This window comes from Lactuca sativa, chromosome 6 (genome assembly GCF_002870075.4).
Source record: "Lactuca sativa cultivar Salinas chromosome 6, Lsat_Salinas_v11, whole genome shotgun sequence".
Taxonomy (NCBI): domain Eukaryota; kingdom Viridiplantae; phylum Streptophyta; class Magnoliopsida; order Asterales; family Asteraceae; genus Lactuca; species Lactuca sativa.
Genome location: NC_056628.2, coordinates 169,813,153 through 169,885,241, shown reverse-complemented (window position 1 = coordinate 169,885,241; position 72,089 = coordinate 169,813,153). Strand labels below are relative to the sequence as shown.

Sequence of the window (72,089 nt, the reverse complement as noted above, 5' to 3'; positions counted from 1 at the left end):
TGTGCACATGTTTGTTTGATTGGGGTTGGGTTGAGGCGGTCCTGCTTTGTGCTGAAGGCCAACATACCCAGTGAGTGGTCCGGATAGGCTGTAGGCCCTGCAAGGCAGTCCAGTCATACTGAAGGCTCGGGAGCAGTCCAGTCAGGCTGAAGGCTCATTATGCATGCTGATTTGTTTTTTGTGGATGTGATATGATTATGGTTATATGAAATTGGTATTTTGGGGGAAACTCACTAACTTTCGGGTTTACAGTTTTAATTTATTGTTTCAGGTACATCAGGGGATCGCGGCAAGGCGAATGCATGATCGTATAGTTCCTCATGATTTGTTTATGTTTCTGGGAAAACTCTGATAATATACATTTTGAAAACAAAGTTGTAATGATTTTAATGGTTTGAAGTGTTTTAAAAGTTCAAATTTGTCTTGAAATTTTTGGGTGTTACAGAGAGACTCACGACAAGCTTGAACCGCAAAGTGAGAGATGTATTTTCATCGGCTACCCACAAAAGTCCTTTGAATATTTGTTCTACAGACCTAGTGAAAACATGGTCTTTATAGCACGAAGAGGAGTCTTTCGCGAGAGAGAGCTTATATGCAAAGAGGACAGTGGGAGTACCATTGACCTTGAAGAGATTTGAGAGTCAAATGATGAAGGAACCTCTAAAGATGCTAGGTTTCAACCAGAGGAAGAGATTCCAGTTGATAGTTCATTACCTCTTCATTACTCTAGTAGAGTTAGCATGCCACCCAAGTTCTATGGTTTCCATATAACTACAGATTGTGATACGTTTATCAGTGATAGTATACTGGTAAATTTGGATGAACTGGCTAACTACAAGGAAGAAATGGCATTCCCTGAGGCAACTAAATAGAAAGAGGCAATGGACAGTGAGATCAAGTCCATGTATGACAACCAAGTTTGGAATTTGGTTGACTAACAACCTGGTCGGAAGACAGTTGGTTGCAAATGGATCTTCAAGAAGAAGACCGACATGGATGGTAACATGCACACATTCAAAGCAAGACTAGTTGCAAAGGGCTTTACTCAAACCCTAGGGATCAACTATAATGAGATCTTCTCACCAGTGGCTAAGATAAAATCTATTAGGATATTGATGGCCATAGCTGCCTTTCATGATTATGAAATTTGGCAGATGGATGTCAAAACCACTTTTCTTAATGGGAAGTTGACTGAGGATGTTTACATGAGTCCTCCAAAGGGTTTTATTGATGCAAAGTTTCCTAATAGAATGTGTAAGCTTGAGAAATCAATCTATGGATTGAAACAAGCATCTCGTAGATGGAATCTTTGTTTCGATGATAAAGTCAAGAAGTTTGGTTTCTCTAGAAGTGAATTTGAGTCTTGTGTATATGTCAAAGCTAGTGGGAGTATATTTACCTTCCTAGTATTGTATGTTGATGACATACTTCTTATAGGAAACTATATTCCAACTTTGCAAGAGGTTAAGTCTTGGCTTGGAAAGTGTTTCGCTATGAAGGACCTAGGTGAGGCTGCCTATATTCTGGGGATAAGAATTCTAAGAGACACGAGTAAAAGATTAATTGGACTTAGTCAAAGTACATATTTGGAAAAGGCGCTAAAATGCTTTAGCATGGAAAATTCGAAGAAAGGAGAACTACCCATCCAGAGTAATACCAAATTGAGTAAGACTCAGCGTCCGAGTACCGATACAAAAATAGCATAAATGAGTAGGATTCCATACGCTTCCACCGTTGGATCTATCATGTATGCTATGACATGTACTCGCCTTGACATGTCCTTTGCTTTAAGCATGGTCAATCGTTATCAGGGAAATCCAGGTAAAGCTCATTGGATAGTAGTTAAGACTATTCTCAAGCATCTGCGAAGGACTAAGGAATGGGTCCTAGTACTTGGTGGTAGTGATACATTGAGAATAACTGGGTATAGTGACACCAGTTTTCAAACAGATCAAGACAACTTCCGTTCTCAATCCGGATGGGTGTTTACTTTAAATAGAGGAGCAGTTAGTTGGAAAAGTTCCAAGTAAGAGACAATGGTTGATTCTACATGTGAATCATAGTACATAGAGACGAGTGAAGCATCAAAGGAAGCAATTTGGTTGAAGAACTTCATTGGAGTTCTTGGAGTTCTTCCAACTATTAAGGAGTCAATGGAACTTTTATGTGATAATGAAGGGGCGATTGCCTTGACAAAGGAACCAAGAGATCATGGAAGATCAAGACATTTTGACAGAAAGTACCATTTCACCAGACATAGATTAGAAGAAGGCCACCTCACTGTGAAGTGAATATAATCTGAAGAGAATCCTACAAATCCACTTACGAAGGGTATGAGTTGGGCTAAACACATTCAACATGCCAAAAGCATAGGTCTGAGAGATAATATTAGTTTTAGTAGTTAGATAGTTAGTTTGAAACTTGTAAAAAAGTAAATGTAATTGACTTTTGGTGATTAAATAATAAAGAATTATGTATGAGTTTTTTTACTAGATTTTATCAATTGTTTATTTTTATGTTTCATTTTTTCATGTTTTACTTTCCGAATAATATGATTATTCAAATTCCACAGTCGATTATACTTTTGGAAGTAAGTAGTGAATTAAGATTGTCATGAACTGAATTGTGGATTGTCTAAGGAGTTTTAGACATAGCAATGGCATTGGTACAATGTTCATAAGTACATTGAAATGGAGATTTAAGTATTGGATTAACTCACGCTCAAAGAATTACTTCATGGAATTAATCACGAGTAATTCTGAGACGATAATATCTTATAATTTTGAAACAGAGATATTTGAGTTGTAGTTTACAAGTCAGTTGTGCATTGATAATATGTAAACACATCAATAACTTGATGTTATAAAACATGTTGAGTCAAAATAGAGAGATCACCTTGCACTTGCTCACACAATTTAGCCACCTCGCCTAGGAGAAACTCTTGTAAGTCGTGCATCTTTTTTGCGTAGATTTATCACTCCCTTCACGTTGTCTTGCATTACTTCGTTATCTGATGCCATCGCACCCATTTTCCGATGTGCATTCTCAACTTGATCGCACAACGTCTCCATAGCAGTCTCAATTTCGCCATGACTCTTATCTAGGGATCCCCATATATCCTTAGACTTATCTCGTCCATGGCGTACACCTTGACGAGTATCCTCTCGTCCTCGATTTTCTTCGTTCGCCATAACACCAACATCGCCATTAACATTCTTCTCCATCTCACCCGCAATACCTTCCTTTACTTGATTCAATCTGATACCACTTGTCACGAACTTGACTCTTCATGCTCACTGTTCGACCCTTAGTCCTCAAACTAAGTCAGCCTAACTTAAACCACCACACAAAACCAAGGAAAGGAAGAAAGAAATTCACACCGGAAAGCTCTTTATTGCTCTAGATAACTCAAACTCAATTACAAGGTGAAGAGAAATGAAATGGAAAAGCCTTATATATACATGAAACAAGAAGCTACTAATAACTAAAGAACATCTTTAAGGAGATAACTCAAACTCAACTATAAGGTACCGACAGAACATATATGATATCATGTTTTGTTATCGGTGATGATCATTTTGTGAATTTTTGTTGACAAATTCTATCAATTTTGATATTAATAATATTGATTTAAATAATTAAATATGTGTCATATCTTTCAATTTTTTTAGTACGGTAGTTTATTTGACATTTTCGTTATTTTCCTTGTACAAATTTTATTTTATTTGTGGTTTATAAAAGATCCCTTAATCTAAAATCCAGATGATAATCAAAAGAAAAAGAAACAATTGGTTTAATATTTTAAGTATGTAGATTTGGTTTTTGAACGTGGGAATGAATGTTAATATTGGCATTGACTAGTCAACGTATAGTGGGAGAAAGACTTTAGATTTCGGAAGTCTAACGTGAAGCTTCCTTTGCGTCGTTGGCGTGTACGTCCCGGCCCTATCAACGCGAAGAAGGCGTTTGTGGAACCAATCCAAAAGACGACTTCATCATTAACGCCATTATTTAATATTTTTTTGTTTTATTTCTATAGTTTATAGCAAAACATAGGTAAAAATATACGATAATAACACTATTTACAAGATAAAATCAATATTTTATAATGTTCGTCATAAAATCTGACATCATAAATTGTAACTTTTTACTCCATTTTTTTTTTGAAATAGTTAAACATTTTAAACAATTAAATACTTTCCCATATCGAAAAATTATTCCAAAATAATTGAAGAATACGAGAGACATGATATAGGAGGTACAAATTTAGAAGCAATGAATACGAATATTGATATAATTATTGTCTAATCTAATGAAATGATCATCCAGACTTAGAATTGGATAAATTTACATGATTTATGCAAAACGAGTCGATTAACAAAACCCATCAATGTATCATGACTTGAGGTGTTTTTCGGTCATTCGAAATCTTTTTCGGAGATCAAAAATACGTATTTCTATATTTGTTGATTTTTGAAAACTTTATTAATTTTGTTGATTTATATAACTAATCAGAGATTTTATCCAAATCAATTTTGAATCGTTAGATTTATAGAAATTTGAATTGTTAGGTTTATAGAAAGAAACTTGTTTTCTTTTCATATTAGTATATCATTTTTTATTTGTTCAAGACACTTCTTGAGGTTTATTAGGAAATATCTGTTTAAAAGTAATGTATTTTTTATGTTTTTTTTGTTGTAACTGGTAATTCAATATAATTATTTTGAACGTCATAGAATATCTATGCCGTTCTAGATAACTAAGACATTAAGATGCCAAGTCATCATGAAACAAGTTGTAAAGATGAAAATGCCACTTAATAAAAATGTCTTTAAAAATTATGATATTGAATAATGATTAAATATTGTATACATATGCGTAATTACATGATTTTATAAAGAAGACTAAACTGCACAAATGGTCCATGTGGTTAGCAGCTTAAAATTGCCACTTTGGTCCAAAAAAGTTTGGACTAGCACCACAGGTCTAAACTTTTTATTTTGTTGCGAGTTTGGTCTAAAACATTTTAAAAATTCTTCAAATGACGGATTTGCCATTTTCTATTTATTTTTTCCTTTCCTTTTCTTTTCTTTGGTATTATTTACTTACAAATGGTTAATCTCTCTCTCATACACACACAAATAAACTCATTCATCCCCTACAGACCCCTTCGGTGACCCACCCCAAAACCCACCACCAATATCAACAAGTTCAACTGTTCAAGAAATCGAGACTTACCCTGACTTCTTATTCATGAGTTTTGAATCAGGTTGTAGGAATTTAAATTCCATCATGATTTATGACATTAATGATGGTTTACAACAAAAACAAACGATTTTTGTTTGCCTTCTTCAACCTAAGAATCGAAGAAACCCATCATTCCAAAAATCAGAAATCAAAACCCAATTTCCAAAACAACATTATAGAAATCTATTTAAGAAACCCACAATAAAAAATCTAAGATTTGGAGAACTCATACATGTGTCTAAGCTCGTTATAGATCATGTTGAAGAAACCCAGATGAAGATGAACAAACAGGCGAAGATGAACACACACAAAGACTCAAATATCGACCTAGTCACACAAACACATGTCTCTCCCTCCTCCCTGTTTTGTTATGGTTCAAGAAATAGCGGAGAAAAGAAAAGGAATCATCGGCGATAGGAATTTCAACGGAGAACCTTCGTTTGAAAGTAACGCAGGTACGTTGGGAAAGAGGCTATTAATGTTGTCGTTGACTGGTTAAGAAATTTCTTGGACAAAAGCTAGGGTTTAATGGAAGCACACCTATGACGGCGTTAAGCGGGCGATTACCGACGTGTTCCATCGGCGAAGCACGAATCCTATGCAAATGAGAGCTTTATGGTTTCGCCGGTTGAATTGGAGTCATAAAGAACAAGAAGAAGCAGCAGACGAAGTAGGGTAATTGGACGGGGGTTTCTTGTGTGTGTGAGAGAGGAGCTGTAAATAAATAATACCAAAGAAAAGAAAAGAAAAGAAAAGGAAAAAATAAATAGAAAATGGCAAATACGTCATTTGAAGAATTTTTAAAATGATTTGGACCTCTTATGATAGTCCAAACTTTTTTGGACCAAAATGATAATTTTAACCTAACCATAGGGACCATTTATGCAAGTTTAGTCTATAAAGAAATTTGTGATTAATCTTTCCAAAGTATTCCACCGTGTCCCATGTTACTTACAAAGGTTGTCATGATGCCATTTCCGCGACATGGTCCTACACTTGTAGAAATGGCACAACTTGTAATTATACCGAATATCTAAGGGTAATTTGATCATAGAAAAGTCCAAGTCAAAACCCATCTTCCCCCTTATACATTTACACTTTTATATACCAAATGGATCATTTCCCCTTTCCATTTCCGCTTCATCTTTAGCAGAAATGGATAGAGAACAGGAACAAATGCAATTTTTGGGCCTCTTTGGCATCTGTAAAGAAAGCTTCAAGATCATCCACTCATGGCGAAAGATCTTCGCCCAAATAACCCTAACCCTAATCCTCCCTCTAACCTTCATCTTCTTGGGTCATCTCGAGATCTCAAATCTACTTTCTCGAGAAATCAAACACACCGAATACGAACAAGACGTCACACGTCCAGGCACCACAAGGTACAACAAGCTTTCCGATACACTCTCATCTGAATATATCACTTTAATACTCTTCCAAGTCGCCTACTTCACCATCCTCCTCATCTTATCCCTCCTATCCACCGCCGCCGTCGTCTACACCATCGCCTCCATCTACACCGGCCGTGACTTGACCTTCAAGAAAGTCATGTGCGTCGTCCCAAAAGTCTGGAAAAGGCTCATGGTTACATTTCTATGCATGTTTGCTGCTTTCTTCGTTTACAATTTCATCGCAGTAGTGGTGATGGTCATCTGTATGGTAATCTTTCCTTACAACGCATTCGGGATGGTCCTCCTGTACATCGTATTGATCATTTACGTGATGGGGTTTGTCTACATGACTGTGATCTGGCAACTAGCGAGTGTTGTCTCAGTTCTTGAGAGCTCGTATGGGCTTAAAGCTATGAAGAAAAGCAAGGATCTTATCAAGGGAAACCGAGGTGTTGCGATTTCCATCTTCTTTCTGTTGAATATGTCCTTAATACTTATAAAGTTCTTATTTGAAATATTCGTTGTTCACGGAAACTCGTTGCACATGGAGGCATGGAAAAGGGTAGGGTTCGGAGTCTTGTGTTTCCTATTGCTTTTAACATTCTTTCTCTTCGGGCTCGTCATCCAAACGATACTTTATCTGGTTTGCAAATCGTATCATAATGAAAACATCGATAAAGGAGATCTGTCTAACCATCTTGAAAGTTATCTTGGTGAGTATGAGCCTTTAAGCGGAAAAGAGGTTCAATTAGAACAATATGAGGTTTGAGCTTAGTTCAATCCAGAAAATCCTTCATTAGTGACGAATTACAGATATTAGCAACGGATTTATCTTCGGACTTTGATTGTTAATGCTCCTTTGTGATCTAGACACGTGTCATATTGTATATTAATATGATTCAACAATTTGATATACAGATTTTCATCTATTGTAAGTAGTTACTGTAACAACTTTGGGTATAATAAAAAGAAAAATACGGTGGTTAGATGAATTAGACTTATTTAGAATCACTTTTCGTTTGGTTTGGTTAAGCATCATTATCGATATAGCCAAAAATAAAACAACTCCATTAATTCAGAATGGCGACGTATGAATGGAGCTTCACCACAAAAACCAACCGCCCTTTTTGTTGACAATTGACTTCTTTTAGCCAAAACGACACCATTATTCTCGATGAATTTCCTTTCGCTGTATTTTGTTAGTTAAGCTTTATTTATTTGTCTAGAATAGAGATGGGATAAAGTACCCAGTTATTTAAGGAAGTTTTATCTTTTTATTTATTTATTTATTATTTTTTTTATAAAAAAAACTTGTATAATTGATAGTTTCTATAAGAAATATGTAATTAAGTTTTTTTAAAACAAAATTATGTAATACTTATCCTATTAACTATAACACGTCATAATTAGATGATAGTTTAATTTATTTTTTTGAGTTTTTTTGGTAAATTAAAAATTAGCTTATTAGTTTATTTTTTATTGATTATAAAAAAATTCAATTTTGTGTGTTATTTTATATCATTTTACATATTCGAGTTAGTTTTAACAATTTTTTATCCACTAAGCTTATCAACTACCAGTTAGATTTTCATATATTAGTTAATAGTTTTTTTCAATTATTAGTTAGTTTTTCAGTTAGTACGTCAAATATAATCTTAGTTTTTGTATATGTTGTATTGTTTGTATAAAATGATACAAGTAAAATGACACATCCAAACATAATTGTGTTAATTTGTAAAAAATAAAAAAAATTGCAGCATAGATTAATAATAAACTAAAACCATTACATTGATAAGCATATGATCAATAACACATAATCAGGCAATTGGTTAGAGTGTTGCATATACATTCTTCTTAAAGGAAATTATGGTTGCCTATATATTTTGTCTAAAAACCGTTTGCTTAAATAAACTGATACAAATATGATATGTCAAGTATAGCCCACAAAACCAACAATATTCTGATACAAGGAAAATGTCAAAAATATAAGTCAAAACTTTTCTTAAATAAATTTCAACGCTCTCATTTTTGTAAAACGTAAATTATAGCTTGTCACGTTGAAGCCATGACATGGTCAATATTTTTACTGAAAGAGATTGATTATGTGGTAACATAACAAATATTATTTTTAATAACTAAATAACTAGTATTGTATTTTTTGTTTGTTATTGTTAAATTTTGTACCATTATGAAATTGTGTATTTGGATCTTATGTTGGGATTCATGAGTCATGGCAAGGGTATAGGGATCAGGTCGCAATAGATAAATCTGGTTCAATCCTAATATCCAATCACCATGATGACAAAGTCACAAAGATGTAACAACCACCATCACCATATGGGGATTTAAATGTATTATGCCTCTTAAAAGGCTGGATATTGTATCTTATATAGATGAGGACTGTGAGGAGGCATAGACTCTGAGCTATCTGCTCTAGACCAAGGCTTATAGTTGGGCAGGCCATTACAACTAGGCCCAACAAATCCTTATGCCTTCAATTAGGTGTCCAACAACTTGCATAATTAATTTCCATATTGATTACCGGTACATGTAATTAAATCTTGATTCTTCATTAAAGTATAAAATATTCAAAATTTGTAGTGAACAATGATTCTTATTAAAGTATACGATATTCTCAAGATTTAATTACATGTATCGGTAATCAATATGGAAATTAATTATGCAAGTTGTTGGACACCTAATTGAAGGCCCTTAAATCGTCATGAGTTTGCTATCGTTTCATCTGGATCAGAGTACAAAGATCAATCGAACCAGGTATGTTTATTACTTGATGAAATGGTTTGATTTTGTTCGAATTAAGGATAAAACTATAATGAACTGGTTTGATTTATTCAAATTGCGGAAATTAATGTCAATGTTTTTTTGATTTTTCTTAAGTGATTCTTGTTGTTATTGTTGCTTCATTACTCTTTCATTTGGGGTAATTAACTTCTATCTTGTTTCATCTAATCTCATAGACATTGTGACAGCTTATAGATTTTTTTATGAACACCAAGTGTTTGATGAAATATCTCAATAAAAAAACATCCACAACTAAATTAAGAACAAGGTGGTGTATTTACTGTTGCAGTCTGTAGGTGCTTGTCGATAGTTTTTTGCTAAAATAACATCATTTTGATGTATTTGTTTAATTTGCCTCTGTTTTTTTACTGGACTTTATTTCCCCAAATATCTTCAACAACTTGAATGTTTGGTTGTTGAGATTATAAACTAGATTTTATATTCTTGCATAGTTTCCCCAAACATATTTTGATGTCTTTGTTTAATTTGCCTTTGTGTAAGACTCTTTTTTTCCTTCCAACAAGTGACTTAAAGAGCTTAATGTGTTAAGTTGACAACTTAACCCTAATAAGTGTAAATGTGACATTCTATGTGAAAATCCTTAACTTTGAACCGTCATTAAGCCAAACATTAAGGCCCTTAGGTTAAATTGAATTTCACATATCAATAGCCTAATAAGTAACCAACAATCATATCAAAAGTGCTAAACTTAAGGCTTAACCATTAAGTCCTTAATAGAACACCAAAGGTGATTTAAAAGCTATTAAGATCAATTTTCCCAAATCTGTCCTCCAACTTCTAAAATTTGTGCAAGTCAATAAGAACACCTATCATGAGACTTAGTTTTCTGGAAATATTAGTGTGTCTAGTTTCTTCAAACTTTGAATCACATTTCGAAATTCGAACTCCTTGAGGGGTAAAATTGGCAATCTTCTCAGGCTGGTCCATGTTATTACAGATTTCATGCATCGTCTTAAAAAATCATAATAAATTCAGTAGAACTCCAAATGTCAAAATTCCAAATCCTATAGTTATATATGGATGTATAGTTTCCCACATATAAAGGGACTGATGTGATTCTCAGTAGGTTGGTACAATTTATTCCAAGAGTGTTGAATGGTCCAGAAAGTGACAGCTTAAAGTTACTAACTTGTAAATTTAATATAAAATCAACCAAAAATCATCAGAACGGTATCTTTATATTTATGAAAAGATAAAAGGGGGAACTTTATCAATATTATTTATCGAAATTTAAGAATGGGTTGAAAAGTAAGAAAACAGATCCCAAAAAGAACACTACAATCAAAGAGAAAATAAGAAGATATATACATAAGTTTTATAAGAGTAATACAACAAAACAAAAGCTAAATAATGTTATAATTGTTATGTAGGTTCTCAGAAAGGAAATGATCAATCTTGCTCATAGCTGATTTTCAAGTTCAAGGAGGGGAGTCATATTAACTCTCTTATTATGTAGGCATTACTTGTTTTATGTTATTGTTCACGGATACCCTAATCCGGTAGAGTGAACAAAGAAAGACAGAATGTAGTTTGTTTTCTAGTGAGACATGCAGACAAGATTCATTTGTGCGTTCTCGATTCATTAATTGTTCTCGTGTATCAAATCACATGTGATTATATGATCTAATCACATATGACTTATATGCATAAGATTCATTTTTGAGTTTTCGATTCAATAGTTGCTCTTTGTCCATATTAATCGTATGTGGTTAAATAAATAAAATGACATATGATTAAATACATGATAACAACTATTGAATTGAGAACACGAATTCGAATCATATTCACATAAATCATATGTGATTAGATACGTATAATCATATGTGATTAAATACATGAGAACAACTATTGAATCGAGAACACAAAAAAGAATAGTGTCCACATCAATCATATGAGATTAGATACAGATAATAACATGTGATTATGTGTATTTAATCACATATGATTTATGTGGCTAAGATTAATTTCCGTGTTCTCGATTCAATAATTGTCTTTTTTTCCACTTTAATCATATGTGATTAAATACATTTAATCAGATGTAATTATATGTTTCTAATTACATATGATTTTATTTGGAAAAAATGAATATTGTCTATATAAATCATATATAATTAGATACATACAATCACATGTGATTATATACATGATAACAAATATTGAACCAAACGAAAACAAATCTTTATCCAAATTAATCATATGTGATTAAATACATCTAATCACATGTGACTATATGAATTTAATCACATGTGATTATATGAATTTAATCACATATCATTTATGTGGCCACAATTCATTTTCGCTTTGTCGATTCAATAGTTGTTCTCATGTATTTTATCACATGTGATTATATGTAATAATTGAATATGATTAAGTACACGAGCACAACTATTGAATCGAGAAGGAAAAATGAATCTTGTCCACCTCAAATCATATGTGATTATATACATATAGTCACATGTGATTCAATACACAAAACAGTTATTCAATCGAAACCATAAAAATAAATAGTGTCTACATAAATAATATATGATTAAATACATATAATTACATGTGATTATATGTATCCAATTATATATTTATGTGGATAAGATTCATTATCACATTCTCGATTCAGTAATTGTTCTTTGTTAACTGTAATCATATGTGATTAAACACATATAATCACATGTGATTATATGTATCTAATCACATATGATTTATATGGACAAAAAATAATGATGTCTATATAAATTATAACACCCAAAAAACCTGGCACGTCTTGAAACCCTCAAAATTTTTCTTATGAGCATAATTGGTCCCTCGGGTATGTTGGGCGTCCCTATGAGTACGCTTAGCGTACTCTGCATGATTGATCGCGAAGGAGCCTCATGTACGCTGGGCGTACGCGTCAAAGAGTCAAAACCCTAATTGTCGGACATGAGACCTATTTAAGCAACCTTAAGTCCCTTGGACTTAGCCCTAGAGAGCCTCAACTGCCTTAGAACGCCCTTATACTCCAGAGAACTTGTATGAGACCATTTTGAGCTTAGAGAAGTGCTTTGTGACTCTTTTAGTGTCCATTCCAAGAAGAAGAAGTGGTTTTACAAGCTTAGGACGAGTTAGTGCTTCAAGATCCTGCCTAATAGTCTTCTTGCAATGCTTCTGGAGGTATAAAGTTTTCACCTTTCCATCTTAATCTCTAGATCTAGTTAGGGTTTCTTGTTTGGTCCCTTTTTTGGATGGTTTTGGATCTCCTTTGCAAGTTAAGCAACTCCAGGAGAAGGAATAGACAAATATGAGGTCCTTTGGCTCTTTAGTACCATAAAAATGGAAGCTTGATGAGAGCTTTGGCCTTATGCATGAGTTAAAGACCTTGGAAAGGTCTTAATGGAGAAGTTGGGTGTGTATGAGTCATGTAAATGCATAAAGTTGCCAACTTTATGCCTTATGACATCTTTATAGACTTAGATATGGGTTTTGGACGGAAAGGACTTGAGTATTAAGCACTTAATGGGGAAAGTGCTTAAACTGAGGCTACATTGGGCGTAACCCAGTGTATGTGGGGCATAGTCCCATGTCCCAGTATGCTACACGTATCAGGATGGTACATCGATCGTACGCAATGTAGATGGGCCGAACTTGTTTTGGGCCCTTAGGCTATTTGGGCCTCATTTGATTATTGGGCCTGGTGTAAGCTGAGAATTAGGAATCATGTAATTGTTGCGGGCCATGGATTTAGTGTTGGGTCTTTATTGGGCCAAGAAGCCCATTAAGGACTTTAGACTTGGGCTTTGGGCACATTAGCAATGGATGGACATTTTGGACTTATGGAGGGGTTTGGGTAGCTGGGTTCGCTCGATTAACCCAAAGTGCTAACATTGATTAATATTATCATTCAACTTGGGAGGCTTCGGATTGTCAAAAGAGCATCTATTGTATTTAGTAGACAGAGGTGAGTCTTCTCACCATATCTATGGGTCTAAGGCACCAAGGTCGGCCCGTTATGTGATGATGATATATGTGTTAGTCTTTCTGTGACTTGATATGATATGTGATTGTGTGCTTTGCATGAAGACCCCGGGGGGAGCCCATGACATTGGATGTAAGACCATGTGGAGTAGCCCATAACAGTCCTAGGTAAAGACCATGTGGGGTAGCTCATAGCATTGGATTTCAGACCATGTGGGGGAGCCCATGATAGTCCTATGTAAAGACCATGCGGGGTAGCCCATGACACTAATACAAGTTTTATGTATGCATGGTTTATGTGATATGTGTGTAGCTTTAATTAGCTAACAGGATATGTGCATGTGTGGTGTGCGGTATGCTCTGGGGAACTCACTAAGCATTTCACTTACAGGTTGTTGATTTGTTTCAGGTACATATGAGCCCAAGGGCAAGGGCAAGGCGTGATGGCGCAGTGTTCACTCTATCTCTCTCTTCCACTGATAGGAATTGGGGACGCTCTGATGATCTAAATAAGTTGTAATGATCGTTGATTTGAAAAACAATTTTGTTGGGATTTCATGGTTTATACAATTATGTTTTATTAATTAAAAGTGAAAAATTGATTTAAAATTTGGGTCGTTACATAAATCATATGTGATTAGATACATATAATCACATATGATTATATACACAAGAACAACTATTGAATCGAGAACACAAGGATAAATATTGTCTACATATATCATATATGATTAAATGCATATAATCACATGTGATTATATCTATCTAATCACATAGAGTTTATGTGGAAAATATTCATTTTCATGTTCTCGATTCAATTGTCGTTCTTGTGCATTTAATTACATGAGATTATATGTATCTAATAAGATATGATTTATAGGGAGAATATTTGTTTTCGCATTCTCATGTAATAGTTGTTCTTGTACTAGTCACATATGATTTTTGTACACAAGATTAATTTTCTCGTTTTCGATTCAATAGTTTTTCTTTTTCCACATTAATCATATGTGATTAAATACATATAGTCACATATGATTAAATAAACGAGAAAAAATATTGAATCAAAAAGGCAAAAACAAATATTATCAATATAAATCATATGTGATCTGATACATATAATCACATGTGATTAAATACATGAGTACAACTATTAAATCCAGAAAGAAATAATGAATCTTGTCCACATAAATCATATGTGATTAGGTACATATAATCACATGTGATTATATGTATTTAATCACATATGATTTACTTGGACAATATTCAGTTTTTCATTTTTAATTCAATAGTTGGTCTCGTGTATTTAATCACATATGATTTATGTGAAAAATATTTGTTTTCATGTTCTTGATTCAATAAACCATATGGGATGAAATATATATAATCACATGTAGTTATATATATACAAGAGCAACTATTGAATCAAGAACATTAAAACAAATTTGTATCCATATTAATCATATGTGATCAAATACTTATAATCACATGTGATTAAATATATGAGAAAAATTATTGAAACAAAAACTCAAAAATGAATATAGTTAATATATATCATATGTGATTGGATACATATAATCACATGTGATCATATGTATTTAATCACATATGATTAAAGTTGACAAAAAATAATTATTGAATCAAGAACGTGATAATGACATATGTGATTAAATATATCTAATCACATCTGATTAAATATATCTAATAACATGTGATTATATTTATCTAATCACATGATTTATATGGATAAAAAGAATATTGTCCATATGTAACGCCCGGGTTTCAGGGCTAAGCATTTTTGTCAATGTAATAGTCTAGGTCAACTCTTGTAACTCTTTTTGAAGTAATAAAGATGAAATATTTGAGTATTATGTGAATTATATGTGTTTATTATTTAATTATAAATGTATAATTAATAAAGAATAAAAATGAGCTTCAAAAATTAAAGTGTGAGATAATCCCGATATCTCTACATAAAGTTGTAGAATATGTCTCAAGGTTTCCGTGCATATAAGGAACGCCGAAATCCGAGTTATAACGAAGAAGTTATGACCCGTCGAAGTTTCACGACAGAACCGGCACGATACCGGGAAGCGTGAATAGTGAATTTACGATAGAGCGAGATTTAGCCTTAGTGATCTAAACGAAAGTCGTAGAATATGTTAAACTAAGAACATCGATAAAAAGAACGCCCAAATCTGACTTCGTATGAAGAAGTTATACCGGTTGTGTGTGATTATCCGGAAGTCTTTCCCGAAGATCTTCCCAGATTACCACCTAATAGGCAAGTGGAGTTTCGTATAGACTTGTTACCAGGAACAACACCGATAGCAAAGGCACCTTACCAATTAGCACCGACGGAGATGAAGGAGCTCATGACGCAACTTCAGGAGCTGTTGGACAACGGTTTTATTCGACCTAGTTCATCACCCTGGGGAGCTCCGGTGTTATTCGTGAAGAAGAAGGACGGAAGTATGAGAATGTGTATAGACTACCGAGAGCTGAATAAGGCAATGGTGAAGAACAAGTATCCATTGCCGAGGATTGATGACCTATTCGATCAGCTGCAAGGTTCGAGCTACTTCTCAAAGATCGATCTTAGGTCAGGATATCATCAGCTAAAGGTGAGAAAGCAGGATATTGAGAAGACTGCATTCAGAACGAGATATGGACACTACGAGTTCTTGGTTATGTCATTCGGGCTAACCAATGCTCCCGCAGCATTCATGGATTTGATGAATAGGGTTTGTAAACCATTCCTCGATAAATCCGTGATAGTGTTCATCGACGACATTCTCATCTACTCGAAAAGCCAAGAGGAGCATGGCAAGCATCTACGGGAAGTATTAGAAGTGTTGAAGAAGGAGAAACTTTTTGCAAAGTTCTCCAAATGCGACTTTTGGATACGGGAAGTCCAATTCTTGGGTCATGTTGTTAACCAGGAGGGAATAATGGTTGACCCCGCAAAGATCGAGGCTGTAATGAAGTGGGAACGTCCAAAGAGTCCCACGGAGATTCGAAGCTTTCTAGGATTAGCCGGATATTATCGACGATTTATCCAAGGCTTTTCTTCGATAGCTGCTCCATTAACAGCTTTGACTCATAAAGGAGCTACGTATACGTGGAGTGAGAAACACGATGAGGCATTCAAAAAGCTAAAGAAGAAGTTATGTGAAGCACCGATACTTTCTCTACCCGATGGAGTCGAAGATTTCGCGGTTTATAGTGATGCTTCTGGAGTCGGGTTGGGTTGTGTTCTGACCCAAAGAGAAAAGGTGATAGCATACGCATCTCGACAATTGAAAGAGCACGAAAAGAACTACCCCACTCATGATCTGGAGTTGGCAGCGGTAGTAATTGCCTTAAAGATATGGAGGCATTACCTCTACGGCACAAAGTGCAAGCTCTTCACTGATCATAAGAGTCTTCGGTATCTCTTTAATCAGAAGGAGTTGAACATGAGGCAACGACACTGGCTAGAACTTCTCAAGGACTACGATTGTGAGATACTCTACCACCCAGGTAAAGCAAATATTGTTGCTAATGCTCTCAGTCGGAAAGTCAATCTTGAAAGGAAAAGACCAAGAGCGTTAAGAATTGAAGTCGTCTCGACGATTGTGGAAAGTATCGGAAAAGCTCAAGAAGAAGCTTTAGAGAAGAATGACCGAAAGGAAGAACGTTTGGGAAAAACGTTAGTGTTCGGTACAAACAGTCGAGGACTGAAGGTATTCCAAGATCGAATTTGGGTACCTAAGACGGGAGGAATAAGAGATCTTCTGATGGAAGAAGCACATAAGACCATGTACTCAATTCATCCCGGTAGCACTAAAATGTATAAGGACTTAAAAACCTACTATTGGTGGCCGACGATGAAGCTCGATGTTGTGAAGTATGTGGCCGAGTGCGTAACATGTGCGAGGGTTAAGGCACAACATCAGAAACCGTATGGGAGGTTGGAACCTTTACCTGTACCCATGGGTAAATGGGAAGACATCACCATGGATTTTGTGACTAAACTGCCCAGGACGAAGAACGGTCACGACATGATTTGGGTAGTCGTGGATCGTTTCACCAAGAATGCACACTTCATAGCAGCCAACGAGAAGTGGTCTATGGATAAGCTCGCAAATGCTTATGTGACGGAAATTGTAAGACTTCACGGTGTCCCTCTTACGATTGTATCAGATCGTGATAGTCGTTTCACGTCAAGGTTTTGGAGGAGTCTACAAGAGGAGTTAGGTACAAAGTTGTGTTTGAGTACTGCTTATCATCCGCAAACTGATGGTCAGAGCGAAAGAACGATTCAGACGCTGGAAGATATGCTGAGAGCATGTACCCTCGAATTCCAAGGGAATTGGGACGAGCACTTACCTCTGGTAGAATTTTCCTACAACAATAGTTTTCACTCGAGCATCAAGATGGCTCCTTATCAAGCCTTGTATGGGCAGAAGTCTCGTACGCCGTCTTGTTGGCTTGAAGCCGGAGAGAAGCAGTTTATGGGCCCCGAGATAGTCCATGAGACTGCTGAGAAGTTGAAGGTGATTAGGGAAAGGATGTTAGCAGCCCAGGATCGTCAGAAGAGCTATGCTGAAAAGAAAAGACGACCGATAACTTTCGAAGTTGGGGATTCCGTTTTGCTTAAAGTCTCACCGTGGAAGGGACTTATACGATTTGGGAAACGAGGAAAGTTGAGTCCAAGGTTTATTGGACCGTTCAAAGTTCTTCAGAAGATAGGGAACCAAGCTTACAAGCTGGAATTGCCCGAAGAACTCAATGGTATTCATAACACCTTCCATGTGTGTTATTTGAGGAAATTCACGGGAGATGTTCCCGACATAATTCCAATCTCAGAGTTAAGGATGGATGAAAATAAAAGGTTGATCGAAGAGCCTGAGGCAATTGTTGACCGTAAGACTAAGAAGTTACGACGCAAGATGGTCGACTTGGTGCTAGTCCGATGGAAACATTCGAATGGGCCGAATCTCACTTGGGAAACAGAGGATGACATGATGAGTCGCTATCCACATCTGTTTGCTGATGCATGATTCCGGGACGGAATCATCCTAAGGGGGAGAGAATTGTAACGCCCGGGTTTCAGGGCTAAGCATTTTTGTCAATGTAATAGTCTATGTCAACTCTTGTAACTCTTTTTGAAGTAATAAAGATGAAATATTTGAGTATTATGTGAATTATATGTGTTTATTATTTAATTATAAATGTATAATTAATAAAGAATAAAAATGAGCGTCAAAAATTAAAGTGTGAGATAATCCCGATATCTCTACATAAAGTTGTAGAATATGTCTCAAGGTTTCCGTGCATATAAGGAACGCCGAAATCCGAGTTATAACGAAGAAGTTATGACCCGTCGAAGTTTCACGACAGAACCGGCACGATACCGGGAAGCGTGAATAGTGAATTTATGATAGAGCGAGATTTAGCCTTAGTGATCTAAACGAAAGTCGTAGAATATGTTAAACTAAGAACATCGATAAAAAGAACGCCCAAATCTGACTTCGTATGAAGAAGTTATGAGATTTTAAACAGACCAATCCTGTCCCGGCTTGTTAAAAATATAACTTTAAAAATAAAGTCAAAATTAGCTGACGGAGTCTAAACGAAAGTTGTAGAGTACGTCTTCACCTACGCGTGGATATAAAGAACGTCAAAAACGGAGTTCGTATGAACGAGTTACAAATTATAATAGCATATTTACGTATTAAAATAAAGTATAAATCATGTATACGTACACATATATATACATATGTATATATCATTAGAAAGGTATCGACGATGCGGTCATTATAAGACTAATGTTGAGTTCTTTCGACATTAGCTTAGTACAAATATCATTAAATCCATTTATAATAGTATTATAGAGGGGTGTTTAGTTGTTTATATAACTAAAATGTCATTAAGTAATTATGGAGGGTAGTTTTTAAAAATTCAATTAGTATAAATAAGAGCCTTGGGCTCTCATATTTCTTGCACCATTCTCTTGATTCAAGAGTCTTTCTCTCCTTATCCCCCGAGCATTTCGGTCCCTCGTGATTCGACTTCTCTTTCTGTAGCTTAGTATAGTAAGGTGAGCGCTGAAGCGCTGCACGAATCTTTCTTAGAAAGATTCAGCGACGAAGTTCTGCCCCTGCAGAGCCCGACTCCTAGCTAAAACCCCCCTTGTAAGTAAGTTATGCTTACCTTATTTTAATATAGCTTATATTTAAAATTAGTATTGTTATTATGAACTTATAATAAATATTTGAGCTATTATTATAACTTATATAAGTGTCGTTATAATATATTTTTTTTAACTACTCACGGTACGGGGAATCTGGTTTAAAGGGCCGCATAGGGTTGTTGGATTTCAGAAGTGCTATATGCCAAAATGGTCCTGCCCTCCGGTGTTTTATGTCTGGCCCCTGTCTGTACATAGTGGTTGGAAAATATTGTTTAACACTTATATAATAATAATAATACTAAGACTAATAGTTGGTCACGGTAAATATTAGACTAAAATTTAGCGATAATAATGCTAGGTTTCGTCGAAGGAAAATAGAATCGTTAGAAGCAAGCACTGCCCGATTTTGGAATCATCACATTAACAAGTGAGTGCATAGTTACTTTCAACTTACACATAGATATGAAGTATTTTATATAAATTACGTGCTATGTGTGCATATTATCTGAATACTTGCTATCTATGCTAGATGAACGTTGTTATACATGTTTTCAATGATTTAAACTGTATATGTATTTTATATCTACGAAAATGTTGGGGTAAAACATGGGTAGATGCAATAGGTGATGTGTGATAAAATGATGAGAGGCCTCGATGTTGATGTTGTTGATTCTGTCATCTAGCGGAGTATGGATGACGACCACGGACTCTTCTAGACAGTCCAGTGGAACACTAGCAGGCTCGCAACCTGTAGGTGTTTGTGAAGGATATGTTCACCGGTGTACTCCATCCCCCACATGGTTGCCTTTAGGACATTTATTGCTGAGGAATCCCCTTAGCAGTAGTGTCCGTCCCAATGATGATCCTTAGGCTAGGTCCCTTATGATAGGTGTTTAGGGACGTAAAGTGAGGATAACGGGAACGGGTAATCGGGTTATTGTTGATCGATGAAATTAATAAACTTATTTATTGTGGGTTGAAAACCCTATGTGCTCACCAGGCTCCCAAGCCTGACCCACTCAGTTTTATGTATTACAGGTAGTGGCGCATGAGCATAGGTGTGATGTTTTGGACGAGGGATTACGGATATAGGCCTGTAGATATGAAATAATGTAGTAAGGCTTATATTGTACTGTTTATGCTTTTGATCTGTACGAACATGACATCCCGAGTCTTTTAATGAAATACATTTCTATGGAAATGCTTTTGATAAATCTTTATCATATTTTTGTTTTGGGACAAATTCCGCAACACTTTCATTTAAAATGTAACTCTGATTTTTAAACAAAGCATAAACAAACCGGTCTTTTCTGGCCGTGATTTTGGGGATGTCACACCATATAAATCATATATGATTAAATACACATAATTATATGTGATTATATACATCTAATCACGGGAGGTGGTGGTGTGTAGTAATGTTTGGTGGTGGAAACGGGTGATGGTGGTTGGGCGGTGGTCGTTGGTGGTGGGAGTGGTAATGGTGTATGGTAGTTTTGGTGGGTGATAGGTGGGTTAGTGGTGGTGGGTCGTTGTGATGGATGGTGAATGTGTGTGGTGGTCGGTGGTTTTGAGGGGTGGTGGGTGGAGGTGATGGTGACAGGTAATGGTGATGGGTGATAGTGGTGGGTGGTGGTGGTAGTAGGAGTGGTGGGTGGTGGAGGTGGTGGGTCGTGGAGGCGGGTGGTGATGATATGTGGTGGATGCGAATGGTAGTGATGGGTGGTGGGTGGTTGTAGTGACAGGTGGTAGTCATAATGGTGGGTAGTGGGTGGGTGGTAGAGATGAGTGGTGGAGGTGGGTGTGTGGTGGTGCGAGGTGGTTTTAGTGGGTGGGGGTAATGATGGCGGGTGGTGGTGGTCGGTGGTGATGAGTGGTAGTGATGGATAGTGGTGGTCGGTGGTGATGGATGATGGTGGTGGGTGGTGATGATGGGTGGTGGTGATGGGTAGTGAGTGGTGGTTGGTGGTAGTGGCGGGTGGTGGTCATAATGGTGGGTAGTGGCTAGGTGGTAGTGATGGGTGATAGAGGTGGGTGGGTGATGGTTGTAGTGTGTGATAGTTTTGGTGGGTGGTGGGTGGGGATGATGGTGGCACGTGGTGGTGGTTGGTGCCGATGGGTGTTGGTGGCGGGTGGCAGTGATGGGTGGTGGGTGGTGGTAGTTTCATGTGGTGATCATAATGTTGGGTGGGTGGTAGTGATGGGTAGTGGAGGTGGATGATGGTGATAGGTGGGTGGTGGTTGTGGCGGTGGTGGTGGATGGTTATGGTTGGCGGTGGCGGATGGTGGTGATGATGTTAGGTGGTAGTTTTCGTGGGTGGTGGATGTAGGTGGCGGTGACGGGTGGTGGTGGTGGATGGTATTGTTTGGGTGGTGAGTGGTGTAACGTCCAAAAATTTTCAACCAATTTAAAGTTTTCAAAAACAACCCATATTCATTAATTCATTACAAAAAGGTTTTCAATTCATTTATTATCAGAGTATTTCCCAGAACCACATCATAAATACAGAAAACACGAGGAACGGTACGATCACACCTTCGCCTTGCCATGATCTCCTGAAGTACCTGAAACAATACACTTAAAACTGTAAGCCCGAAAGCTTAGTGAGTTACCCCCAAAATACCAACCACATATACCATACACATAACATATCATATCATAAACAGAACAACCATGCACTTCGGGTCTACTGTGTGATTGGTCCGCCGCACCGGGTCTTCAGTCCACCTGGTCCACCATCTGAGTCTAGCAACATACATCGAGTCTGCAGTGTGGTTGGTCCGCCCGCACCGGGCCTTCAACCTACCTGGTCTACTCTCTGAGTCTACAATCTGACTGGTCCGCCCGTGCCGGGCCTTCAGTCGGCCTGGTCCACTCTCCGAGCCTCGGCACGTCTGGTCCGCCCTCGTGGGGCCTACAACCTATCCGGACCGCTCGCTGGGCCTTTGGGATATCCGGTCCGCCCTGGGTATGTTGGCCTACAACACATAGCAAGACCCGCCTCAACCCAACCCCAGTCAAACAACCATGTGCACATAAACATATAATCATATAGCAATTCATCACTAATAAACCGATCTAGCAGATCACATATATAGCACACTCTAACCAGGATACCGACCTAACCGGTCACTAACATAACATCATCCTATATACCAGGATTCCGACCTTAACCAGGTCTCTAACATATACCATCCTAACTACTAGGATGCAAACATATAGCAAAGCAATAACATAACAACTACCCGAATTTCCATCCGATAAAGAGCCGTCCTTGGTGCCTTAGACCCTGTCGATATAGTGATGATAACTCACCTCGCAAAGCCCATCTGCAGAAATAAGATCACGCTGCTCCAACCTCCGACACGAACTCCACCACTGATCAATACCAAAAGACTGAACTCAATAAATATCAATAATTACCAAAATACCCTTGGAAGTCAACTTGTCAACTCTTGGTCAAGGTCAAAGTCCTCAGTCAAAGTCAACCTTCCTGAGTGACCCTACTCGCCGAGTCCCTATACTCAGAAACTCCCATATCGCGACTCAACTCGCTGAGTCCAACAACTCTGAAACCCTCCACACTCAACTCACCGAGTCATCCCTCAACTGGCCGATTCACCGTTCAACCAGAAAAGGTTAGGACTCCACGACCAGACTCGCCGAGTCCAAAGCAACATTGAACAGACTCACCGAGTTGTTCTTCCTACTCGTCGAGTTCCTGCCCATCTTCATACAACTCGCCAAGTCCACCCATGTGACTTGCCGAGTTACTATGCGACTCAAGACTGATATCAAGCCCGACTCACCGAGTCATCTCCCAGACTCACCGAGTTCATACGTAATATCTTCATTCAGACGATCACAGGCCATTCCATTGCTTCCAATACATAGATCTGGGCTCCTAGGGCCAGATTCACACGTAAAGTTTCCAACTTTACATGCATGCAAGGCTCAACAAAGCTCTAATCAAACTAAAATGGAGGTTTAATGCAAGGACACTCTCAATCAAGCCCCAAGGCTATCACTTCCCAGGTTCACGAATCAAGACCAATCTAGATTTGTAGTACCAACCACATATCTGAGCCCAATACTCAAAAAGAGACTCATATATGACAATTTGGCCCTAAACTTCATCCATGAACAATCTAAGCACAACAAGGTCAAGGAAACAACTTTTTACCTTCAATATGATGCCAACAAGCAAGGAAATCAGATCCACTTCGCTCCTCTATGATTCCACCAACCCTTGCTTCAAGTATCCTTCTTCTCCAAGCTCCAAAACACACTTAGATCCTTCTCACTCTCAAATTAGGGTTTGAAATCGATGGGGAAAGCTTCTGGATGTCAAAGGGAGTGCAAAAGAGGCTGGAGTGGGTTATAAGGTGATTTATATAGAGCACAACCCCCAGATTAGGGTTTTCTTCCTTCAGCACCAACTTCGCGAGTCCATCCGCCGCCTCGCCGAGTCGGTGACTTAACACCTGACCATAATCGCGATTCGACTCGCCGAGTCTATCCATCGACTCGCCGAGTCGATCTTCCTCATTTACACTAAGATCCCTGAACTTGCACTTCTTAACTCGGGGTGTTACAAGTGGTGTTGGTTAGTGGGGTTTTTATATTTTTTTTACTTATTTTTTGGTTTATATTAATATTATATGATAATTTTAATTAAAAAAATTGTGTGGTCAAAGTTTGTTCTAAAATGTTCTCGTAATAAAAAATGTTCTAAAACGTTCTCGCAACAAAACAACATTTATTTTTAAAAAACGGGAAATTTCTAAAACTTAGTAAATTAAAAAAAACTGGAATATTAAAAAAAACAATATTTTTTTAACCAAAAAAATTAATGTTTTAGGAGCATATGTGCATATTTTTTTTTAAGTGCATGTATACATATTTCTTATACTATGATAATTGTAAATCAATCATAAAAAAACCAATTTTTACTTACTAATCTATAAACACAATACTACAAGTATTTTATCCGATACAAAATAAAATATAAAAAAACAAAAAATGTTATAAAATTTCAAAGCGCTTTCAAGTCGTCGTGTCAAGATTTCTATATTTTCATCAATTCTCACTTTTCACATTTTCAAAATTTTCCTAATATTCTTCCAAATCTACAAGAAAATATTTTTTTTGATTAATGCAAGAACATTCACAAAAAACATACATATAAATCATGTAAGATTCACTTGTGATTATTTCATGTAAGATTCACGTGTGATTGTATCTTTTAAGATTCACTTGTGATTTACATTTGAATCACATGTAACTCATATATGATTCATGTGTGAATTACATGTGATTCATATGTGAATCACATGTAAATCATGTAATTCATATGTGATTCACTTGTGATTTACATGTGATTTACATGTGAATCACATGTAATTCATATGCGATTCACTTGTGATTTACATGTAAATTAGATGTAATTCATATGTGATTCACTTGTGATTTACATGTGAATTACATGTGATTCATATGTGAATTACATGTGAATCATGTAATTCATATGTGATTCACTTGTGATTTACATGTGAGTCATATGTAAATTAAATGTGATTTACATGTGAATCATGTAATTCATATGTCATTCACTTGTAATTTACATGTGATTCATATCTAAATTACATTCGATTTACATATTAATCATGTAATTCATATGAAATACCTTAATTTTAAAACCAATGACCAACAAATCAGATGAGTTTTTAGTTTTTGATTCTGATGAGGAAGAACAACAACCAAGGTGATATCGTCTAAGTGATTACAAAATAGAGAACAATCAGAGTATATTCGAAAGAAATTGATGAAATTCGAGTCAACAGAGGATTAAATATTACTTGTAGATGTCGTAATTGGAATTTGTATAGAAGAGGAGAGACAAGTCATGTCGTGAGAATAGCTAAACCGAGATTAACATAGAAATTCTGGCGATTGGCAAGGATCACTCAGCGGTGAAACCCTAAAACGGAACCGTCGTGATTCGGCAGGTGATCGAAGATTGACACCGCCATCGTTGCGGTAAGTTATGGAATGCGATGAAGATGGAGATTTATGTGATAGCAAAGGAATACAAGCAATAAAAAATACAAAGGTCCATTAATAAATTATAAATAGATAACCAAAAGACAATCAACGATTTCAAAATAGCCTCAAGAAACACAATCAACATGAGGCATTGGATTCTAATTGAGGATTAAAAGACGAACCTGAGCTGATTTACGGTTGCTTCTAATTGCTGTAATGGATAATGAATTCGCCAAACTAGATTGATTTGGTGGAAAGAGATCGGCCATAGCATTCACGTCGAAACAGAAGGTGAGATATCGATTCTAATTTGTAGATGGAGGCGGTTGGTATGACGATGCGATAAACGGGCGCTACGAAGATGATGGAAGCCGATACATACATACATTTTCATTAGGACAGAGCAAAATTTGTGCTCCCTATAATACCCTTGCACTTTTAAGTTAAGATACCCCCACCCATACAAGTTTCTATTTATTTACAAAAATGCCACAATGCATCTTGGCGATCCTTTTTTTTTTCAATCCAACACTCCACTTTTAGTCATCGGGTTCTCGGGAAACTATGAGTTCTCAAATTATCATTCCTCACACACACACACACACACACATATATATATATATATATATATATATATATATATGTTTTGTAGACTTTCAAAATATCATATCTGTCCAAATCAATTTATAAAACGTTTATTCATTTATTTATTTTTAAATCATTATAATTATAAGAAAATATAGATTGATCTTAGTACCTCTCTTTTAAATTGTGGGGATTCTTTGAAGCATTTTTAATCCATTCTTATTCAAACATCTGGTCCCATTTCAAATATTTCTTGACTTCATCTACGTTTGATGTCTAAAGATAAACCTCAACTTTTGTAAACACACATGTGGAGTGGATGGAAACCCAGAAGCCCATATGTTTAAGGTCAATCTTCCAAGGATCAAGAAAGAAGTCAAGGTGGATGTCAGTGGCAAAAGGAATGTCTAGAAAGAAGATAAAAATGATCCATCACATAGTGTTTATGGTTGCAGTGGGTGTCAATGATTATGGTTGGAATGTTCGTTCGCATTTGGTGCGTCCACCATATGTTCGATGAAATGCATAGTAACATGACTATGACTGGTATATGGTTTTGTAAATTCAATGGTGAATAATAGAATGCATGATAAATTCGAATTATTATTGGTATTGTTGCTACAGTGTACACATGTATTTATTTTGTCATATTTTACACAATGAGAAGTCGTAAAAAATTCAATGCATTATGCAAAGGAAAAAACAATCATGTGTACCGTAAGATTCTACATCCACACCAATTTCATAAAATTAGAGGACGATGATATCCTTGGAGATGACGAGCGATATCGACGACATTGTAGGAGATGACAGACACAAAATGATTATCAGTGTTAAACGAGATGAACTTCGCCAAATAATCTAGAAACATTGGTTTTAAGTAATGTTTTAAAAACTGGCTTAATGATCGATTCCATGTTCAACTGGTTTGACCATCGGTCTATAAGTGACATGTGTTGACCTTGAGTTGTGTACACTCCGGATAACTTCAATCGATTTATTCATTTTCCTTTGGAAATGAACCGTTTTTTAAATGGACTAAATGAAATATAAATATTCAAGTCCAACAAACCTATTAAAATGGTCTTTTACCACTTCTATCACACCGCCTCAACCTGGTTTTTGAAGAAACTGTTTGATTTAATACGATCTATAACGTCGCATTAAACTTGTAACGACCCGTTTCCGGTATGTTAATTAATTTGTTTTGGGCTAAGTTTTCAAGAGGAACTCGGCGAGTTCTAGCCTGACTCGCCGAGTCGGGTCGCGCATCTTGTGCACGCGGGAGCCGGCGACTCGGCGAGTCCATATCCTGGACTCGGCGAGTCCGTCCGTCTGGGTGAAACCCTAACTCCCCGGGTTGCTCACTATTTAAACCCCATTATAGCCTCCATCTCGTCACTTTCCCCTGAGAGCACTGTGAGAAACCCTAAACCTTCCTCTTGTGAGCTTATAAGTGATCTTGTTCCATTTTGTGAAGGGGTGAAGAAGGAGAAGAAGAAGGAAGCAAGGGAACGAGTTCTAGTGCCAAGATCCAAGATCAAGTGTGAACTTATTGAGGTATTTTCGGAGTTCTCTTCTGGTTTCATGCTTAAACTTCCATTAGAGCTCTTTTAAGGGCTATTTGATGCTTGTTCCAAGCTTTATGCTTGCTTGAATGTGTTGTTAAGCCGAAATATCTTTAGATCTGAGTGTTGGGGTGTTGTAGAGTCCAGATCCACTGCCTTTTTGGGGTTACATTGCATGTTAGCCATGGATCTACCCTTATTGTGCATATTTTAGTCTTATTTCCCTCAATCATGTAGTTGTGCACGTAAAGTTGGAAACTTTACGTGGTAAAACAGCTTAATGGACCCAGATCTATCATTTTCATGTGTTGGATTTAAGAGAAATCGAGTAAAAATGTGTTGCATGGCGGCGACTCGGCGAGTCGGAAGAACGACTCGACGAGTCCGGTCGCGAGTCCCGAGTTCTTCAGTTCCTTCAGTGTCGAGTGGACGAGGTGAGTTAGGGAGTGGACTCAGCGAGTTAAGAGTGGACTCAGTGATGGAGGGACTCGGCGAGTTTGTTCATACAACTCGGCGAGTCCAAGGCAATCTTCTTGAGGATCAAGAACAACTCGTCGAGTCTGTTCATCTGACTCGGCGAGTCGGATGAAGATCATCTGAGTTCTTGGATCCAGAGGGTACTCGTCGAGTCGATGCCACACTCGACGAGTAACAGCATGTAAGAGTTAAGCGGAGAGTCTAGGACTCGGCGAGTCGGATATCCCGACTCGGCGAGTCAGCCCTGAGTAAGTCAACGTTGACCAAGGGTAAAAGAGTCATTTTACCCTGAGTGTAGTGCTAGTGATTGATTGAGTGTGTTTATGGATTTGTAGCCGAGGAGATTCAGGAGCAGCAGCCGTTAGCTTTCCGAGCCGCACACTCATCCGCTAGCTTACGAGGTGAGTTTTCTTCCCGTAGGGACGGGTCTAAGGCCACAATGCCGGCCCGTCCAGTTAATAGTAGTTTCCGGACTTCGGTCCGATGTAGTAGTTAGTATGTTTGATGCCTTCGTGGTTCAGACATGTTTTATGTGCTATGTGTATGTGTTTATGTTCCGGGCCACGGCCCGATGCAGTATGCAGTATAAATTGTTATGATATGCTATGCTATGCGCAGTCAGTCCCGGACCTCGGTCCGATGCAGGGGACACGGTCCCAGTCAGTTCCGGACTTCGGTCCGATGCAGTTAGTTCCGGACTTCGGTCCGATGCAGTTAGTTCCGGACTTCGGTCCGATGCAGTTAGTTCCGGACTTCGGTCCGATGCAGGGGACAAGGTCCCAGTCAGTTCCGGACTTCGGTCCGATGCAGTTTCCGGGCCCCGGCCCGATGCAGTGGGCAAGGCCCAATATGTGTTTATATGTTGTTGTATGGTATGTGGTAAGTTGGGGGAGCTCACTAAGCTTCGTGCTTACAGTTTCAGTTTGGGTTTCAGGTACTTCCGCAAGCAAAGGGAAGAGCTCTGGATGACGGCATCGCACACACCACCGTTTCAGCTTTAGTTTGGATTTGATCTAGTTGTTGTTTTGGATATAGCATGTTACATTTTCCGCACAGTACTTTGTTATCTTTTGGGACATATCACGCATGGTTTATTTATATGATACTCTGATTATAGTTTTGATGGTATTAAAAACGAAATTTTTGGGTCGTATTTTTGGGTCGTTTCAAGTTGGTATCAGAGCCCTGGTTTGAGGGATTCGGATACACTCTCGGGTGTATCTGAAATCAAACTAAAGGGAAATAAAAGATTTTCAATAAAATGTTTTTACAAAAGAATTTTGAAAACACTTAGAAGGAAAAGAATTGTTTTAAGAAAAAGGTGTGTGCATGCGGTCAACCGAGCTCAAGTAAGTACTCCCAAATTACCCATACAAGTATTTGTTCAATTTCAGTTTAGTAGAACAGCATGCTAGAATAGGACTAAGGGTGTAGGAGAACGCCTTATGTGCCTGCTTATGTGTTACAGCTCTATGAATATTGCATGCTAGAATTGAGTAGACAGCAGTAGGATAGCCTGTTTAGGTTATGCCTGATAGTATGAGCTTAGCATCCTATGCTAGTGCAGTTTCTTGTTATAAGAATAGCTTGCGTGAGTTTGTTTCCCTTGTCCGAATGCTGCTTGCTTAGTGCTTAGTGGGATTCCGAGTAATGGGAGTTAGCCATTAGGTGAACACGTCACACCACATGTAATCAGGTTTGAATAATCTCAGAGTGCTGGAACTGGCCCTACTGCGCAGCTCTTGTTTGAGTCCAACCGTTGTAGGGACGGATCTTTTACTTGAAGGATTATCCGATCCTCATCACATGTGATGGTGTTCAGGTGATGGCTAACTGGCAGTGCGAGGAGACCTACAGCAGCTGAGGACCAGTCGTATTGAGCTCGAGTTTCCCTAGGGCAAGCCTAGGACGAGAGTAGCAGAGGATAGCAGCGGTAGAAGTGACTTGGGGAAGTCAAGGCGGTTCTTGAGGAAAGTACGGATAGATGTGGAAGGTAGTAGGGGCCCATACTACTGGAAGCAGAGGATCCGTACTCGAATCAAGGAAGGCCAAGATTAAACCAGGAAGCTAGTAGTCGTTTCATGACCCCTTGAAATATTCCAGTGTTCTGATGTGTTATGTTGTGTTTCAGAATGGTAGTTTTGCGCCCGAGGCCAGCAGCCGGCAGTTCAGATGCCGGAGGAGGATCAGGATCGGGATCCGACCCGGAGGTCGGACAGATCGATGAGCAGACCAGAGAGTTCCTTTCTTCTGAGATTACTCGCATCATACTTGAGCAGACGCCTGTGATCTTCGGTTCGATCAAGGAGGGCATTTTGGAGATGATGGATGAGAGACTGAGTACCTTCCGTACTGAGATGGCGGCCGTGATGGGGTCGCGCACACTCACTTTCAGGGAGTTCAGGGCATGCGGGGCTCCTGACTATCACGGGGCACGGGACCCCATAGCGAGTACCAGGTGGTTGGCGGATGTGGCCAACGCATTCCGCACTAGCAGATGTCCCGAGGGGGACAAGGTCAGATTGGCGTCCTGTCTCCTGAAGGGCAGGGCACGTGACTGGTGGGAGGAGGTAGGACATACCATCGGGGATGATGCGGCATTGGATGCCATGACCTGGGTTGATTTCTCTACCAGATTCAGAGCGGAGTTCGCACCGGTCATTGAGGTGCAACAGTTAGCCAGGGAGTTCCAGGATCTTACCCAGACTACCGAGACAGTGGCGGAGATCACCGCCAAGTTCAGGGAGCGGGCCCTTCTTGTTCCTCAGTATGCAGCAGACGAGGAGATGAAGAAGGCCCGTTATCACGAGATGTTGCGGAGCGACATTCGTATGTTTGTGAGCCGGTCCAGTTGCAAAACGCTGGACGACATGATTGCTAGAGCCAGAGAGAGGGAGATTGATCTCGAGATGGAGAGGAAGAGGAAACCGGAGGCGGTTTCGGGTGCAGGCAGTGTGGGCAAAAAGCCCAAGGTTTCAGATCACAGGTCCAGGGGTCAGCAGAGCCACGGTCGATGTGGCAAGTGTGGAAGGTTGCACGAGGGGGGCGTGCAGGGCAGGGAGTTCCGGCTGCTACAAGTGCGGTCGGACCGGGCACATGAGTAGGGATTGTACGGTCCCTGCCACTACGGTTACAGCATCAGATCTGATTTGCTTTCAGTGCAATCAGAGGGGACACAAAAGGTCCCAGTGTCCCAGTTTAGCTGCAGCAGGGAAGGTGCATGCACCCGCCCCTGCTACTTTGAGGATCACGGATGACCGTCAGGGCCGAGCTGATGCGCCGGTGGCGAAGAGCAGGGCATTCCAGATGACAGCAGAGGAGGCGCGAGCGACTCCTGATGTGGTGACGGGTATGTACTTTTCTTTCATCTTTTAATTATTAATATATCGTTTGAATATTATTTGATGGTACGCTTTATTTAGGGTCGTTCTCGGTGAACGGCATCCCTGCTTTGGTATTGTTTGACTCGGGGGCCACCCGATCATTTGTATCGCTTGCGCTTAGCAAGAGATTTAGCAGAGCTCCGAGGGAACTGGATTGTCCGTTAGAGGTTGAGATAGCAGATGATAGGACCGTGAGGGTCGACAAAGTATATAGAGGGTGTTCCCTTCAGATATTTGAGGAGCAGTTTTCAGTGGATTTGGTTCCGATTCCCCTGCGCGGGAATAAAGTTATTGTGGGAATGGATTGGCTAAGCCCCAATGGGGCGGTGATTGATTGTGAGCTTCAGCTAGTGAGGGTTCGCACTCCCAGTGGGGGAGAGATAGTGGTTCAGGGCGAGAGGCCCCAGCGAGGATTGACTTTCTGCTCTGCCGCTAGGGCGAGGCGCTACGTTCAACAGGGTTGCGCCGGTTATGTAGCCTATGTCTTGGATGCCCGGGATAAGGGCAAGACGACGATCGATGATGTTCCTATTGTTCGAGATTACCCGGATGTGTTTCCCGAGGATTTGCCGGGGATACCTCCTGAGAGGCAGGTTGAGTTCAGGATCGACCTAGTTCCTGGTGCGGCTCCGATAGCCAAAGCACCATATCGACTTGCTCCCCCTGAGATGCAGGAGTTGTCTACACAGCTTCAGGAGCTGTTAGACAAGGGTTTCATTAGACCGAGCAGTTCGCCTTGGGGAGCGCCGATCTTATTTGTGAGGAAGAAAGACGGGTCGCATCGGATGTGTATTGATTACCGGGAGTTGAACAAGGTAACGGTGAAGAACCGTTACCCACTTCCGAGGATAGATGACTTGTTTGATCAGCTCCAGGGAGCGTCTTGGTTCTCCAAGATCGACCTACGCTCCGGTTACCACCAGATGAGGGTCAGGGATGAGGATGTTCAGAAGACTGCTTTCAGGACCCGGTATGGTCATTATGAGTTTGTGGTGATGCCATTTGGGCTCACCAATGCCCCAGCCGCGTTCATGGATCTCATGAACCGCGTGTGCAGACCGATGCTGGATCGGTCAGTGATAGTGTTCATCGATGACATCTTGGTGTATTCCAAGACGCAGGGACAGCACGAGGAGCACCTGCGGGAGGTGTTGGAGACTTTGAGGAGGGAGAGACTGTTCGCTAAGTTCTCCAAGTGCGAGTTCTGGTTACGCGAGGTGCAGTTTCTTGGGCATCTCGTTAATCAGAAAGGTATTTTGGTTGACCCGGCCAAGATTGAGGCCGTGATGCAGTGGGAGGTCCCGAGGTCTCCATCTGAGATTCGGAGCTTCCTAGGATTGGCAGGGTATTATCGGAGGTTTATTCAGGATTTCTCCAAGATAGCAGTGCCGCTCACCCGACTAACCAAGAAGTCGGTAGTTTTTCGTTGGGGGCCTGAGCAGCAGGCGGCGTTCGAGACTCTCAGGCAGAGATTGTGCGAGGCTCCGATCCTTACCTTGCCAGAGGGTGTTGAGGATTTCGTGGTCTATTGTGATGCTTCGATCACAGGTATGGGAGCAGTGTTGATGCAGCGAGGCCATGTGGTGGCTTATGCTTCGAGACAGTTGAGGCCTCACGAGGCTAATTATCCTACCCACGACTTGGAGCTGGGGGCAGTTGTATTTGCCCTCAAGATTTGGAGACATTATCTGTATGGGGTCCGCTGTACTATCTACACGGACCACAAGAGTTTGCGATACCTTATGGATCAGCCTAGTTTGAATATGAGACAGAGGAGATGGTTGGACGTGCTGAAGGACTATGACTGTGAGATCCTGTATCATCCAGGGAAGGCCAACGTGGTGGCCGATGCCCTAAGCCGTAAGGCGTCGGCGGCCCCTATCAGGGATTTGTGCATGAGGATGACGGTGATCACTCCTTTGTTGGAGCGGATCAAGGAGGCTCAGTTGGAGGGTCTCAAGGAGGAGAGGCAGAGGTGCGAGAGGATAGTGGGCCGAGTAGCTTCGTTCGACTACGACAGTCGGGGTTTGATGACGCTTCATGGTAGGGTGTGGGTACCGTACTGGGGTGGGGTACGGCAAGTATTGATGGACGAGGCTCATAAGTCTCGGTTTTCTATCCATCCAGGGGCGACGAAGATGTATCGAGATCTTCGACCTGATTATTGGTGGCCCTGCATGAAGCGGGACGTCGCTTGGTACGTTGAGAGGTGCTTGACCTGCCGGAAGGTCAAGGCGGAGCACCAAAGACCTCACGGCAAGATGCAGCCGTTGGATATTCCCGTGTGGAAATGGGAGGACATCACCATGGATTTTATCACCAAACTTCCCAGGACCGCGCGTGGAGTAGATTCGATATGGGTAGTGGTGGATCGGTTGACGAAGAGTGCCCATTTTATTCCGATCCAGGAGAGCATATCGGCGGAGAGGTTAGCCGATATCTATGTGCGAGAGATTGTGGCACGTCATGGAGTGCCGGTATCGGTAGTGTCGGACCGAGATGTTCGCTTCACGTCCAGATTCTGGAATCGGTTTCACGACGAGATGGGTACTCGTCTCCATTTCAGCACCGCTTTTCATCCTCAGACTGACGGGCAGAGCGAGAGGACGATTCAGACTCTCGAGGACATGCTTAGGGCATGTGTTCTGGATTTTGGGGGCTGTTGGGATACGTATCTTCCCTTAGCGGAATTCTCGTATAACAACAGCTATCATGCGAGCATTGATCGACCTCCTTTTGAGATGTTATATGGCAGGAAGTGCAGGACCCCGATTTGCTGGGGCGAGGTCGGTCAGCGGGTTATGGGGAGCACTGAAGTGGTGCTCAAGACGACGGAACTGATCCAGCAGGTCCGTAGTAGACTGCAGACTGCGCAGAGTCGGCAGAAGAGCTACGCCGACAAGAGGCGTTCAGACTTGGAGTTCCAGGTAGGAGACATGGTTCTTCTGAAAGTCTCACCTTGGAAAGGTGTCATCAGGTTCCGGAAGAGGGGCAAATTGGGCCCCAGATTTATTGGTCCTTTCAGGGTTTTGGCCCGGGTGGGTCGGGTTGCTTACCGGTTAGATCTTCCTGAGGAGCTCAGTTTGATACACAACACCTTCCACGTGTCGCAGTTGAGGAAGTGTCTAGTGGACGAGACAGCGGTCGTCCCCTTGGAGGATATCCAGGTCGATAGCGGCTTGAATTATATCGAGAAGCCGATAGCAATTTTGGAACGGAAGACCAAGACCTTGAGGAACAAGGTAATTCAGCTGGTAAAGGTGCAGTGGCAGCATCGGAAGGGGTCTGAGTGGACATGGGAGGCTGAAGAAGAAATGAGAACGCACTACCCGGAGTTATTCGCAGATCCAGCCGTAGCAGACTTCGAGGACGAAGTCTGAAACAAGTGGGGGAGAATTGTAACGACCCGTTTCCGGTATGTTAATTAATTTGTTTTGGGCTAAGTTTTCAAGAGGAACTCGGCGAGTTCTAGCCTGACTCGCCGAGTCGGGTCGCGCATCTTGTGCACGCGGGAGCCAGCGACTCGGCGAGTCCATATCCTGGACTCGGCGAGTCCGTCCGTCTGGGTGAAACCCTAACTCCCCGGGTTGCTCACTATTTAAACCCCATTATAGCCTCCATCTCATCACTTTCCCCTGAGAGCACTGTGAGAAACCCTAAACCTTCCTCTTGTGAGCTTATAAGTGATCTTGTTCCATTTTGTGAAGGGGTGAAGAAGGAGAAGAAGAAGGAAGCAAGGGAACGAGTTCTAGTGCCAAGATCCAAGATCAAGTGTGAACTTATTGAGGTATTTTCGGAGTTCTCTTCTGGTTTCATGCTTAAACTTCCATTAGAGCTCTTTTAAGGGCTATTTGATGCTTGTTCCAAGCTTTATGCTTGCTTGAATGTGTTGTTAAGCCGAAATATCTTTAGATCTGAGTGTTGGGGTGTTGTAGAGTCCAGATCCACTGCCTTTTTGGGGTTACATTGCATGTTAGCCATGGATCTACCCTTATTGTGCATATTTTAGTCTTATTTCCCTCAATCATGTAGTTGTGCACGTAAAGTTGGAAACTTTACGTGGTAAAACAGCTTAATGGACCCAGATCTATCATTTTCATGTGTTGGATTTAAGAGAAATCGAGTAAAAATGTGTTGCATGGCGGCGACTCGGCGAGTCGGAAGAACGACTCGACGAGTCCGGTCGCGAGTCCCGAGTTCTTCAGTTCCTTCAGTGTCGAGTGGACGAGGTGAGTTAGGGAGTGGACTCAGCGAGTTAAGAGTGGACTCAGTGATGGAGGGACTCGGCGAGTTTGTTCATACAACTCGGCGAGTCCAAGGCAATCTTCTTGAGGATCAAGAACAACTCGTCGAGTCTGTTCATCTGACTCGGCGAGTCGGATGAAGATCATCTGAGTTCTTGGATCCAGAGGGTACTCGTCGAGTCGATGCCACACTCGACGAGTAACAGCATGTAAGAGTTAAGCGGAGAGTCTAGGACTCGGCGAGTCGGATATCCCGACTCGGCGAGTCAGCCCTGAGTAAGTCAACGTTGACCAAGGGTAAAAGAGTCATTTTACCCTGAGTGTAGTGCTAGTGATTGATTGAGTGTGTTTATGGATTTGTAGCCGAGGAGATTCAGGAGCAGCAGCCGTTAGCTTTCCGAGCCGCACACTCATCCGCTAGCTTACGAGGTGAGTTTTCTTCCCGTAGGGACGGGTCTAAGGCCACAATGCCGGCCCGTCCAGTTAATAGTAGTTTCCGGACTTCGGTCCGATGTAGTAGTTAGTATGTTTGATGCCTTCGTGGTTCAGACATGTTTTATGTGCTATGTGTATGTGTTTATGTTCCGGGCCACGGCCCGATGCAGTATGCAGTATAAATTGTTATGATATGCTATGCTATGCGCAGTCAGTCCCGGACCTCGGTCCGATGCAGGGGACACGGTCCCAGTCAGTTCCGGACTTCGGTCCGATGCAGTTAGTTCCGGACTTCGGTCCGATGCAGTTAGTTCCGGACTTCGGTCCGATGCAGTTAGTTCCGGACTTCGGTCCGATGCAGGGGACAAGGTCCCAGTCAGTTCCGGACTTCGGTCCGATGCAGTTTCCGGGCCCCGGCCCGATGCAGTGGGCAAGGCCCAATATGTGTTTATATGTTGTTGTATGGTATGTGGTAAGTTGGGGGAGCTCACTAAGCTTCGTGCTTACAGTTTCAGTTTGGGTTTCAGGTACTTCCGCAAGCAAAGGGAAGAGCTCTGGATGACGGCATCGCACACACCACCGTTTCAACTTTAGTTTGGATTTGATCTAGTTGTTGTTTTGGATATAGCATGTTACATTTTCCGCACAGTACTTTGTTATCTTTTGGGACATATCACGCATGGTTTATTTATATGATACTCTGATTATAGTTTTGATGGTATTAAAAACGAAATTTTTGGGTCGTATTTTTGGGTCGTTTCAAAACTGGTCGTTGTTAAACCGTTCTCATCTCCGGTTCTCGGTCCGTCCGTCAGTTCAAACTGGTTTTTAAAACACTAGTTTTAATGTGAAGAATCAAGATTGCAGAACAAATCACAAATGCCTAATTTTATCTTTTAACTATTTTTTAAGAAACAAAAACAACGTAATTCCATTTTCAATCTAATGGTTGATTTTGTTTTATATGGGATATGTGTATGAATAATCTACACTAATTAAGTATGACTACCAAGGTTGTTAAAATCGCAATCTTATCATAGGACCGTACAATCCTAGGTATGAAAAACGAGTTGGATTGTATAAGAAGTAGGATCGGAAGTAAGTTCGTAGGATTGTAGAATCGGGATCCGATCCGATCCACCCTCCCTCTATTTTTTTTTGAAAAAATAAGAAAAAAACAAAAAATATAAAAATTATAAAAAAATCGAACTTAACACTTTACAACTTTTTTACTTTATACCGTTTTATTGTTTACCTTTTTTTGCTATGATTAATGCTTTGAAGTTTTCATAGGTTTCAAACGAAAAACTAAATATTTTAGATATTTTTCATGTTTTTGACCTTATAAGTTATAACTATGTTTTCTTGTTGGATCTTAGGATCCCAATGTAACGCCCCAAAAATAAGATCCAAATTTTTTCATTTTTTAATTAATAAAACGGTAATCGAAAACATTGTCATACAACCAGTGTGGATCAAAGTGTATCACTACATCATAAAATATGAGAGCAAATCACAAAATGCGAAATGAGGTGGTGTGTGCTCTATAATCATCCCGGGCTCTTCCCTTTCGAACCTGAAGTAGCTGAAACATAAACTGAAAACCATAAACACAAATCTTAGTGAGTTCCCCGCAATACAACATATCATACATAATAAACACATAATGGGCCCCCGCCCTTCATCGGGCCTCACCAACCATCGGGTTCCACCCAGCCTCGGGCCTCGCTCGACTTATAAATATGTCAATCATTGGGCCTTGCCTGACATCGGCCCCTCCCGTTACACATATAAACATATAAAGATATAATCATACTAACACATGCGATGATCACAAAGACAATAACATACAATACAATCATCGAGCCTCGCTCGACATCGAGCCCCGCTCGACATCGAGCCCCGCTCGGTATATATACCAACACATAACACATGAAATAGTCACTTAGACATCTAGCATCCTAAAATAATGAACCATGCACCGACATTGGTGCCTTCGACCCACTAAACACAGTGATCAAACTCACCTCAATATACTGAGTCACTTTCTGTCTGCTGGTCCGATAAAATCCCCACACTATCAATACTAATAACATCCAATTAATAATTGGATCCCAATCCACAACCATTAGTCTAATAAATTGGGCTCATCATCAGGGTAAAAGACTATTTTACCCTTTATCTAACTTGGCCTAAGACCAAGGCCCAATTCAATCTACTATGAAGGCCCAAATTCTATTTGGCAACCCAAGGCCCAAACATGCCAAATCTTCTAAATTAGGCCCAAGCCCATCATGGTCCTAAAATCCAAAGAACCCAAGACACTAACCAAAAGCCCAAATCAAAAGTCTAATGACCCAACAAGGCCTAAATGAAGAAAACCCAACCTATGGACCAAACCGAGAACACAAGCCCAAAAAGCCCATCTGGTGAGTACGTGGGGCGTACTCAGCTTGTACACTTAGCATACACCCTCTGGGGCTAGTACGTGCAATGTACTAGCTTGGTACGCCCCACTTACTCCCCGGTTGGCCACCTCACTCCATTAACCACTTAATCCATTAAGACTTCAAGCCAAACTCTCAGTCTGATTCTATACGACCACTTCTCATGTAAAGTTGGCAACTTTACACATATGCATGGCTTAATGGGGGTCAAAAGCTCAAAAAGAGCTTAACAAAGCTCTTAACACATGCATGGTTCAAGATACACCATAAAGCTTGCATTTTTATGAACTTGGGGACTAAAATTAGCTAAGATCTAACATCCATAGCCTCCGTAGTAGATCAAAATCTCTCCTTTAATACAAAGGACTCAAAAGATGCACAAATGTTCCAAGAACTAGATCTAACATAGAAGAACACAAAAGTGTAAGCTTTTTACCTCAAAAGCTTGCAAATGATGAGCTGAACCCAGATCTTCAAGCTCAAGACACCTCTCCAAATGGTCCTCTTATTCTTCTCCTTCACAAACCACCAACAAACACTCTTTAATCCTCAAAACTCATAAAAATACACCAGGGTTTCGTTTTCAGGACAAAGGAAGGTGGAGGCTGCTAAACATGACCAAATGAGGCTATCATAAGGTTTAAATAGGGTGCAAACCCTAAAAATTAGGGTTTCACTCTGGCTTATGTACGCCATGTGTACTCCATGTACGCCCAACGTACGTGGATGAGATCTGCGATCAAGACCTTAGGCTAGTACGTTATGCGTACCACCTAGTAAGCCCCGCGTACTAGCGTAAGGACACAAATGCAAACTTTTTGATAAAGAGGCTTAAATGCAAAACTTACCAAACTTGAGTGTTACACCCGATCCCGATCTTGTAAACCCAAAAATGATCCTACATATGATCCCGATCTTCACAACCTTGATGACTACATTTACACCTACTAGAACAGATGTTTTAAAAAACTAAAATAGTTGGTTTAATTAAGTTTATAAATGAAAAACTAAAAATTGGAAATAATACTAAAACTTTGTGGTTTGTAGCTTTTCTAGTTTTTGACATTCAAGATGAATGATTATATAAGATTACTCTGTGTTGCTTTTCGGTTTCGGATGTTGAAGATGAAAGAATGTTTACAACTTATTAAAATTGATTAAATTGATAATTAGGGTAAATAGAATACTTTGAAAGTTTATAAAGAGTATGAATGATATTTTAAACTTAGATTTATAAGAGGATATAATAGTCTATTGATAAAACTAAGGATTTAAATCATTATATTAAAAAAAAGAGAATTGATAAAATTTGATATTTTCACAGTTTAAAAAGAGTAAATGTGATATTTTTAAATTAGCTCGAACAGGTTTGATATTTTAATATTTAACAAGAGTATATACAAATTTCACTCTTAATTCCTTGACTATTTGTTCTTTGTGGTCGAAATCAGCGGCGTCAATATGTGTTTGTCGATTGTACATAATTCAAAATATTCATCATTGATTATTTTTTCTTTTTGACTTGAACCCATAGTTACATAAATCTAAAAACATATTTCAAGATTTGTAGATGAAATCTTAGATTTCTATTATAACTACCCAATACAAGTTACTTTCTTCCATGTTTTCTCCATGCTCTAAGTTAAGTTGTGGATAAGTGATCTTAATTCAAGAAACATAGGTTGACATCATCATCTTGATCAATTCAAATATACTACTATTAAATGATATTTTTTATCAAATACAAAACCCAAACATGAGAAAATAAATATGAGACATATAAAGATTTTGAAGATATATCCCGAGACAAATTTACCAAATCCTATAACAACACATATAAAGATTTTGAAGATATATCCCGAGACAAATTTACCAAATCAAATGGAGCATACCATCAAGAAAGACTGATAACATATGTAACACTATTTTTTTTCTTCCTGGAAAATAAAGAAAAGAAAAGAAATGCATAACGGATACCCGAATTTGAATTCAAGGATGACTTTTCTTTTGATGAAGTTTGACTTTATTTCAATTACTTTTCTTTATTGAAACCTTTTACAATGGCCCATGTTCGTTTTAGAAATAGGGAACGACAAAAATACACTTATTTTGATTGGTCAAATCTATGTTAACCGGGAATCTGACATAGAAATAGGGAACGACAAAAATACACTTACTTTGATTGGTCGAATCTATGTTAACGAGGAATCTGACAGAGGTTAAAACATTGGACCAAACTTGCAATAAAATAAAAAGTTTAGACCTGCTAAAGTGACAATTTTCAACTAATAAGAGTCAAATAAAAGTTAAGGCTCATGTGTCATCTAAGTTTTGGTTATATGTTAACCGGGAATAAGATGGTATATTCCCTTTAATAACATGTCATTTTACACATTTGGAATAAAAATTAGTTTAACACCTTTTAAAACAAAACACAAAACTTTGTTGCGTTTTTATGACAATAACCTTAATTTTTTATATAATATGGTCGAGTAAGTCTCTTATGATTTGTATCATACTCTCGTGAGATGGAGTGAATTAAGATGGAGTTTATGGTGGACGTTAGGGTGATAGTCATTGACAGGCCCGACCAATAGGACTTCATTCACCCTATTAGATTAAACAGGGTCCAACATTTTACAGGGCCCAATTTTTTTTTAAAACTCGGCCTTTGAGACATCCACTAGCTAAGGAGTGAGCGAAACAAGGTGGACTCTAATCCCATCATGAAATCCCGAAGCACATCATCAAATCATGAGTCAAAAAATCCGGTAACACATCGTGAGTAGAGAAATCAGGAGACGCATCATCAAATCGCGAGTACAGAAATTCGGAATCACATCATCAAATCGTGAGTGCTCATCACCAAATCGTGATAGTGGTTATCTGCAGAACTCTAATTTGGAGTGCATAAATAACAGCTAGAGAAAGTCTGTTCTCCACACCCACAAAGGCAGAGTCATCGTCTTACAGAGGTGGCATGGCTGCAGCATGAGCCACCTCGAGTTCCAGGAGGGAACAACAACACATCAGCTGTTGATCTTTCTTTTTTCAGTTGTAAATACTATGATCACCAAGATACGAACCAGGTCTCTCCCTTCCTACCTCCACCCTCGCATCCCAGCAAAACGTTAATTTGTTTCTTAGAGACCTTAGAATAAAATTTCAAATCAATCAAATATTCATGTTTTGTTTACTTTCCGTTTTCAAGATTGATATCATAGCGTTTATTTGCCCCTTATAATCAAACATGGATATTTTTTCTTTTTCTTTATACAATAAAAATTTGATTATTTTGAAAATAACAATATTCAGAAACGCTAAGATCGAGTATAATCCATTGAATGCTAACTAGGCATTCTAACTCATTCGGCCATTTCATTAAACTATGCATTTTATTGAGTGACAATAAAGATAGTTGTTTGCCTAAAATAAAAACAGATGGAGAGTTAATTGGTTGATAATTTGATAAAACAACCAATTTACCCATAATTTTTATGCAAAACTATGCAACTAAGTTTTCTTCAATTAGCTCCTCAAAGAATATGTGCCCTCAAGAAATTATTTTACTACATGACAAGTAATACGAGTTTTTATTTGATTTGCGAGTAAAGCCCTAACTGTTGATCACATATAGGTGATGAAGCTTGAAATATTGATAACCATTCTAGTTTTTGTAATGGCTGGTTGTTTCTTTGGAGAAATGGGCTATGTCAGACCAGCGTCTGCTGATGTGTTAAAAGGAATGTTTATTATAAACATAGTGGCGATGGCACCGTTGGCGATGCCATTGCACTATTTGGTGCACTTGTCATGCAGAATGATCCCCACTCCCAAAACTTGTTTGTAATATTAACGATTCTCTAAAATCTACTCTAGTTTTTCTTAACCTCAAGTTCACCCAACTTTAATAGGCATAATCTCTTTCTCCATTCGGGACATTTCCTTACTTGAAAGATACCAAATTCAGCCCGCGGCATCAATGTAAGTCTTTTAATGACATGAAAGCACTCAAAAGATTCAATTGAACTTTCTTGAAAATTTGTTACTTTTGCTTAAAAGAAAAACTCAAGTTCTTATCTAATCATGTATAATATTTTGAATTACAAGGTGCATGTAGATAGATCCTAATAGATAGTGGTGTTGTTCTCTTTGTAGCATTCTTGATCAACATCTGAATGATAGCTCTCTGGTACTGTTTGCTTGTTTGCTATGTCGAACACGTACCAACATATCAAGTCGCCATATTAGCAACGACATATTGCTGCTAATGTGCCGCTACTATTCATCGCTAATGCCTATTTGTCGCTGCCATTGCATAAAGAGTGGAGTTGGACTTCTCCTGTAACATCTTTTTTTTAGGTTTGCTTTTGGATCCTTGAGTTTTGATTTGTTGCAAGAAGGGTCCTCGATGTCAAAATCCATGACTTTTGGGTGTTGTTCGAGTACGTGGGGCGTACGCCTTGGTACACTGAGCGTACTATGTCCCGTGCCAGTACGCTACGTGTACTCCGGTACACCGGGCGTACGTGGTTCAGACCAAACCCAAATAATTAGGGTTTGTGCATTATTTAAACACCATTACGGCCCCAACAACTTTCCTTTTATCGGCCTCCATCCCAAGATCGACCCTCTTTGCAAACTATAGTTCATTTTGAGCATTTTGAGTTTTTTCGAGTGATTGTGTGCATCCATGGTTGTGAAGAAGGACCTTTAAGGGTTAGCTTTGCTCTCAAGACTTTGGATCCAACATTTCCTCTTCATTGTGCACCGTTTGGAGGTATAAAGCTTCAAACTTAGCTTATGCTTTTTTAGATCTTAGTTAAGCCTTGATTTCCTTCCTTTTTGTCCCAAAGTCTAGGGCTTGGTGAGTATGAGGTACTCGTAAGCCTTCAAGGTGTCCTTTAAACCGTTTTAAGGCATTTCAAGTCATAAAGATGCAAGCTTGGACCTTGATTTGTCCCTATCCAAGAGTTAGGGTGTAGAAAAGGGTTAAGTAAACTAGGTTTTTAGTGTTGGGCTTCTTGTAGCCATGCAAATGCATAAAGTTTGCAACTTTATGGCCTTAGGGGCCTTAGTGGGTTAAAATTAAGTTTTGGTCATAGGTTCTTAAGGAATTAAGACATTTTGCATGAGTTTGCATGAGGGGTGCGTACGCCGGACGTAACTCCCTGTATGCTGCGCGTACTGTATTCCATTTGCGATCCCCCCACTTCAGCCAAGTACGATACGCGTACCCGTTGGTATGCCGAGCATACGACCCAGTCCAACTTGGAGTGATTTTTGGGCCATAATCGTTGGGTGGACCATTAACTTACTTGTTGTTAGGCCACTTCTGATGTTGGGCCCATATTGGATCTTGGATGATCCTTAGGGTTGGGCCTATGATTTTATTGGGCGTAAAAGACTACTTGACCCTTTTTACCTTGGACATTAGGCAAGTATTGTAGGTTGTTAGTTTTGGGTTATGTCTTAATTATTAATTGGTACTCTATTGTTTAGTTAGCATGGGGATTTCTCCAGTCCAACAGCTCGAGCATTTATCTGAGTTTTTCAGCAATTGATGTGAGTTTCCTCACTAGATCCATGGGTCGAAGGCACCAAAATGACACATTGTTTGTTGTGTAGAATTTTTGATGCCTTGTGATGATTATATATAAGACCAGGATCTGGCCCCTGGCGTTTGTTTGAAAGACCAAGATCTGGCTTGGCAGTTATATGAAATACCAGGATCTGGCCCCTGACATTAGTATGCAAGACCGAGATTTGGCCCTCGACACTGAACGGAAAGACTATGATTTGGCCCATAATATTTATCTTCTTTCATGTGTGATATTTGGTACTTGGGGAACTCACTAAGCGTTATGCTTACAGTTTGTCTTTATGGTTTCAGGTACTTCCAGTTCCAAAGGGAAGGGCCCGACGTGATGGCACTACATTCTCTCCTCATGGTTTCCACATTTGAAATAATTTGTAGTCTTATGATTTAATACTATGATTGTATGGATTCCGAACAATTAATGAATGATTTGAATGATTTTTAAATGAAAATTTTTTATTACTATTTTGGGACGTTACAAGTTGGTATCAGAGCCTTGGTTTGAGGGATTGGGACACCCTTGCTGGTGTGTCGGAACTCAAACTGAGAAAATGATAATTTTTTTTAAGAAAATAAAAATTTAAACTTCTAAAAATGTTTTATCAAAATGGAGGGGGTGTGATGCTGGCGATTAGCTAAGCTCAAGTAAGTGGTTCCCAAGTTAACCGTACTTATGTGTTATGATTAGTGTGATTGATATGAGAATTGCATGCTAGATTAGGGCTAAGGATACCTTCAAGAATCATATGATAGAATTGCCTGATTTGTGTGTTGCCTCATAGCCCAATAGACCTTGATGCCATGTATTACTTGGAATTGATATCGGCTAAGTTATTTGCTAAGTGTATACTTTTAAAGTTGTATATGATTATGATTGTATAGCCCTAGAATGATGATTTAGCCTCATTTCATGTTCTATTTTTGGTTGTAGACTTAGAGTAGAATCTTCATTTGACAGTCTATGTGATGTTATTTTGTGTACAACTTGCATGTATAAGGCAACTAACGGTGTTGATTGAGTTTCTTGGTATTGCGAGTGGAGAGAGTTGAGAGTTCCTAGGAGAGTCAAGGATATGTATGCAGTGTAGCATAGGTTTTTTTTATGGTCGTAGTGTGGTAACTTAGAGAAATCAGGATTGACCTTGAGGAAGGTACATGTAGGTGTGGAGGGTAGTATTGGGTCCGTACTACTGGAAGCATAGTTCTTGTACCTGAGATAAGAGCAAACCTTACAACTCTAAGGAAGCCTTTGTGTTGGGAATTTTTTCCCTCGAGTCTTAACTGATTGTTAATTTGTTGTATTTAAGTTTGAGGATGGTGATGATTACTTGAGGAGGTTCAGGTCGGTTTCTGGTTCGGGCTCTGGTTCAGGTGCTGAACCAATTGATAAGAGGATGCGCAAGTTTATATCGACTGAGGTTACTCATGGTATTTTGGATGCTACCCTTGTTCTATTCGATACCATTAAGCAGGGGATTATGGAGTTGATGGATGAGAGGCTCAGGACTTTTTAAGCTGAGATTGCTGCGGTCAGATTGGAGCTCGAACTCCCTTATTTCGGGAGTTCAAGGCTTATGCGGCTATTGAGTTCTTTGGCGTTAAGGACCCTATTGCTAGATGTCGCTGGATCACTGACATGGAGAATACTCAGTGGACGAGCTTTTGACCTGAGGGGGGAAAGGTGGGATTCACATCCTGCCTACTGAGGGATAGAGCATGGGATTGGTGGGAGGAAGTTATCCGAGCTATAAGGACGGCATTAGTGGCAGTGATGATAGGGGAAGACTTTGTTAAGAGGTTTTAGAGGGAGTTTGCACCAGCTATCGAGGTGCAGCAATTGACGAGGGAGTTCTAGGACCTTTGCCAGACTACAGACACTGTGACGGAGATCACCGCCAAATTCAGGGAGAGGGCATTTTTGGTCCCGCATCATGCTTCAGATGGGGAGATGAGGAATACAAGATATCATGATAAATTAAGGGAGGATATTAGGGAGTTCGTGAGCTTTTCGGGGTACAAGACTCTGAATGATATGATCGAGAAGGCCCGCAAACGGGAGATTGAGTTGGAGCTCCGGATGAAGCGGAAGCCAGAGCAAGTTCAGACAACAGTGGGCCAGACTAAGAGGCCCAAGACCTCTAATGCTCACACCAGAGGCCAGTAGGGCCGGGGCCATTTTTCCAAGTGCGGAAAGCCAGACAGTGGGGCTTGCTGATTAGTAGGTTTAGGATGTTTTAGCTATGGCAAGTCAGGCCACGTAAGTAGGGATTGCCCCAAGAGGGCTTTGATTTGCTTTCACTGTAATCAGACCGACCATAAAAAGGCCGATTGTCCGTGGTTGTCCGGGGGAGCAGTGGCGACACCTGCACCATCCACTTTGCGGATTACTGATGGCCGCCAGGGCAAGGCGGAGGCTCCTATGGTGAAGAGCAGGGCTTTTCAGCTGACCACCGTTGAGGCCCGTACAACACCAAATGTGGTTACTGGTATGTGTTTTATCACTATTTTATATTTGTTTCTTTGTTTATGCTTATGCTTATTGTGATCTTGTATACGAAGCTTTTTGGTCAATGGTTTGTCTGCTTATGTTCTGTTTGATTTGGGGCTACCCAATTATTTGCATCTCTTACGCTCAATAAGAAGTTTCGAGAGGCTCCAGGGACTTTGGATCCCCCTCTAGAGGTGGAGATTGCGGATGACCGTACCATGAGTGCTTCGAGGATTTTCAGTGGGTGTGTCTCGAATATGTTCAGCGAGAGGTTCTCTATTGATTTGGTGATGATCTCCTTGAGAGGATTAAAGGTTATCATCAAAATGGATTGGTTAGGCCCCAATGGGGCCGTGATTGATTGCAAGCGGCAGTTGTTGAGAGTTCGAATCCCAAGTGGGGGAGAATTGACTATTTCTAGTGAGAGAGATTCACATGGGCCAACTCTCTGTTCAGCTGCGAGAGCCATGAGATATCAACAACAAGATTGTTCTGGGTTCCTAGCTTATGTTTCTGACATGCGGGTTGAGGGCATGATGGAGTTGAGCAGGGTACCCATTGTGCGAGATTTCCATGATGTTTTCCTCGAGGATTTACCAGGAGTGCCTCGTAAGAGTCAGGTTGAGTTTCAGATTGATTTGGTACCCAATGCGGCTCCGATAGCCAAGGTGTCGTATTGACCCGACCAAGATCGAGGCTGTGATGCGATGGGAGTTTCCGAGGAGCGCATCTGAGATTCAAAGTTTCTTAGGTTTTGCTGGGTATTATCAGAGATTTATCCAGGATTTGTCCAAGATTGTTGTGCCTTTGACCAGTTTGACAAAGAAGAATGTGACCTTTCAATGAGGGTCTGATCAACTGTTGGCTTTTGATACTCTGAGGCAAAGATTGTGTGAGGCCTCGATTCTCGCACTCCCTGAGGGTTTGGATGATTTTGTGGGTTACTGCGATGCCTTTATTTCGAGTTTGGGAGCTGTTCTTATATAAAGGGGTCATGTGATTGCTTACGCTTCGAGGCAACTGAAGCTGCATGAGGCGGACTACCCCACACATGATTTGGAATTGGGGGCCGTAGTTTTTCCCTCAAGATCTGGAGGCACTATTTGTATGGGGTTCAGTGTACTATCTACACCGACCACAAGAGTTTGAGGTATTTGATGGACCAGCCGAATCTGAATAGGCGGCAAAGGAGATGGCTGCTTGTGGTAAATGATTACAATTCCGAGATCCTGTACCACCCTAGGAAGGCCGATGTGGTGGCCGATGCTTTGAGCCGCAATACAACGAGTTCTTTTATCAGATATGTTTGCTTGAGGATGGTTGTCACCTTATCTTTGTTGGATTTGATAAAGGATGCTCATGTTGAGGGTTTGAAAAAGGAGAATTGGAAGGATGAGCGAATCAGAGGACATATTTCCTTGTTTGTTAGGGACAAACGAGGATTGTTGACTCAATTCGGTAGAGTTTGGGTCTCAGATTCAGGTGGGGTGAGGCAAACGGTTCTAGAGGAGGCACATAAGTCAAAGTTTTCTACCCATCCAGGGGCCACAAAGATGTACACAGATTTAAGGTTCAGTTATTGGTGACCATGTATGAAGAGGGAGATAGTTTGGTTTGTTGCGCAATGCTTGACTTGCTGGAAAGTCAAGGCCGAGCATCAGAGACACCACAACAAGATGCATACTTTACCCATTCCTATGTGGAAGTGGGAGGGGATCACCATGGATTTCATCACAAAATTTCCAAGGACGGCACGTGGTGTTGATGCTATCTGGGTCATCGTGGACAGATTGATCAAGAGTGCACATTTCATACCTATTGCCGAGAACATATCCGTAGACAAGTTAGCTAATATCTATGTTTGGGAGGTGGTAGTTCGACACGGGGTGCCAGTTTCGGTGGTCTTGGACCGGGATGTTTGTTTCACCTCTAGGTTTTGGAGGAAGTTCCATGAGGAGTTGGGTACTCAATTGCATTTTAGTACAACATACCACCCTCAGACCGATGGCCAAAGCAAGCAGACGATTCAGACGCTCGAGGATATACTCCGAGCTAGTGTGTTGGATTTTGGAGAAAGTTGGGACACTTACTTTCCATTGGCTGAGTTCACCCACAACAACAGTTATCATGCCAGTATCGATCGACCACCATTTGAGATGTTGTATGGAAGAAGGTGCATGACTCCAGTTTGTTGGGGGGAGGTCGGGCACTGAGTCATGGGGAGTACAAAAGTTGTACTCAAGACTACGAAGTTGATTCAGCAGGTGCCCGACAAATTGCGACTCACACAAAGCCGGTGGAAGAGTTATGCCGATACAGCGGCGTTCGAACCTTGAGTTTCAGGTAGGAGACTTGGTGCTTCTGAAGGTGTCACCTTGGAAAGGTATTATCTACTTTGGAAGTGGAGCAAGATGGGCCCCAGATTTATCGGACCTTTCAGGATTTCGGCCCGAGTGGGCAAGGTAGCATACCAGATGGATTTTTTGATGAGCTCGGTCACATCCATAAGACCTTCCATGTATCGCAGCTTTAGAAGTGTGTAACCGATGACTCCGCAGTTGTACCTCTAGATGATATTCAGGTTGATGATCGCCTAAACTATACGGAGAGGCCTGTGGTGATCTTAGACCGAAAGATGAAGGTTTTGCGTAACAAGGAAGTCTCATTTGTTGCAAGAAGGGTCCCCGATGTTAAAATCCATGACTTTTTTGGTGTTGCTCGAGTATACAGGGTGTACGCCTTGGTACGCTGAGCATACTATGTCCCGTGCCAATATAATGCACGTACTCCGGTTTGGCGGGCGTATGTGGTTCAGACCATAACCCTAATAATTAGGGTTTGTGCACTATTTAAATACCATTATGGCTCCAAGACCATTCCCTTTATCAGCCTCCATCCCAAGATCGACCCTCTTTGGAAACCCTAGTTCATTATGAGCATTTGGAGCTTTTTGGAGTGATTTTGTGTTTCATTGGTTGTGAAGAAGGACCTTCAAGGGTAAGCTTTACTCTCAAGACTTTGGATCCAACATCTCCTCTTCATTGTACACCATTTGGAGGTATAAAGCTCCAAACTTGGCTTATGTTTCTTTAGATCTTAGTTAAGCCTTGATTTTCTTCCTTTTTGTCCCAAAGTCTAGGGCTTGGTGAGTATAGGGTACTCCTAAGACTTCATGGCGTCCTTTTAGACATTTTAAGGCATTTCAGGTCATAAAGATGCAATCTTGGACCTTGATTTGTCTCCATTCAAGAGTTAGGGTGTAGAAAAGGGTTAAGTAAGCTAGGTTTTTAGTGTTGGGCTTCTTGTAGCCATGCAAAGGCATAAAGTTTGCAACTTTATGGCCTTAGGGGTCTTAGTGGGTTCAGATCTACATTTTGGTTGTAGGGTCTTAAGGAATTAAGACATTTTACATGAGTTTGCATAAGGGGTGTGTACGCTAGGCATAACTTCTGGTACGCCACAGGTACTGCATCCCAGTCGCGATCCCCCCACTTCGACTGAGTACGCTACACGTACGACCCAGTCCAGCTTGGGGTGATTTTTGGGCCTTAATCGTTGGGCTGGACCATAGACTTGTTGTTGGGCCACTTCTGATGTTGGGCCTATATTGGTCCTTGGATGATCCTTGGGGTTGGGCTTAGGATTTTATTGGGCTTAAAAGACTACTTGGATCTTTTTACCTTGGGAATTAGGCAAGTATTGCAGGTTTTTAGTTTTGGGTTATGTCTCAATTATTATTTGGGACTATATTGTTTAGTTAGCATGAGGATTTCTCCAGTCCAGTAGCCTGAATGTTTATCTGGGTTTTTCAGCAGTTGAGGTGAGTTTCCTCACTAAATCCATGGGTCAAAGGCACCAAAGCCGACCCATTGTTTGTTTTGTAGAATTTTGGATGCCTTGTGATGATTATATGGAACATTAGGATCTGACCCTTGACATTTGTATGAAAGATTAGGATGTGGCCCCTGACATTTGTATGCAAGACAGAGATTTGACCCTCGACACCGAACGAAAAGACTATGATTTGGCCCATAGCATTTATCTTCTTTCATGTGTGATATTTGGTACTTGGGTAACTCACTAAACATCATGCTTACAGTTTGTGTTTATGGTTTCAGGTATTTCCAGTTCCAAAGAGAAGAGCCCGACGTGATGGCACAACATCTTCCCTTCATGGTTTCCGCATTTGAAATAATTTGTACTATGATGATTTAATACTATGATTTGTATGGGTTCCGAACAATTAATGAATGATTTGAATGACTATTAAATGAAAAAAATATTTATTACTATTTTGGGACGTTACATCTCCAAAACATTATGTGTAGTAAAAACGGTGTTAAATTATGAGTCTTTTGTCAAAGTTGTTATAGTAATTATATAATTGACATCTTATATAATCTCATAATTTTAGAAGAAAAGAATGAGTTGAGTGTAAGATCGTTGCAACGATCCATTTTGTCACTTGCAACTGTCGAAATGGAATGTTGCAACGATCTTACACTGAACTCAACTTCGTTTCTTCTAAAAGTATGAGATTATATGTCATTTTATAATTGCTATAACAAGAACCTCGGCAAAAGACTCAAAATTTAACATTGTTTTTACTATCCATCATGTTTTGGTTACGTAATTGCGTTGCTAGCTTCTGGTTAGAGTTCAACAATGACAGGAACTTATGTTGGACAATTCATTATGTTAGTAGGTTACTTTTAGCCTTATAATATTTATGGACCTTTATATATATATAACACAACTTGTTTTCTGTTGGTAATCCTACACTAATTTGGTTACAATCTGTCGTTATATATGTGAAGAAAATTCCATCCGCTAATGATCTGTAATTTTAGTGGCAATTGCCTATGCATGTCTTTCTGTAGTGCATTTCCTTGCTAATAATCTTTAACTCTTTAAGTTTAGTGGCAATTGCCTATGCATGTCTTTCAGTTAGTGCATTTCAGTCGTCAGGAGACTCAATCTCTAAAAGTTAGTGCTTGTTTTTATAAGTATATCATAACTACTCACAGACACCTTTACGATCGACACCTTTATGAAAGCCCTTGTGAAGACACAATTACACTATATTCTTGTAAGTTGTTCATTCTAAATTTATAGGCTCCAATGTAGGAATATCTTTGTGTGTAATTATATGGAATAAATACTCCCACTCGAGGGAATGTAGGAATATCTTTGCATAATTTGAAAGAATAAATATAGTTGACATTAATATGGGATTTACAAGAAAATCAAAGATTTTTTCACGCAGTAAGCCAGTAAAAACATTTTTCTTTCCTTTTTTTTTAAACAGCAAGAAAGATTTCATTCCGAGGATATAGCGAGAAGCTAGGATTACACATTTTTATTTCCTAATAGTGCATACTTAATTTTTGTTATTCCATTTTTAAACAGTATCTAGAAAAAGAACAATCACAGGCCAATATCCTAAAAACAGTGTAGTTTGACAAAAGTAGCGCTAAAATTCATATTGATAGCTATGGTTTTAATATTTAGGTAGGAATTAGATGGTTTAGAGCGATTGAAATTCCGTTCTGAAGAGTTTATATAGTTCGTAAATTAAGATGATGTGATATTTCTTGTATGAATGAGACACATCATGCAAGCAGAATATTCGTCTCTTAAACTCAGTCTGTGTTCTTTTGCTGGCAATTTCGTTGCTAAATGTAAACTCAGAGACCATTTTGAGTCAGATATGTAACAACACGTTTTGCGACAGTCCTGATTAGTGATTACCTAAATAGCCAAGCATTCACGACAGTACACAATGACAGATTAATTTGATACCTTCCCTAATTATGTCGCTTAATAGTGAAACAAGGCTGATATAACTTACAGATGGGTTCTGCTCCTATCAGCCCCTAATGACACTAATGCTACTAACTAGAGAATACCCAAAGATTTTGACAAAGACAAAGACTATCTTATGGCTAAATAACAGAAGAATTCACAAAAGACATTTCAGTTGCACTATATGGAATATCAGCAAGATCCTCTCTGTCAGCATTACGATCAAGTTTTCTAGGTTCCAAAGTGATAACATCTTTTCGGAACATAAGGTAGAGCACGGATAGAACATAGATAGCCATGACAGGGAACACTAGCATCCCGATGAAGACGATAGCAACTTTAGGCAAAGTGCTATGAATCAGCCAATTGACAAATGTCGTGCTCAAGTAATGAATGTTGATGCCGATTATCCCAACTCCTACCACCCATGAGAAAACGATTATCTACACAATAACAAGGCATTTTGTTGTTATTCTGAATCTCAGCTAACTCATACGCATAGCATATAAAAGATTTCCAACTTACAATCGTTGAATTTTTGTGAGGACCCATTTTTGTTGTCGTGCTACTAAATTTGAGGAGTGGAATGAGGGCAAAAGGAAGTTCAAATGACAATATCATCTGCCAAAGATCGTTATGGAAACTCAATTTTAAAGAAACTTGGAAGTGCATTTGTAATGTCATACTAAAAATAAAAGATAGATCCCAACCGATGCTATGATAATCAGTCTTCCAGCTCCAGAAGATCCACCAATGATCGAAACTATTAAACTTGGCATGATGGCTATGCATCGTGTTATCAGATTCCTAAGCCATTTCCTCATCTTTAATTCCAAGAAACCCTATAGGATAGCATGATGCACATAGCGCATAATAACGCCTTGAGTATTGGAAAGGTGAAAGCTAAAAGATAGAGAAATGTCATTACAACCGTATTTTGCAATTCAAAGTAACTTTTTTATTATTCTTATTAAGAATAATACCAAAGTTGTTTGCATTGGAAAATGCGTTTGTAATGCCATTTCCTAACCTGCATTATAAATTGTCCAGCGTAAGTGCCAGTTATGGTTGAACTCTGCCCGGAAGCTAGCAGTGCCATTGCATAGAGAGTGGAGCTTGAGTTACCTAAAACATTCTGTGTAGTAAAATAATGGGTTATGAATCTGCTATTAAGGATCCTTATATAAGATTGATATGATTAATTTACATCCTATAGAACTCATACTCTAAGAAGAAATGAAGCTGAATGAACACTAAGATCATTGCAGCGATCCAAGGAGTCACTTGATATGTTCTTGCCTGAGCAAACAGTACCAGAAACAGCGACAATTGACACGTTGATTAAAAATGCGACAAAGAGAGCAAAGCCACTTTCTATCAGGAAATATCTGCATGCATCCTGGAGTACAAAAGATCATGCATCCATCAACAACATGAAATCGAGTTCTACTTAATTATGAAGGAGTTTTTTTAGATCTTTGAGGTCTACATATTTATGAGTGTCCTTATCCATGCAACGACTTACGTTGACACCATGAACTGAATTTGGTATCCTCCGGGAGAGAACAAGAGCAGAATGTAGAAAGAGATTATGCCTGTTTTAAAGAGGAAAATGCATACTAAAAAAACTAAAACAGTTTCTAGGGAAGATCATAATGAAGTTGAGTTTATGGTCAATGGGATCATACGGCATAACAAGAGCACCAAGTAGTGCAATGGTATCACCGGTAGCCCCTCGGCCACCAAGTTTAGGAATGAACATTCCCTTTAGCAAATCACCAGCTGGTGGCTTCACATAGCTCATTTCTCCAAAGAAACAACCAGCCATAACCAAAACTAAAACGGCTATCCCTTCAAGCTTCCTTACCTATATGTGTGTGTGTGTGTGCAGAAATAATGAATTTAGAGTTAAGATATGTGAACATTAATATAATGGGAACTATTCAGATTATACATAAATTGCTTCTTGAAAATTAATATAATTAATGAAAACCTGTCTTCTTCCATAAAGGCCACAGACTTTGTAATAAGAAAAGTAAACTTACACCATATCTTTGAATGCCAAGAAATAGGAGGGTGCTGAAACCAGTAAGAAGAACCCCGACCCAAAGTGGAAGTTTGAATAAGATATTTAGTGCAAAAGCGGTCCCAATCACTGTCAACGTGAAAGAGAAGAGCTATCACAATTTTAATGAAAACTTGCGTAGAGGAAATATAATTAAACCCATCATTTAAATAATCTTCATAGATAAGCTCTTAATTTATTTATAACCTTCAGGAATATCGGCTGCAATGACAGCAATCTCAGCAAGCAGCCATAGGCAATATTTCATAAATATTGGGTATTCAGCTTTGCATATCTCTGATAGATGCTTCCCTGAGCAAAAAACCTCATAATTTCTATAGATATATTTATATTCTAGTTTTACAAATAGTAAACAAATTCATAGGATGAATTCTTTGTCATACCAGTGCATACTCCTAAATTTACAGCAAGAGATTGAATCACAAGTGCAAAGATTAACCCAATCAGAATCACCCAAAGTAGCTGAAAAGATTAAACTATTCATTGATATAACTGAAGGGCGTTTCTTTATACTATATAGCTATGAACGTTCCAGGCCTGAACATTTACCTCGTATCTGTGGTCTGCTCCTGCTTGTAAATCAGTTTCAACTGCATAAAAAATATTCATAAGTTTGCGACTAGATAATGCAAAACAAGATATCAAATGATCAAAATCAGACATACAATTCCCAGGATCAAGGTAACCCAATGAAACTAGGAAACCAGGACCAACAAACGAGAGAAAAGTTCTCCATCCAGCAGCATCCTTTACAAGAATAAAAAAAAGTTCAGTTGCATTTTATGGTAAAAATAACTTTAGCCACTCGTATAGCTTTAAGCATGAGCGTAATCATCTAAATAAAGAAACACAAACTAAAGTTGGATATCTGCTTATTTTTTGTGTTGAAATTTGGAAAGAATGCAAGACGAAACCTTCTTAGCGTTAATCTCTTGAAGATTATAGTCTTTGCTATTAATAACAGGAGGTGCAATTCCACTCCGATCAATAGCTGAAATGTGGTTCACCGGTGGTTCATGCAACATCACTGACATAGATCCCTGCCTCTTTATCTGTGTTTCAGGATGGACCACTAATATTAGGGAATTAAGCCTTCGGTTGAATGCGTTATTTATACACTAATTTTGATACACAGTAGTTTTGGATTAATGCATATGCCTTTAATTTGTTAAGATACGTGGCCTAAAAGACCAATGGTCTCTCAAGGCTCATGTAGGAGGCCGAACAAGCACCTTATAAATAGGAGGCCGAATCTAGAAGATTATAAAGAATTATTTAAATGAGATAAAACTGCAAATCTGGTTGTTTTGGTTTTCATCTTTCAAAAAACCTGTGGATAAGATCTAAAAAGTTTTAAAATAAACGGTCAAAACTTAAGAATAATTTCAGTGGTTTTGATCTTTGGAAAACCTGAAAAGAGGATTTTACCATTTTAATTTTATTTTCTTGTATTATTTTATATTTTCTTTAATAATATATTAATGAAAAATAAACAAATAAAAAAATTAGGGCCACCTTCTTTCTCTCTCTCTCTCTCTCTCTCTCTCTCAAGAAAAAACCCAGATTTCTCTCACTATTATTGCTTGAATCCGGCATATTTGTTGCAAAATTTCATCCTTTCAAAACACCAACATCGATGATCCAAACCACCCTTCTGTATCGTACCCCACTTTCTCTCTCTCCCTTTTTTTTTCCTATCTTCTTCTTCTTCTGCTAATTAGCTACAATCTTCACAAAATAAAAATCAATTAGATTAAATCTCCATTACAGAATCATCAAAATCAGTACACGTTTTAACATCTCGATCCTTCATCTTCGTTCACCAGCTTCGATAATTCATCTTCTTCAAAGAAACAATTCAATCATTCATCTTCGTTTCATCATCAAACCCATTTTGAAAATCAAAATAAAAACATCAATAACACTTGGAGATATCAAACCCTAAACCATCAGTTACCCAAATGATTGCTTCTGAAAACCCTAAAGCCCTCATCTTCGATCTCAGAATTAAACCTTAAACCCTCTCAGAAAACCCTAAAGCCCCTTTACTGGACCTGACAAACTAAAAAAAGAATTACTCTAAGCTATACACGACTACCAGGTTCTTGTGGTGATCGGAGAAACGGGTTTCAGGAAGACAACTCATGCGACTTAGTAGCTAGTAAAAGCAGGGTACACCATCAAGGGTAAAATCGGGTGCACACAACCCCATCTAGTTGCCAAGTCTGTCGTCAAAAGAGTTGCAGAAGAATCCAGGTGTCGATTAGGTGAAGAAGTCGGATACGCGATATTAAGCTGACGCCGGTGGAGGTTTGGCCAGGGGCGGAAGATGGCTTGGTATCGTATGATTGAGTTACTAGTGTGTGTGTGTGTGTATATATATATATATATATATATATATATATATATATATATATATATATATATATATATATATAGCAGTGTTGTAAAAATCCCGACTAGGTCCCGATTAATCTCCGATTAATCCCTAGGCGCTACTCGACCGATTAGAGTGCGCCTAGCGATTAATCCCTACATATACAATGAGTGAGTAGTAGAACCTGACGAAATTTTAATACTTTGAAGAAGTAATATCTCAATAGAAACTATTTAAGTTATGATTAGTGTTGTATTAATCATATTAACCTATTTTGTTATGATATTAGTGGTATTCATGAATTTCTATATGATATTAGTCATATTTAATTTTTAAAAATTCAACAAATTAGCAATTAATGGTCCCCGATTAATCTCCCGATTAATCTACACCTAGCCGATTAATCCCTTAACCCCAGTCCACCAACTAGCTAACGTCGGGCATCGGATGTGTATCGACTACCAGGAGCTAAATAAGCTAACGGTGAAGAACAATTATATGCTCTCGAGGATTGACAACTTATTTGTCCAGCTCCAGGGTGCATCTTGGTTTTCCAAGATTGATCTGCGTTCAGGACATCACCAGATGAAGGTCGGAGATGAGGATTTGTAGAATATAGCTTTCCAGACTCGTCATGGTCGTTACGAGTTCATGGTGATGCCCTGCGGGCTCACCAATGCTCTAGTTGCATTCATGGATCTCATGAATCACATTTGCAGGACTATGCTGGGTCGGTATATGATTATGTCTATTGATGACATCATGGTCTACTCCAACACCCAAGAACAACATGAGGAGCATCTGAGAGAGGTGTTGGAGACTTTGAGGAGGGAAAATTTGTATGCGAAGTTCTTTAAGTGTGAATTCTGGTTATGCGAGGTGCAGTTTTTGGGACACCTTGTCAACCAGAATGGTATTCTGGTCGATCCGGCCAAGGTTGAGGCGGTGATGAGGTAGGAGGTTTCGAGGTCTCCATTTGAGATTTAGAGTTTCCTTGGATTGGCGGGTTACTATTAGAGGTTCACTCAAGATATCTCCAAGATAACAGTTCCTCTGACCCGGTTGACGAAGAAGACTGTCACTTTTTGTTGGGGGACTGAGCAACAGGCAACTTTTGAAAATCTAAGGAAAAGAATGTGCGAGGCACTAATTCTAAACTTGCCTGAGGGTGTTGAGAATTTTATGGTATACTGTTATGCGTCGATCACATGTTTGGGTGCTCTTCTGATGCAGCGAGGTCGTGCGATCGCTTACACTTCGAGGTAGCTGAAACCTCATGAGGCGAATTATGTTACACATGATCTGGAGTTGGGGGCTGTGGTTTTTGTCCTCAAAATTTGGCGGCATTACCTCTATGGGGTCCTTTGTACTATCTCTACGGATCACAAGAGTCTGAGGTATCTAATGGATCAGTTGAATCTAAACATAAGGCAAGCAACACAGATGGTTGGATGTGGTGAAGGATTATAGTTGTGAGACACTTTATCACTTGGGGAAGGCCAATGTTGTGGCCAATGCTCTTAGCCGCAAGACGGTTACTACCCGATCAAAGATGTATGTTTGAGGATGATTGTGATCATCCCACTTTTATCACGCTAGCATTGATCGTCCTCTTTTATGATGCTTGGTGAGAGGAATTACAAAGGAATTCTCATCACCCAAGTTTCAATTGGATAGAAACTTGGAATCATGCAATCTGAATTGCATGACATATGCAAATCTTGATCGTTGGAAGATTGTGACTAATTCATTGATCACATGTTTATGTGAGTCAAAGTGAAGGACTAATGGATCTAGTACATATTGATGTGGACTATTTAGATCCGCCACAAAGGATGATAAATTTATTCGTCATGATTTACTGATGCTTTTAGTAAATATGGTTGTGTTTATAAGATTAAGAAAAATTATGATATTTTTAAAAAGTTTCAAAGAGTAGCTGAATGAATATGAACAATCTATTAGGTAGTAATATAAAAGTTTCTCCAATCTGAAAGGAAATGAGAGTACTTTAGTATCATGTTTTATTATCATCTTAATGATTAAGGAACTATATCACAATTGATCCTCAAAGAACATATTAATCAATTGTTTGACTAAGTATAGGAATCGGATATTGTTGAAATAGTTCAATCAAGAGATGATTCACACTTCGGTGTCCAATTAAAATTATAAGAGTCATACTCGAGTAGCTACAAATCGTATCTTGAAGCTTGTTTCATACTAATTAGGTTTATAACACCTCATGAAATATGGATTAATAATTTTTTTTAATCTAGTACATTTAGAATTGGAAGTTATGATGTTTTGGTTAAAACTGATGGGTTTTGAGCACTACAACAATCCTATGGTGTACATGCAAATCCTAAAGCTTTGGATCTAGTTTATTTAATGAAAATGCAATAATCATCCAAAGCTCATAAACCCTAGATATAACATATAATAATCGAATTAACATATGAATTAATTAGGGTTTAGATCTTACTTTGATTGTTATGTAGCAATAAGAATCACAAATCTCCTTGATCTTGACTCTTGAATGCTTAGTCCCTCAAATGTTGCACCTCTAATGGAGTCACAAACACCATGAGCAACAAGATGACCTAGGAGAAGGAGGAGGAGCACCAAAAATGTCCAAGAACCCTTAGGGATTACTTGACCATGTTTTTGGAGCCTTAGGGGTTCCTTATATAGTTAGGCTATTAGGGTTTTCAACCACGAAATCCTAATCTGACTGCTTAGGCCCTAAGCGGCCCATGGACTCCCTCCTTAGAAGCCTTGGACGAATTCTAATGGGTTTCCCCATAGATTTCATCCTCTCGAATTCTGTGGAGTCGATTAGCCCATTTATGCAACTATCTTATAATTACACAATCAGTCCCATTTATTTAATTAATCTCTTTTAGCCACAAAATCAATTCTTATTAATTCTTGACTAATATTAATTAAACAATATGATTTCTCTTTTAATATATTATTCATATAATATATTAATAAATCATAATTAATCCTTTTTCACCTTAGTTCATCATATCTTTTGCTATGGTGAAGGCAACCCAAAAGGACCATGCTCACAATCGGGTCAAGTACATACCAAAATAGTTATGGGTTTAGACACCTAATCCAACAGTTTCCCGCTTGGATAAGTCTAATAACTATATTGCGTATGACTTCGGAACCTGATCAGCAATCGTAGCTTTCAAAAGCCAATGTCGAACTTTGATCATATCAGAAACGTGTCCTTTAGATAAAGGATTATATATTCCCCCATTCTAGATATCGTATGAATTGAGACATACTCTCTGTTTATGTGTTGTTTCCCGATTCCCGATTTATGACGACTGGCAATAAGACTACAGTTGAACACATCAACTTAGTCCAGACTTGGCCAAGCGCTTAGGGTGTCATCACTAAATCATCGAGGAACCCACATATATCACTTTTTTTCCACTTTGGGTAAAAGGAATGGATAAACTTTGACTCAATGCTCGCTTGTACCTACTCATCAAATCACACACAACAATATTTTTATAACACCAAGTTACTGGTGCGTATACATATTATCAATGTGCAACCAACTTGCAGAATACAACTCACACATCTCGGTTTCAAGCATATAAGATGTTATTGTCTCACCAATCACTCGTGATAAAATCCATGAAGTGATCCAAGTGAGCGTGGGTTTAATCCAATGCTCCAATCATATTCATAAGCACTCATGAATATTGGAACAAACCTTTGCTAGGTCTAATACACTTTAGACAATCTACAAGCCAATTCATGACAATCTTCTTTCATACCCACTTCCAAAGTATGAGCGACTGTGGAACGTTCGAATAATCTTATTATTCAGGAAGTCAAAACATGCAAAGTGAAACACAAGAATAATCGAATCCAATATGGCCCCAAACTTATGAGTATAAATAAAACTCCTTTTATTTAGTCACCATATTGATTACACATTATTCATTGTATAATGTTTCGGATAATCAACTTATTACTTGAATTATAACGGCAGTTGTCCCATGCACCAAGAAAACACACTATGTTTACCTATGGTTCATACTTACTGAAATAGATCAATTGAAAACATTTCCAATGATTCTCATTTCAAAATCCCTAACCCTTACCGTTAGTGTAAGAACACAAAATTCTTGTCACTATTAGAATATGTTTAGATTCTAACATTTTATTCAACCGTCCTTTCGTAATGTCACAGCACCAAAGCCACCAAGACTTTGCCAGTGATATTACAAAGTGCTCTATTGGAGATTGTTACAAGACAATTCCATAGATGTGAAGTCTCTCATTCAAAGTACATTCCTTTGAATATCCTTCTTGCATAAAAGTTCTTAATCTAGACATAAATTCTTGATATCCAACTCCCAATGTGGAAACATTTCCATATTTGCCATATGACAACTCATTATTAATAGAATCATATCTAATCATAATAATGTCAGTGTGGTCCATTCGTTACTATACTTCCAACTGCTCACAAACGACCAATCATTAGCGAACCTTAGATTGATGTTGACAGTTGTTTAATTATTTTAGTCAAACCGGTTCTAGTCCCTTTTCACTCTTAATGCCCTATGCATTTGGGAAATTTTAGAACGGTCGAATATTACAGTGTATGCAATCGATCTTATACCCGAAGCGTATGAGACACGATTCATAATGAAAAACGTGATACTTTACCAGTTCCTTGCTATAATATTGCCAAATATAGAATCCTTTTAAGTTGAATCTTTTCAACATAACATCCATATATGCCCTTTGACTAAATTTGATTGAAATTTCTCGATCCAAGCTTTTAGATTTCGAAACGAAGTATAATATTCTCTCCCTTAATTATAGCAAAACAACTTTTCAACCCGTGCAACTTTGCAAAGTGAAACTTTTGTTTTCTATAATTAATGTTGCTAACTTGCAACACTTAAAATAATAATCATGCTCCCACTAACATGATAATTATATCCATACCAGCATAACATTTATGCTCCCACTAGCTTTGACACATATTCAGAAAACAGTTGTACTTCTAGAAATCAATACTTATTGACTTTCAAAGTTCATATTTCTAATACGATATGCTTCGATAAGCCTTTATCTAAGCTTTTCAAACTGTGTTTAAACCATTTTAGAACTTATAGGAATAAGTCTTAAATGTTCAAACTAATTGCTAAATCTCACAATTCGAACCATGAAGAGGGATGTCGTAATCATAATCGAATTTGAGAATGAAATTATCACATTTGCTATCTCCTTAAAATCTCTCTTAGTGAAAGCGTTTCCTCACAATAATTTTCATGAAGGAGAGAAACCTTATGACACTTAGATTTTATGGCGTATGTGCTCTTATCCATGTTAATTTGTCATAACCATAATCATAAGATAATGTTTGTGACAAATCCAAACTCTTATAGGCAAAACTTGTTCATTCTTAATTTCTTGCCATCAAGGGTCCCACCATTGCTTCCAAGTTATTTAGTAGCTCACCTATATTAGTCAATGTACTTTCATTGAACAAGGAGCTTGCCCTTATGCAGTCAATTGAGAACTCGTAGAACTCATATGAATAAGTAACTTTACTGGAATGACATAGAAATAAAATTTTGTCAACACGATAGGTTACAAATTAACCTCAAGTCGTGTGACAGTGTTTAATAATAGGTTTACTCTTGATTAGTTCTTGAACCTTTTCAAGATCATTTAGACTCCCACTGACCTCTTGACATATAAGATTCTCTTGTCAAGAAACATTTCATGACAAATAAATATTCAAGAGTTAGTGCAGATTCTTATCAAGACAAACCACTACACATAATTGGTCTTAGTTGGTCTTTGTCTTATCAAGACATCACAAATTACCAATTTCAAACGTGCAAGAGTAAGAAAAACAATTTTCTACTTCACATTTGACGAGCGTGTTAAAACTTCTTAAGATGTGTCACTCAAGTCACAATCTTGGAGTATGACTCTAAGACTTGATTTTAGAACGAAGTATGATTCACCTATTGATTTAACCATTTCAACAATTTCCGATTCATCTTCTTAGCCATACCAGTGCACTAAGGTTTACCTAGAGGATCAATTGTGATATGGTTTCACAATAAATGAGACAATCATAAAACATGATATAAAAGTACTCTCCCATCTTTTCAGATTAGAGACACTTTTATCTTTCTGCCTTATTGATTCTTCTAATTCGTTCTTCCATTCAATGAAACTTTTCAGTGAGTCAGAATCATACTTAATCTTGTAAGTATAACCACATTTACTAGACATTTAGTAAATCGTGACGAATAATCTTATTGTTATTTGTGGCGGACCTGACCAGTGCACAACATTGTATTCTAGTCCTCTAGTCCTTCACTTGGCTCACATACTTGTGTGATCAAGGATTTAGTCTTAAATTCCTAAGTATCACGATTTCCATACATCACATGATTCAAATTATGTGATTCCAAGCTTTTGTCCAATTGAAACTTGGGCGATGGGAATCTTTCCTTAGTTAGAAAAATTATGACACTACCATAAATAACATAACTAAGAATCATATCCACTTAATATTGCTTATAATAGAAATACACAAACACGAATTTTCATACATGCCATTGCAACGAAATATATAAATAAGACAAAACCAAAATTTATTTTATTTATAAAAGGTTCGGAAAAACTTGTCCCTACAATGCAATTCAAATGAAAACTAGCTATTACACATTCCTAAACAATCTATCATAACTCTAAAAGTGGCAGCTCCAAAAATCTGATCATCGAATCATGCAATCGAAATGCATTTCTTCACGATCAGACTCAGCTCACTTCTTCCTTTAAGCTTCCTCTCTTTTCTTCAATCCTACAACACATTAAAATGCAATCTTATCACATCATGTATTAAGAATCTAAAATAGCAAACTTAATAGAGTTAGATAGTGGATTTTACCTGAAGCAGAGTCATACATCTTGACTCTCCCATCTCTTAAATCTCTCAGGTAGTCAGGGCAGCTTCGTAACCAATGCCCCCTATTTTGGCAGTAGAAACATATGGATTCTTCTGGAATGGTACACGGGATTATCTCAGACTCAACCTTTCTCTTGCGTGGAGAAAAATTTTTCGGACTTCCAATGTTGCCATTGCCCATAGAAGGTTGGGATATCGATTTACCAGACAAATTTGCTTGACTATTACACCAAATCATTTCTGATTTAGCAGCAATAAGCAAATATGTCAAATCAATGAGGGTCACGTCGTGGTCCATCATATAGTACTCTTTAACGAACTTACCATATGATTCGAGAAGTGAGTGAAGAACCAAGTCAACACCCAACTTTTCCGAGACATCGACGCCCAACATTCCCAGCCTATAAATATGCTACTTCATATCCAAGACATGAGCACATACCGACTTTCCATCTTCGTGTCTTCTTGCCAATAGGGCTTGAGTGACCTTGGACTTTTCAAGTCTTCGAACACGTGGGTCAGGGAGAATTATTGGAGGAGGTGGAGGAAGTGAAGAGTGATTTGCATTCCCACAATCCAATCGTGGAACACCATCTTCATGTGAAAAACTTTTTCCAACGGATTCAGGAAGACCATAGTTGTTAGACTTTGACATCTACAAAACAGGAGAAATTCAAGTTAGTTGATTTGAATCCTTAATATAACACCCAAATGAAATATCAAGGCTAGGATCCAGCACAATATCCTAGAATATAGAAGAGGGATACTGTAATCTAAATTGCAAAACATTTGAAGGTAGGTAAATAACGATTTACCAATTTCCACCATGAAAAACGAAAATTGAAAATTAAGTTTTAAATGAATTGAAACTCCGAGATCTTTTGAGATTCATTGAACTTTTCAATGGCATGTTTAAATCTCGAGCGTGCCCTTCGTTTGTGACTGGGATGCCAAGGATCACAAACAAGTTGTGGATAACCATGCAAATATACATGGTGCCCCCAATGTTACAGTCACCTAATCGATGTGTCGGTTAACCACACACGCTCCATCGATCTATGAAAAACATTGAGTCACCCTTTTCCACCTTTGCTTAGAGCCCAATTAGTGTGGCGGTTAACCACACACGCTCCACTAATGTCTTAGCAAGGGTACAAAGTGTAATTTCATGGAATAGCACCAACTCCACATTTTTCCTAGAGTAACTAAGATTTGGGAATTTTTAAAACATTTAGTTACTTCGTATTTCATTATACTTATAATGGAAGGTTGTATCCTATCCTACCCGTTCGGCTAACGACCCTCCACTGGTCAAGAGTGCGGTGAGAAAGAGTGGATACCAAATGACGGTCATTTTACAGCTTGCTTCCTTAAACACCATTTATATACCAGCTTCGTGAATGAGGTCTACTAACGGTAAGACTGACATTTTACTTATACATATATAATATTAGACTTTTATTTTTATATAGTATAAGGGTGTATTTTACACTTTTAAAATACTAAGTGGTTTAATTTAATAAAATTATACTTTTAATTTAATTAAATACAAACCATACCATTATGGATTTATTAACTCTCTTTTAATTATACATTTGATTAACTTAATAAAATCATAAGGTGTAATTTGAACTTTTCAAACAACTAGGATTTTAGAATTTAAAAAATTTCAAAATTAAATTTTTATCAAAAATTTAAATTCCAAAACTTGAGGACAAGTTTTGAAACTTTTCAAAACATTAGGGTTTAGAATTTAAACATTTCAAAATTAAACTTTTTAATCAAAAATTTAAATTCCAAAACTTGAGGGCAAGTTTTGAAGCTTTTCAAAACTATCTAGATCAAATTACAAATAACTTAATTAATCAAATAATTGGTAATTATCTAAATTTGACCTAATTCAATTTTATGGCAAGATAATCCAATCAAATAATTCAAATAAATCAAGTTTATCAAATAAGGTAGTGATTATCTAATTAATTGACAATTATCTGTTGTTTTAGCAAGGATAATTAATCAGAATTAATAAAAATCGGATTTCATCAATAAAAAAACGTTTATGGTAATTATCCCAAACAGCTCAAAATCCCAAAAAATTTGGCATCTGATACTCCTACTCGTCGAGCCAACATTGGACTCGTCGAGTTGCCAGTGAACTCGGCGAGTTCAACTATAAACTCGATGAGTTCAGGCTCCAGAAAGCAGATTTTCACGATTTTCAGCTTGAACGATTATGTAAAGCATCAAATACATCAAACAAACAACCTAGGCTCTGATACCACTGATGTGTTTTGAGCACTACAACAATCCTATGGTGTACATGCAAACCCTAAAGCTTTGGATCTAGTTTGTCTAATGAACATGCAATAATCATCCAAAGCTCATAAACCCAGATATAGCATACAATAATCGAATTAACATATGAATTAAGGTTTAGATCTTACCTTGATTGTTATGTAGCAATAACAATAAAAAATCTCCTTAATCTTGACTCTTGAAAGCTTAGTGCCTCAAATGTTGCACCTCTAATGGAGTCACAAACACCATGAGAAACAAGATGACCTAGGAGAAGGAGGAGGAGCACCAAAAACGTCCAAGAACCCTTAGGGATTACTTGACCATGTTTTTGGAGCCTTAGGGGTTCCTTATATAGTTAGGCTATTAGGGTTTTCAACCACGAAATCCTAATCTGACTGCTTAGGCCCTAAGCGGCCCATGGACTCCCTCCTTAGAAGCCTTGGACGAATTCTAATGGGTTTCCCCATAAATTTCGTCCTCTCGAATTTTATGGAGTCGATTAGCCCATTTATGCAACTATCTTATAATTACACAATCAGTCCCATTTATTTAATTAATCTCTTTTAGCCACAAAATCAATTCTTATTAATTCTTGACTAATATTAATTAAACAATATGATTTCTCTTTTAATATATTATTCATATAATATATTAATAAATCATAATTAATCCTTTTTCTCCTTAGTTTATCCTATCAGTTGCTATGGTGAAGGCAACCCAAAAGGACCATGCTCACAATCGGGTCAAGTACATACCAAAATAGTTATGGGCTTAGACACCTAATCCAACAAAAACAAAGGATGAACTAAGACCAATTCAATGAAGTGTTTTCTTGTCGAGAATCCACACTAACTTTTGAATATTTGTTTTCCTCATCAAGTAATGTTCATTAAGAAAGAAACTTATATGTCAAGAATATAGTGTGAGTCTTATTGATCTTGAAAAGTTTCAGGAGTCAATCAAGAATAAACCTTTTAGTTATCACTAGCACACGACTTGAGGTTAATAACCTATCATGTTAAAGTTGACATATTCTTGTTTCTGTGCACCTTCTAGTTGGGTTGGCAATGCTTATGAGTTATATGGTTCTCATTTGACTATAAAAGGCAGAACACATTGGTTAGTGATAGTACGTTGATCAATATGGGTGAGCTGCTTAACATGGAAGCACTGGTAAGACCTTATGCTACTAGAAGGCAAGAAATTACGAACAAGTAAAGTTCAGTCCATGAAAGCTAAATTAAAATTTGAATTTGTCATAAACCTTGTCTTATGATTGTAGGTTGGAAATGATAGATTCACCTGTATGGGAAAATATATACCATAAAATCTAGGTGGCAAAAGATTTTGCTCTAATTCATGAAAATGATTATGTTGAAACCCTTTCGCTAATTGTTTTTAAAGATCTGATAAATATCATTATGGTTAGTGGTTGTGTTAATTGCGTTCTCAAATTCGCAATATGATTACAACATCCCTTTTCATCGTTCAAATTGTGAGAAATGGAAAGAAATAGTTTGAACGTTCCGAAATTATAGCTATAAGTTCTGAAAGGGTTTAAACACACATATTTTATCAAATGAAAGGTGTATGAACTTGAGAAGTCAGGATGAAGACTTATCGAAGCATTACGTATCAAAAATCTATACTTGTAAGAAGTCGAGAATATTGATTTCTGGATGTCCAGTTGACTTTTGTGTAAATGTCAAAGCTAGTGGGAGTATAATTGTTATGGTAAGTGTTGTAAGTTGGCAATACTAATTGTAGGAAATAAAGTTTTCAAGTTGCAATTTGAAAAGTTTGAGAATTGTTTCACTATAAAAGGATTTAAGGGAGAGGGCACTCATACTTCATTTCAGATCTAAAAGTTTAGATTAAAGGATTTTAATGGAACTTAGTCTTGGACATATCTGAATGTCATGTTGAAATGATTCAACATAGGAAATTCGATATATGGAAAATATTATAGCTAGACTGATCAAATATCATGTCTTTATGTAAGACATTATGAATCAAGTTCCATATGCTTCAGATATAGGATTGATTACATATGTTATATTATTCACTTGTTCTGGTTTTTCCAAATTCCTTGGGTCTTGACATGGAAAAAGGATTAGGACTTGGTATGACTAAAGTCATTAAACAACTGTCAAGAATAGTCTGAGGTTTACTGAAGACTGGTTGCTTGTGGACAGTTGGAAGTATAGTTTAGTATTTGGACGGACCATATTGACATAATTCTAAATGGAGGTGACTCTTGTATATGTAGGAGTTGATTATTAGAATCTACATATGAGTTAGAAACTTTAATGCAAGGAAGGTGTTCAACGAATGTGCCTTGAATTTGAAACTTCATTACTTTGGAATTGTTTTTGGTAACAAACCTCAAATGGATCATTTTATAGTATCATTGACTAAGTCTCTGTGACTTTGGAGCCTCGACATTACTAAAGATCATTGAATGTAAGGTTGAACTCTAACACATTCTTGTAACATCCCAAAAATATGGTTAAAAATTTTCATTTTTAAATCATTAATAAAACCATAGTTATAACTCATCATATAAAAATCATAAGTTATGTATCTCAAATCATCATAACAAAATACTGTATAAAAATCATTTATCAAATTATTAGAGTAAATCATCCCAGGCTAAAAGCTGTAGTGTGTGCCATGAAGTCATCCCGAGCTCTTCCCCTGGCTAGTGGAAGTACCTCAAACCAAAACTAAAAACTGTAAGCACAAAGCTTAGCGAGTCTCCCCAAGCTACCATATACCATACACATAAGCACATATCAATATACATTGTGCCTAACCCACTACCTCGGGCCCCACCCGACATCAGGCGGATCCGAAATCAGGACCCGCCTGGCGTCGAGCCCCGCTCGGTATACATATCTATTTCTACTAGGCCTTTCCTATCTCTGGGACCCGCCCGCTATACACATACAGACAATAACATATAATCGTGCAAGTACATAACAATCAAACACTACACTATATCTGCTAGTCTCAAGGCCCTGCCTATCTTGGGCCCTACCCCTACTCTCCTAATAATGAGATATGGAACCTTGTCCGTACTCAGCTAGTGATGAGATACGGGCCCCCGCCTACACTCACCCCCATACCAGACACATACAAGTATCAAAAAGACAAAAAGTATAACTAAACATGCATTCCTTCCTCGGGTACCACCCGACATCAAACCGTAGTTTAGAATCATACATATAAACCTTCCTCGGGCCTCGCCCGACATTAGACCGTAATCCGGAAACATATAAACTACATCGGGCTAACCCCCGACATCATATCTAAATACGGTACACACTAACATACATAAACAGGCCGACATTAGTGCCTTTGACCCGTTCCTACTGAAGAAAACTCACCTCACAAGCTGATTGCAAAATCCCGTGAATAAAACTCTGCTGCTAGCTGTCAAATCCCCGAACTGCTGATCTCTCAACTTCCCGAGCTATCATTACCAACATAATACTTAGTCAAGATCTGCTAATCCTTCTTAGGGTAAAATGACCATTTTACCCCTGGTCAAAGTCAAAGTGAATGCTTGGTCAAAGTCAAACTCAACACTCCGAGTTGACTCAACTCACCGAGTTGCTCCATCAACTCGTCGAGTTCTATAAACAAGAACCCTGAAATCGCGATCCAATTTGTCGAGTAACCCCCTGACTCACCGAGTTCCTTGGCTACTCATAGTCGCGATTGTCCGAATCAACTCGTCGAGACCCTTCACAGACTCGTTGAGTTCTACCTTAAACTGGATCATGACATCATGACTCAACTTGTCGAGTTCCCCTATGGACTCGACGAGTCCCATAGTCTGTTTGGGCCATCTTAACAGATTAAGCCTCTACTATCCAAATCAAGGCTCTATACTCCTTCTACTTATTGGAAATGCCCTTTCAAGGGTAAAGATTCCAACTTTACCCGCTATTAGTCCTTCTTAATGGGTTTAGCTAAAACCCTAGTTCTTTAGGTCATAGATCTTTGTCCAAAATCCAAAATACTTCAAACCCAAGCATAAAAACTGAGATCTAGGTCCTAAACACCAAGTGAACATGTAAAGTCTCAGGCTTTCCTTCCATGCATGGCCTTTTGGGGCTTAAAAGGCCATAACAACACTTTAAAGCTTGTATGGGGCTTCCATGGCCATAAAGTTTGCACTCTTATGCCATGAAACCCCTTCTAGATCCCAGACCTAAAAGATAAGTCACTTAGGATGTTCATTACCCAAGGACTAAGCTTCTTGGACCAAAACCCTCATAAAGTGAAAATAGAGAGATCTAATAAACTAATAGACAAGTTAGAGGCTTGATTACCAGAAAATGATGAGGATGGAATGAAGTCTCTGGATCTACTATCTTCTCCTTGGATCATCTAGCTCCTTCTTCTTCCATAAGCTTCAAGAGCACACACAGATCACTCAAAATGGCTCACAAGCTCACACAAAGCTCTAGGGTTTTGTTGATTAGGGTTTGGACACTGGAGGCTGGAAATGAGACCATAAGGTGGGGATTGAGATACTTAAATATGGTGCAAAACCCCGAATCTAGGGTTTCCTAAACCCAGACCAACAGGTCAAGTTGGTCTTCCACAACTCGTCGAGTTGGTTTCTCAATCCGCGTCCCAAAAACTTATTTCTACTCGTCGAGTTGTCCTCCTTGGACTCGACGAGTAGACCTTCAATTTGCATAATCTTTCCTTAATTAGCCTTCTGGTTTCCGAGTGTTACAATTCTAGTAGTGACAAGAATTTGGAATTGTGAAATGAGCATCATTGTAATGATGTCCAATCGATCTGTTCACAGAGGAAGGACCATAGAATGACATAGTACGCATGTTTATAACATGACATGATTGGTGTTTAATTCAAATCTTTAGTTGATTAATTGAAACATTATACAATGAATAAAGTCTAATTAATATGGTGATTAAACAAGAAGAGTTTTATTTATATTCAATAGTTTTGAGGCCATACTTAATTAGGTTATTATTGTGTTTCACTTCGCATGTTTTACTTCCCGAATAATTAGATTATTCAAAATATCCATAGTCGCTCGTACTTTTGGATGTAAGTAGCGAATTTAGAATGTCATGAATTGAAATGTAGATAGTTTATGGTGATTAGGCATTGCAATTGTTTGTTACAATGTTCATGAATACTTAGAAAATGGGGATTTTTAGTATTGGATAAACCCACGCTCGAAGAATTACTTCAAGGATTTTATCATGAGTGATTTTGAGACGATAATATCTTATATTCTTGAAACAGAGATATATGAGTTGTTTACAAGTTGGTTGTGCATTGATAATATGTAAACACATCAGTAACTTGATGTTATAAAACATATTGTTGTGTATGCTTTGATGAGTGAATAGTACAAGCATATAAGTCGAAGTTTATCCGTTCCTTTTTCCCCAACGGGAAAAGCGATATATGTGGGCCCCTTGATGATTTGATGTCGACATCCGAAGTGCTTGGCCAAGCCTGGATCGAATTGATGTTTTCAATAGCAGTCTGATTTCAGTCGTCATAAATCAGAAATCGGGAAACAAATCTTAGATAGAGAGGTTGATTATAATCCATGTCTCATGTCATATGACATCTTGTAGAACGGAGGAATATTAGATCACTTATCTTAGAACACATTACTGACTGGGCCTAAGTTTGACAATG

General features: G+C 38.7%; 2 protein-coding genes and 1 long non-coding RNA gene across 7 annotated transcripts; 2 read left to right on the top strand and 1 right to left on the bottom strand.

Annotated features, from left to right (window-relative positions):
- Window positions 1–6,402: 6,402 nt before the first annotated feature.
- Window positions 6,403–7,407, top strand: LOC111901985 (uncharacterized). Its single transcript, XM_023897858.1, has one exon. It carries the CDS (start codon window positions 6,403–6,405, stop codon window positions 7,405–7,407), a length of 1,005 nt encoding a protein of 334 aa, XP_023753626.1.
- A 34,045-nt stretch (window positions 7,408–41,452) lies between these two features.
- On the top strand, window positions 41,453–44,833 carry LOC111901952 (uncharacterized). Of its 3 annotated transcripts, none has more exons than XR_006184480.1 (4): window positions 41,453–42,753; window positions 42,928–43,549; window positions 44,276–44,334; window positions 44,663–44,833. It is a non-coding gene; the product is annotated as an uncharacterized LOC111901952 (long non-coding RNA). The 3 variants fall into 3 exon arrangements; XR_002853642.2 differs by having other exon boundaries at window positions 44,272–44,334; XR_002853641.2 differs by lacking the exon at window positions 44,276–44,334.
- A 7,674-nt stretch (window positions 44,834–52,507) lies between these two features.
- LOC111901958 (metal transporter Nramp5) lies at window positions 52,508–55,929 on the bottom strand. Of its 3 annotated transcripts, none has more exons than XM_042895608.2 (13): window positions 55,662–55,929; window positions 55,413–55,494; window positions 55,297–55,337; window positions 55,131–55,209; window positions 54,934–55,038; window positions 54,707–54,816; window positions 54,350–54,528; window positions 54,151–54,256; window positions 53,887–54,060; window positions 53,692–53,796; window positions 53,372–53,503; window positions 53,187–53,282; window positions 52,508–53,104 (listed from the first exon to the last, which is right to left on the bottom strand). In XM_042895608.2, the coding sequence occupies exons 1-13, from the start codon at window positions 55,779–55,781 to the stop codon at window positions 52,802–52,804; spliced, it is 1,632 nt and encodes a 543-aa protein (XP_042751542.1). In that variant the 5' UTR covers window positions 55,782–55,929; the 3' UTR covers window positions 52,508–52,801. The 3 variants fall into 3 exon arrangements, with proteins under 3 accessions (XP_042751542.1, XP_023753597.1, XP_042751543.1); XM_023897829.3 differs by having other exon boundaries at window positions 52,513–53,104; window positions 54,187–54,256; XM_042895609.2 differs by having other exon boundaries at window positions 52,925–53,079.
- Between the last annotated feature and the right edge of the window lie 16,160 nt (window positions 55,930–72,089).

Coding starts and splice junctions, on each gene's coding strand:
- LOC111901985 (XM_023897858.1), top strand. CDS start 6,403: ATGGATAGAGAACAGGAACAAATGCAATTTTTGGGCCTCTTTGGCATC.
- LOC111901958 (XM_042895608.2), bottom strand. CDS start 55,781: ATGTCAGTGATGTTGCATGAACCACCGGTGAACCACATTTCAGCTATT. Junction 55,338..55,412: donor TTACCTTGATCCTGGGAATT/GTATGTCTGATT, acceptor TTTTTTATGCAG/TTGAAACTGATTTACAAGCA. Junction 53,105..53,186: donor CTCACAAAAATTCAACGATT/GTAAGTTGGAAA, acceptor GTTATTGTGTAG/ATAATCGTTTTCTCATGGGT.